General features: G+C 34.6%; 2 protein-coding genes across 2 annotated transcripts; both read left to right on the top strand.

The window, feature by feature from the left end:
- The first annotated feature begins 22,887 nt into the window (after window positions 1-22,887).
- Window positions 22,888-26,338, top strand: LOC141720890 (receptor-like protein kinase 7). The gene is made up of 2 exons (XM_074523567.1): window positions 22,888-25,556; window positions 25,707-26,338. The coding sequence occupies exons 1-2, from the start codon at window positions 23,000-23,002 to the stop codon at window positions 26,093-26,095; spliced, it is 2,946 nt and encodes a 981-aa protein (XP_074379668.1). The 5' UTR covers window positions 22,888-22,999; the 3' UTR covers window positions 26,096-26,338.
- A 10,861-nt stretch (window positions 26,339-37,199) lies between these two features.
- LOC141720889 (receptor protein-tyrosine kinase CEPR1) lies at window positions 37,200-40,835 on the top strand. Its single transcript, XM_074523566.1, has 2 exons — window positions 37,200-39,850; window positions 40,239-40,835. The coding sequence occupies exons 1-2, from the start codon at window positions 37,369-37,371 to the stop codon at window positions 40,634-40,636; spliced, it is 2,880 nt and encodes a 959-aa protein (XP_074379667.1). The 5' UTR covers window positions 37,200-37,368; the 3' UTR covers window positions 40,637-40,835.
- Window positions 40,836-72,089: the final 31,254 nt, after the last annotated feature.

Raw genomic sequence — 72,089 nt, 5'->3', positions numbered from 1 at the left:
TTTGAACTTTTCAAAGGCCTCAGACTTGTGTTTCATCAAACACATATCTGAATCCAGATCTATCATCTATGAAAGTAATGAAGTATGAAAATCCACCCATGGCTTGCGTAGACATTGGTCCACATACATCTGTGTGTACCATTCCTAGCAAATTTGCAGCCCTCTCTCCATGTCTACTAAATGGAGACTGCAGTGCCACAATGAAGTGAGATTTTCATCATCCCTTTTCTTTTATTAGTTTGTTCAATCTGAAGTAAATTATGTCACATTTATACAGACCATTATTTAAAGTACCACGTCCATAAAGAATATTATCTCTAAGAATAGAACATTCATTATTCTCAATAATAAATGAAAATCCAGCCAAGTCTAACATGGGAATAATATTCCTCACAATCGAGGGAACAAAATAACAATTATTTAAAATAATAGTCTTGCCCGTAGGCATATGTAAATGAAATGATTCTACATCTTCAGCAGCAACTTTTGCTCCATTTCCCATCAGTAGAATCACCTCCTCTTCCTCAAGAGTCCTACTTCTCCTTGGTCCCTGCAACAAATTGCAGATTTGAGAACCACAGGCGGTATCTAATACCTAAGTAGAAATTTAATTTAATGACATATTCACTTCTATCATGAAAATATCTGAATCAGAAGTGGTAGTCTCACTACCCTTCTTCTTCTTCAATTCTGCAAGGTAAACCTTGCAGTTCCTCTTCCAGTGCCCCACCTTGTTACAGTGAAAGCAAACAACTTTGCTCTTGGGGTCTTCAGCTTTTGGTGGAACCGGCTTTTCTTCACCTACTTTCTTCTTCTTGGAAGAGTTCCTCTTCCTTTTCTTAGGATTGGAACCTTCACCAATTAGAAGAACAGAACTCTTCTTAGGGGGGAAATTCGATTTCGCAGTCTTTAACATGTTGTGGAGTTCAGGCAGGCTGACATCCAACTTATTCATGTGAAAGTTCACAACAAACTGCGAGAACGAACTCGGAAGCGATTGCAAGACCAAGTCTTGGCTCAGCTCCCCATCCATGGCAAAACCAAGTTGTCCAAGACGTTCAATCAAATTGATCATCTTAAGTACATGGTCATTCACAGATGATCCCTCAGACATCCTACAACCGAACAGCTCCTTCGATATCTCATATCGAGTTGTCCTCCCCGCCACATCATACAACTCTTGTAGATGCATGAGGATAGTGTGAGCATCCATATGCTCATGTTGCTTCTGTAGCTCAATGTTCATGGAAGCTAGCATGATGCATTGAGCAACATTTGCATCATCTATCCACTTACGATACACAACATGTTCATCATTATGTGCATCACTAGCAGGTTCAATAGGCTTAGGTGAGTCAATCACGTATTCCAGCTTCTCAATCCTGAGAACAATTCTCAAGTTTCGAAGCCAGTCAGCATAATTAGGACCAATCAATTTGTGAGCATCTAGTATGCTCCTGAGTGATAGTGCAGAAGACATAACGTACAAAATAAATCTGTAAATGATAAACACATAACAACACTTAGCAAATATTCGATTTCATTTCAAAATACTATATGAATCGGGTCTTTATTCATAAGTGGCTCCCACTAGTTTATCTAATTTATTCAACCCCCTACGTGAAAAATTAAGCATTCATAATGTTAGTGGGAATAGGGATCCTACATTCCATTACACAACCCCGGCTGTGGCACGAAACGCCATGTAATGTTCAATAGGCAGACAACTCTTGTCAATTACATCTAATGTTATTCCCTAATCAAACTTTAGCCTCTTGAGTAATTGAGTCACGGCTGTGGCACGACAAACTCAATATTCTAAGTCAAGTCTAACCCAACATTCCGTACAATTGAATCAGTCCCCAAAGCCCCACGGCTATGGCATGTAACGACCTTTAGATTCTTATTCAATGTACACATCTCTATGTAATAGACAAGTATTTCTTATTTCGAAATCAAAGCCCTCGGCTGTGGCACGAAACGACAATGATTCAAAAATAAGAACTACTTTTCTATCATGTTGGAAGGCTATGACCGACACAAGCCCGTTGTATCATTGGCACTACTTGATATTATTTAATTTTAGAGGGATTATATTACGTTACAATCATAATCATATTATAAAGAGATTCTTCTTTTTAAATTAAATATTTCAAATCAATAATCAATAATCAAATGATTCCCAGATCGGGTGGAGCATTGTCAAGAGGCGCCACTTAATAACCCTTTCTTACAGATAGAAATCTGTTGTTGACAGAATCATCCTTTCTCTCATATCGAAAATTCATATTCAATTACGTGTTTCATAAATATAAGAATCTCATGATTGTATTCATAATATTATTATTAAGGTTATGAAACAATTTCACTATACTAGGTTGTCTAACAAACGCCTTATGTTCATTTAAGTTCACCTAAATCTATCATCGCATGATAAACTAAGAATATATCACATATATAAACATGAATAAACATCAAGGTAGGCATGTTATATCATCTAGCACATTAGTCTAAGCATTATACATCTCTATGTATCACATGAAGCATTTAAAAACAGTTAAAAACAGCTTTAAAACACTTCCGGAAATATAAACAGTTCAAAACTTTTATATAAACTAAAATTGATCACTCCATTAGATCCGTCTCGGAAAAACGAATCCAACGGTATATTGTACGCCTAAAACGGAGTTACGAAACTCCCAGAAAATCAATTTTAATCTTGACAGTCGGGCTGTAACGCATTACAGGAACGCGTTACAAGCCCTGTAACGCATTCCGGTGATGCGTTACAACCCTTTTAACCAATTAACAGGTGTAACGCATTCCGTAAATGCGCCACAGGGTGTACCGCATTCCCCAAATGCGCGACACCCCTTTTTTTTTCTTTTCTGCAGCAGCCGCCGTTTTTTTTCCTCGAACTCCGTGCCTGACTTTGCTTTTCTCTGTCTGTGCTTCCGTGCAGCAGTAACAGTAGACAAACAGATGCAGATATACAAATAAATATACATATTTACAATATCATATATATATATATCTTTATTTAATTACGAATTTTAATTGCAACAACTTCAAAAATTCATAATAAAAAATCTATACATCATAAAATTATGAAAAAAATACCCAGACGATCTACAACACTTGTAGAACCCAGATCAACATTCAAAATTATTCTGAGAAACAATTTCTCATCAGAAAAAATTAATCCATGATATAACTTGTAAAAATCATAATTAATTCATACAAGCACATAAAATTCTGAAATTTTTACCACAGATCTATATGCATACAACCTATGCTCTGATACCAATGTTGGATTTTAAACGCAGCGGGGCATGGCAAAATAATTTTACACACATAAAATCCAAATAAAAGCATATAAATCGTGGTAAAAATATAGGGGATCGATTACTAACCTTTAATATGCGATCCAAAAGCAACGATCGGAGATCCTTAGCAGCTGCTCCTCAAACGTGAAGCACTCCACCGGTATCCACCAAGAAAACGACGTTAAGGAGGAGGAGGAGGTGGAGAGAATTGGGTTTTATAAAACTTTTGGGTTTTTGGGTTTTTTTTTTTGGAATGAAAATAGGGTCTATAATAGTATATTTATAGGCAAAATTTTCAGCTGAAATTTTCCCATAAATAATTTTATTATTATCCCATTTATTATTCTCATTAATAATTAAAACACCTTTTAATTATTAATCCTTTTTCTAAATACTTTAGAAATAATTCTCTCTCTTGATTTAATTTCCAAAAATTAAATCCTTTAATTAATAATATTAAGAACTTTTCTTAATTAATTTATAATCAATTAAATCTCATTTAACCGATTATTAAATTTTCCAATTAATTATTTATTTCATAAATAAATAATTATCATCCATTATTAATTAATTCCTCCACCATTAAATCATTCTCTTTTTATGGTGTGACCCTGTAGGTTCAATATTAAGCCGGTAGTAGAAATAAATGATAATAAAACTATTTTATCATTATTTATATAAATTCTCTAATTTATTAAATATGATTAATTAATTAATCACATTTATTCTACATCGTGAGATATACTTCTCAGCATATCGCGACTATCCGGATAATATGAATTCACTGCTTAGAATACCAAGAACCTATTCAGTGAATAGTTACCGTACAATAAACTCCTTCTACCCTACAATGTCCCGATTAAATACAAGGCATGGATCTCGTGTCAAGCCTATCTAATTCAATCACTTGCTTACCATTTACTATGCTTAGTTCTATGCAAATTAGAAACTCCTTTCTAATTTCATTCACTCTGGCCAGAGATTCCTGAACTAGCATAAGTGGATCAGCCTTGAACATTCGCTTCCTTCACTGGAAGGGGTAGATCCATTATTGATCATACACTATCTTCGTGTACAAATTCCTATACCCAGTAGAGCCCTAATAATTGTCCCTGGAGACTAAGAACTAAACCAAAGCATAGTTCAGTGTACACAAGATGACTATGATGACCTCGAGTCTAAGGATACTTGTACAACTATCACTTTGTGAACAACTGCTGACACGTGAGTGAACTCCATCAGTTGTTCAGCTGGGCGAGTCATGTTCAGTGAACTTATTCTATAATAAGCACCTACATACTAGCTATAGTGTCACCGCACAAATGTCTATGAGAACAGACATCCTTCATAATGAAGCAAGCATAGTATGTACCGATCTCTGCGGATTATTAATTACCAGTTAGTAATCCTACGACCAGGAACTATTTAAGTTTAGAGATCATCTTTTAGGTCTCACTATTATGATCTCATCATAATCTATAAAAAGTTTTACCCTAAACTATGGTATATCTTATTTAAACACTTAAATAGATAGAGCCCGTAATAAAAACAAAACAAGTCTTTTATTAATATCAATGGAATCAAAACAGATTACATAAAAGGTTATTCCTAAATCCTCATACATGATTGGACTTAGGACATATTCCTTTCAGTTAGCTCTAGTGAGAATAGAAGTCCTCAAATCAGCCTTTCCTAAAAATAAGTCAGCCATTTGATCGATACTTTTCCGGTTACAAAAATGTTATTATACCAAAATTCTGATACCAAGTGAAATTCTACACCTAGAGGGGGTTGAATAGGTGTTATGGCTAATTAATACCAATTTTAATATGTTACCGAATATTTATCATATTATCAAATAGCTTGCTGTTAACTTCATATATATGTTTTCAGCAAGCTGACACTCGATACACAATGGAGAAAATAAATAACAGCAAGTAAATAACACATAGATTTTTAGCTAGGTTCTACCCATGTGTCTAATGTCATACGTCCTGATCCCTTACCAACTTGGTAAAAGAATATATTATTAATCACTGAAATGATACGATTACAAGATTCAATAATATATCCCCCTTTATCCCTTTGTTCTTGATTGCAGCTTACTGATAACACATATTCCCTTGAATGAATTAACCTCTAAGCGCTAGACCAAACCTGTACAACCTTCTCTAGCAGTCTAATTCCCTGAACCTTTGTTATCCAAGCTCAAATATTCAACAACAAATGTTTACACCTTGAACTATATAATATTTAGTGAAAATTACAATTGAAACTATGAACTCTATGTATCTAGATATACATGAGTAAATTAGAGCTCAGAAAAAGAATATTCAATGAATGCAAGTTGTATTTTCTCAGATGGTATGGTGTATACTTCGTGGATCAACCTCAAAAGAAACTATACCCAAATATATTTATGGATTAAGTTAACTTTCGAATAAACAACACAACTTTCGATCTTGACCAAGTCTCACGGTTAGTTTCTTTTAATTCAAATGTTAAGATAATTCAAAACACATTTAAACTAAAAATAAGATAGATTATAAAGGATTTAAAAATGTCTATATTTAGTTTAAATAAAATATCAATCTTAAAGTAAGTTGTTTGGATAAGAAAGCGTTTATAAACAATTTACTAAAAAATATTAAATGGTTTGAATAAAAGAGTTTGAACATCTGAGTAGCTCTGATATATATAAACACGTCAGATATATCATAGAGTCCTCACAAAAACTCATTTTCTATTTAATCTTCTTGTAAACCGCAATTCTGTTTTATCCTGAACAACTTCCGGTAACTGTAAGATCGCTGATAACTTTGTTAGCTTGCTGATAAATTAATATTTAACTTTAGTAAAAAAAAAGATAGTAACAGTTGTATAAATCATAATCAGCTTGCTAAATATCATTAAGATAAGTTGTAAGCTAGCTAATAGTCAAAATCATAACGGTATCAAACGTTTTTGTTTTCTTTGATTGTGTGGTGTTACTCATTTCTTGTGTAAGAATATAATGAATTAAATTATATCAATTTATTATTCTTGATTTGTACTCCATTATATTACCAAGTATGTTATTTTAAATGACTCAATCCGAGTCAAACCGAAATTTTCTTCAGCAAATTCATTTCGATCCCATTTAAATCAAATTTCAATTGTGTTAAAATTTACTAAAATAAATTAAATTAGGATTTTACATCTAATCCGCCTGGAGTTAAGGCTGAGCTAACCTGGAGACTGGAGTCTAACAAAAAAAAGCCAATTAATTGTAACAGTCATAATTACACTCATAGTCGTAGTCAATGTAAATATATTATGCATTATTGGTAGCACTTTGACCCAAAAGTATAATGTGTTTGGTTTTCTTGATATAATTGCTTAATTTTATTTTACATTTAAGACTATTTTTTATATTTTATAATCGCAGATTAATTTATTTTATTAAAAAAATATTTATTTAATTATGTTTTAAAAAATAATGAATATTATAATTAGAAACAAATAATTATGGTCAAGCGTGTCTCTGTATACAGGTGTCTGTGGGGGTTCTATTTGGATACTACTATTACATGAGTTTCATTGGCTAAAAATTTGGGAATGGGTAAGTGACAAATGAAGCACTTAAATAATTGATGTAAACTTTATGTCTTTTCTCATCTTTATTAGAAAGATGGGCTAAGTGGTTGGGGATTGGATCTATACCTAAAATGCAAGATCTTTTGAATGTATCTATTATCCAAAGATAAATTTTATACTAGATACTCAACTTTCATACTGCACCATTTGATTGACTATGTAATCATAATTTTATGGTAACCTCCGGTAATTCACCAGTTTTTCTTCTCTAAATTGTTGACTGATTTTAGTTTATTCCAATATATAGATCTGTTTATCATATGAATTGAAGCAATTCTTTTGTGCTCCATTTGTGGGTTAATGGTGTAGACAGTAGTTCCACATCGATATGTTTTACTTTAAACCGACAGATCTCACTTTATTTTACTTTCATTCACTATAATTTCATACTGGCCAGCTAACTAGTGCATGCTAACGGCAAGATCGCTGCACCCGGAACCCATCAAAACAATGTCCAAAATACATTATTTTTTAATTTTAATTGTCCAAAATATTTACTCACATTACGTTTGTCCAAAATACTCGTTAAATACGTATCCAGGACATGTGTACTCTATTTAAAAAAATAAATTAAAAAATACGCATCATGTACATACATATTTTTAAAAAAAAATTAAAGAAATACGTATTATAAGAATGCGTATTCACTAAAAGAAAAAAGTGAATAAGCATTCCTGTGATGGACATCTTTTGTTATTTTTAAAAAAAGTGAATATACATGTACAGAATGTTGTATTCAGTGGGCATTTTAGGCAGACACTCCCGCCAAACGGTTGTTTGGGCAATAATCCTCAAATGCTGGGTATTTTGGTTTTTCACCCGACAGAAACACGGTAGTTGGGCAATTTTTTTTTTGACAAATAAAGTTATATACTTTTATAAATTTTTTAAAAAATTTTTGGCTGAGCGAGAATTGAATTGATGATATGGGATGATAGAGATTAAACTTTAATTATTTAAATTATCAAATCGTGCTAAGATAAGTAAATATATATTTTTTTATCGTAGGTAACCCGGTAAATCGCATTTAAGCGACATACTCTGACTTAGTAGGCATAACCATAAATTCTCCTCCCGTGGGATTCGAACCTGTGACCAAGAGGACAGTTATCCCCTATTTAACCAGTTGAGCCAACCTTTGCGGGCGAGATAAGTAAATATTTAATTTAAGAGAAATGCGAAAGTAATCAAAATGATTCCTGAAATCATTACCACAGTGTATATTAGCCAATTTTCGAGATAATAACGTAAACCCATATGTTTATATATGCGCTTACAAATTAAAATGTGATAAAAAATTTAACAATATACTTTTAATAGTATTAACAGAAGTTTCGTTTGTTGGTAAACAATAATTTAATTTTGGGAAAAATTTGGTCGGCTATTTAGAAAAAGAAGTTGGTAGATGATATTTAATCGTGATGAAAAGAATTACAAAAAAATGGTGAAGAAATGTTCATGTTACAAAATCATAGGTTTAACATTAAATGTTGGTCGGTTCATTAACTAGATTTATTCATCCACGTAATCAATATTTTTTGGCCACCCGTTTAACTTCATGATCGCAAATTAATGTTAGCATGTTCACATGTATTTGATCTGTCGACAGGCTATCAATCTATATCAATCTGATGTTACAAAATATAAGAAAGTAAGGATGTACTATCGTTCATCCTTAAAATATATTGCTAACGTGGAGTCCCAAAAATATATACAAATAATATCTTGGTTTAAATAGACCATGTCATCATTTAATTATAATAAAATTATAAAATATATTTAAATGTAAAAAGGATATTATTCGTCTAACGACAATGTCCCCTTCTAGTTAGAATGATGTTTTAACATATATTCAAATATAAAAAGGATACTTACATTTCTGGTCTTGTTAAAAAAATCAACATAAAAGATATTTTTTTTGTTAAGTTGAACCTAAAAGATATGATCCCAATACATAATTAACAAACTGAAAGAGACATGTACAGTATATACTTGATTATCGATAAGAATAATCATATAATACAAGACACGAGACTAAACTACTAGCTACTCCCTTTTTATATCCCAATGATACAAATATATACTCCAATGATCAAACGGGGACATACATCGTTGTTTAATTACTCTATTCATTACTATTACTTTATATACTACTCTTTTTCGTCTGTTGATATATTTTTTGTGTAGAGGGTTTGGCACCAAAATTAAAGAAAAATAAAATAAAAAATGTGTAAAGTGATGAAATCGATCAATTTTTAATATATACAGTGAGAATAATTGAATAAACGAGTGAAAGTAATTGATTTCATATTATAAAATTTTAATATATTTAAAACATATAAAATTAGGAGAAATATATAAAAAAGTAAAGTACGGAGAATTAAACGGGAGAGAGGGAGGGAGTCCCGGTTACTAACTGTTTTATTGCCCATTCAATTCAAAAAAATTAGTAGCAATTTGTTTAGTTTCGATAATTATGGAATCTGAGATGTGTCTCTTCATGCCACTTCTTGCCAGCAATTAGATTCTTACATCTGTCTTACTTTCTGGATTTTCCCCTTACATTATTTCTCACATGTATACTTGATAATTGATATCCTATGTATACGTTATTCCCTCCGTCTTTTTGATTTGTTATCAAAAATATTGGACATGGAGATTAAAAAATATGTATAAAATTGTGAAAAAGAGAAAGGAAAGTGGGTGAAATTGCGAGACTCGTTGATTTTTAATGTATAAAAAAAATAGTGGAGTAAAAGTAGTGTGAAAAGAAAGAAAATGTGGGGAAATAAGGGGACTCATTAAGTATTTTTGGTAAGTTTTAAAATATAAAAAAATGAATAATACATCCAAAAAGAGAAAGTGTAAATAAATGAAAAAAACAAGGAGTAATTGTTTGCTCTATCATAGACTTTTGATTAAGCTAACTAGTAGTGCTTGTTCGATTTTGCAATGTCATGATTGCCGTACAGTTCAAGTAACTTAACTTCTTTTTGTTTTTTTAATTTAGGTGTATGGATTTTGGATGCTCCATAAACTAATATTTCTTAATATAATATCCGATCCACCCATTTCTTATTTACTTTTATTGCTTTATATTTAGTTAAAATTCTTAAATTTAGTAGACTCCATTAACTCCAATCTACTCTTATTTATTATTATTATTATTATTATTATTATTATTATTATTATCTTTTTCTTATTTAAATTGTACAACGTCATTTGGTTGGAGGCATTCTGGTTGTATCAGTTATGGGTTTCATTCATTCCAACTCCATATCTGATATTTGGTTCATATTTTTTTTCTCCAAACCTATTCCTCATACCCCCAAGGTATGAGTTGTTGATACCCAAGGGGAGAGGTGGGTATGAGGAAGGGGTATAGGAAATCAATTTTATTTACAATATTTCAACTTTATTTAAACAATTAAATGTAAATGTTTAATACAAAAATATTTTAATGAATTAAAATTTATTAAAATGATAAGTAAAATAATATTTAAATTAATTAAAATTAATAACTTAAAAAATATTTTAAATCTAAAATATTCATTTTAGCACTTAACCAAATACATGATATCATAAATGATAACTTAACTTCATACCACCTTAATTCGATCCATGATTTCAAACTCATACCACTTCTCGAACCAAACGAACCCTAAGTGTTAAGAATGCATGAGACAATGGACTAAACAGATGCATGTAATTGGTTGTTTATGAATGTATATAAATAAATAATACTTTAAACACAATACGTCTTAATTGGACTTCGATAAATTTAGGGGAGTCAATAAGTAACGAAAAGAAAAAATGGACAAAATAAATATTAGATATCTTGGAATTGTTTATGGAAATAAATGAGTATCGGTTCAGGGAGGGAGTATTTCTAAATATACTAGTGGCGGTATCAACAAGAGTGTACAATAGATTAACTGCATGTATTTGGTGATTTTTAAATTAAATAAGCAATTTTTTTATTACAATTTTACGTTTTAAATTGACTTGTAGTGTGTATAAATTTAGGGAGTCAAATAAGAAAATAAGAAAAACACATGTAAACTATATATATAAAATTGAGAAAGATAAGATAAGATATCTAGAAAAAGTTTATGAGAGAGCCACCCATTAACAAGCTTCTAGAAGTCAATGGCTGCTTTTAATACTAGAGGTCAAATCAAATTCTCAAGACTTGAGAGTAACTAAGGAGTAGTAAATGTTTACCAATCATTACCTAATTGAAGTGGGTTAGTAGTAGCAGCAGCAGCATTTTCTTTAAAGTGGTCTTCTTCGTTGAAAAGTGGAAACTGCAGTTAAATTTATAAATAAATTAAGTTTTTATAAACAAAAAATTATTGTAAGTTTATAGCTAATCTGTGACAGAGGAAGTAGGAACCTAATTAGTTTGCTTTGTTAAGATACTTTTTGTTAGCTAATTACTACAAACTACTACTTTATATGTTAAAGTATGTATTGAATGATAAGGAAAAAAATGAGAAAAGTTTTTGAAAAATGTATTTCCAGCACTATAGTATTTGCAGTTTAATCTAGATAGAAAGTAAAACAACTATAGTGTTTAGAGTACAGTTCAACAAGAACGATTTGCGGGCATCTTAACTCTACTTGACGTAGTCATACGCTAATGATTTTTGAAAAACTTAAGCATAAAATTGATTACCAAAATATTTGTAAAATATGAATATCAAATTTGTTATTTGTTATTTATAAAATTGATTACCACCATATTTGTAAAATTGATTCCTTCTAACTACACACATATTATTTACAAGTACCAACTTAATATTTGATATTAATATATTAATTTCAATCCATGTTTCGCACGAATTATGAGTTCAATTCTATACAAATAATAATTCAATATATTTAATCTCGGACCCGTGCTTTGCATATGTTATCAACTATTAATAATATTTATTAATAAGTGAAACCCCTTTTTAAGTGATACACAAATATTAATTTTGGTTTCGCCAATTTTTGGTTTCACTTATTCATTCATGTATATATCTTATAATTCTATTTTTGTATGTCTTTTAATTATAATAAAACTTTTGGTTGCATCCTTTATTTTTTATGTATATCTTATACTTCCACATGTCTTATGATTATTACATTTGGTTTTATTTTTGTTAATTATACATGTCTTATGATTATATTAAGTTTGTTTTTATTTCCTTTATCTTATATTTATATATGTCATATGATTCTATTAAGTTTAGTTTTATTTTTATTATTGTCAATTCAATATATTATAGCCCTATATAGCAAACATATATATAGCCTTTTTGAATCATATACTTTTTAATATAATTATTAGAATTCTATTTTAATTATACTTTTTAATTTCTAAGCAACACTCAAACCTTCCTAATTTCATATATAAGAATTAAATTATGCGGAGACCACATTTTTCTTGGAGACCTTGGAGACCACTTATGTTCTGCAAGTAAAATTTTCCTTAACAATAGAATAAAATGTGCTCCCTTAGTCCCTTCCAATTTTTTACATTTCTGAGAAAGTGTGATGTTTTATTTATATATACCGCAAGTGCACGATGTCTATTGTTAGCAGAAACTAGCAAGTACGGGTCGAATCCACAAGGAGATAAGTCTCAAAAATTTTAATCTAATTATTGCAAATTGTTCCTACAGTGACAACGATTGTTGGAATTTCTATAACTATATAATGCAAATAACTATGTTTTGAGAATCAATTAACTAAAAGTCTAGGGCAATCGGGTTTACCATGCTTACACCAAACTAGTTCCTAAGCTAAAGCGACTAAAGTGGTCACACAATTAGAGTTTGTCAATCTCTCTCAAGTATTAACACTCATGTAACATGATTACACAATAATAGCTTTTTGTAATTTAATTGGTCAAGTGATTAGAACATATGCCGATCTATCTCGAGTATCAACGCTCTCAGAAATCCAATGATACTCTCGCATTAACATTCATTCGGCTAATCGTATGTTTGCCTCTAAATAGTACACTATCTCTCGATCTAGTACCATTATTGCATATAATTCGTCTATGATATTGGCCAATTACACAAACTAAACAATAAAACATATCAATTAGAATCCCTTAAACCAGTTAAAATACTGTGAAAATCAAGCCATTATAGTGGTGCAAACATGGTTTTCCATGCGCCCTAGTTTACGACTACTCACTCATGTTAGGAATAAAAATAAGGAAAACAATTGAGAAAACCATATAAAATATATACTAAAATAAACAAAGAAGATAAAGAAGTACCTCAAACTTCTATTATTGAAGAACAAGTATCCAAGGTAAAGAAAGGTATGAAAAAGATGAACCAAAAACCTAGCTCCCCGTAAAGGCACGTATGTATCTATGTTCTCCAAGCTAATAATAATCAAAACTCAATAACTAATAATCAAATCTGATGTTATATCTAATAATCAAAGTATTTTCTTATTATAATCAAATTACAAGTGACACTTCTAAACCGAATAGGATTCTTTTGTAAAAATTCGCAGGTCTCTGTTTTTCCCTGTTTTTGGGCTGCTCCCACAGGATTCTCCTTACTGGACCATCTCTGGATTAAATAAAATAAAGTGGGCTTCGCGTGGACTGTAAGATCATCAAAACCGGACTTCTGGATCTCTAGATACGGCCCAAACAGTATTTGCAGCCCGTGTAGACATATAATACGAATTTTCGTCTATTTCCACTCCAATATAGGACTTTTTGCTCCAAATCCTTCCAAATCTAGAATTTCCTTGTATCCTACAATAAAATATCAAAATATATTAAATAAATATCCAAATCAGTGCAAAATAGAATTAATATGAAGACAAAATCATATAAAATATATATTAAAATATATTTTATCAAATATCCACACACTAAGCATTTGCACGTCCTCGGAAAAATAAGAGAAATAAAAACTAAATCATAACTAACGAACATCACTTTCGTGGATGACAACAAGTCGTTAAACCCCTAGGCAGCCCTAATAGGACGAGTGTTGTCTCGTGAAGGTTTATAGTGAATTTACCTACAAAATTCGTTTATTTTCTTTTCTGCCAAGCCTCAAGTATGCAACATCTCACAACACTCCACACATGTAAACCACAATTACACAATAATGACAGTCTTTTCAATTCACAAATCATTTGTACACAACTTTCCAAGTACGCACACATTGTCTAAATAGACAAAAATATCATGAAATAAACATCAAAGTCGCCTTTAGTAAGTAACATGCTATGGATAAGAAAAATCGCACAAGTGTATAGGCTAAGTGTATTCGCTCAAGTTCAATCAATGAAATCATGCGCTACCATAAACTTGGTTGTTTACCAAATCTCCACTACTTTGAATGTATGCATGCACAAATCAAAAGGTCTTCGTTAAAGATTATAAAATGGCTAAGATGAAGGGTAGGATATCCAGAAAAAGGCTAACAAGTGGCTTATTTGATAAACTAATAGAGCATAATGTTCATTTTCAATTAAGCACTCAATATGAAATCAAATCATGTAAAAGCTGAGCGAACTCTCACAAGTATTAAGCCCAAGCACAAATCGTTATGTACTTCCCCACTTCATATTGCACAAACCAATGAACACGAGCTCTTTTTCATCTTCTCCATTTTCTTAATTTTTTTTAAGGTTCGAGTATTACTCAGTAACCAAGGACAGTGAAAAGTTACCAAGAAAAATAAGAGATATTAAGTTAATCCCTCGTAATTTCTAGTACAGTGTACTTAATACCAGCACATGCATATGTATCGTCATTTTCATATGAAATTATACTTGCCACCCATTGGTCTCAAAGGAGTACTTAACTTTTTCTTTTTTCTTTTTTTGATACCCACCATTTTTTCACACTTTAACAAAGAATCCCCACACTATGTATCACCAACCCTCAAATAAATCAAAATGCTCAACTAGTAAATCAAGACAAGAACGAACAAGTAGGTTCAAGCATTTGGATAGGTGGTATATCAAAAGAACGGATAAAAAGCTCAAAGGGGTTCACTAGGGATATATTTTATGGGTACTGTTTAGGTAAATAAGGTTCATCCTAGTACCTTTATCATTTTCATGCATACACATACAACGTAGTCTCAACAAGATTTAAAACAAGTTCTAGAGTGACATATTTCATGATGAACAACACACAACAACAAAATCCGATTGATATAAGATGTGAAAGCATGCTTCAGTACTTACTAAAATTGACAAAGATGTATCTCAAGTTTTAGAATTTTCGCAAGTACACACAAGGAATTATCATGCCAAATGATTTTCTAAGGATATGACATATCAACTAATCATGCAAAAGAAGCTCACAAGATGTGTACTTATCCTTGTTAACACACTACGAGACATGACAATATACAAGATTTTCTTATTTTCTAATTATTATTTTTCAATTTTCTAAATTTTTGATTTTTTTTAAAAATTTATAATATATAATTTTTTTGGATTTTTCATCATTGAGAAACCATCCCCACACTTGAGTGGTTCATTGTCCCCAATGAACTAACTAACTAACAAAATACAAAAAGAACAAAATAAAATTCTTTACTAAAAAGAAAGAAAACTCCCCTGAGATCAAGGTGTATGAAGCGAACGCAACAGATCAGAACAAAAATCTCGTGATTGTTGTGATGGAGTTGGAAAGAAGTAAAGAATAATATGCAACAGCGGGCCATTAGAAAACCGGAGAACCACACCCCCGCGTGACACCCCATGTTAACATATACACACTAATATACATGGTATAAATAATATAATATAGATATTATAACAAGTTTAATATAGGTAAAGTATTAAATATTTTACATAAATAAATAAGTAAAAAAATAATTAATTAATTGACAAAAAAAATTTAAAAAATATATATAATAATAATAATAATATGTACATAAGTAGTAATTATAACAATATGTATAAATAATAATAATATTATTACTATATTATTAGTAATTATAAAATATATAAATAATAAATATAATAAAAATATAATAAATAGCGCTAATAGAAAAATAATAAGAATAATAATAAAATAAGAATATTATAAAAATAAGATTACAAAATAAACAAATAAAATAAAGAAAGAAAAAAGAAAGAAGAAAAAAAAGTTATATATATATAATCGGGTTTTCTAATGTGTGTCCAATGGCACACAATAAGCACTAACTCCCATGAGTTTGGTGCATTTTGATTGGTCCTCTAATCATAAATATTGATGGACCCCCTGCATTTACAACAACTCCACCAATCAAAATGCGCCAAACTCATGGGAGTTAGTGCTTATTGTGTGCCCTTGGGCACACATTAGAAAGATCGATATATAATATAGGGGGAGGGGGACGCGCGAACATGCGGGGGATGGGGGTTTAAACATGTACATGTTTAACTTACAGGGAGAAAGGAAACCAGGGGCAGGAAATACGCACCGAGTAGAGATGCACAAAAGGCCCACCGAACCGGGCTTTAACCGGGCCTTAAAAAGCCCGGGCTTTGACCGAGCCGGGCTTTTCGGGCTTTGACTTTGATCGGGTCGGGCCAGGCTTTCCGAAAATGTCAGAGCCCGGCCCTCGAGGCGGGCCTAACCGGGCATTTTTTCGTGCCGGATCGGATCGGACAGAGTTTTTTTCTAATTTAAATCGGATCGAGTATTATTAGAAATTCCGAAGAATACATATGTTAGCAACTAGATCATCGTAAAAATGTATTAGTTTACATGGAATATTTTATGAAAGTATTACTTCATTAAAAACATTTAAGTTCGACAAAAAATAAACATGTTTATAGAATAATATGTTATATCATTGTTATGATAACAATGATATCAAAATATATATTGGGTACTTATTATATCTTCTTTCATTATTAATCACAAATATGTAAATATATATGTGTTTAAAGTATTATTTATATTTATAGTAAATGTGAATATATAAATATATAAGAAAAATATATTATAATAATCAGATTATAATCGGGTTTTTTCAGGCTTTTAATCGGGTCGGGTCGAGCCGAAGCCCGAGTTTTTAACCGGGTCGGGCTTTATCTAAAAATATACGGCCCGTTGAGGCCCGAAGCCCGGGCCGGGTCAGATTTTTGGGCCCGGGCTTTTTGTGCATCTCTAGCATTGAGGCGCGCAGAGCGGAAAAAAATTGTAACTTACAGCCGATTTGTGCACCGTAGGTCCCCAAATCACCCCGGTGTCGGTTTCTTTTTTTTTTCACTCTACAGAGAATTCGTACACCACGGGTAGTAAAATAAGCACTACGGTCCCTTTTTTTAATATTCCTGAAATACTTTACATAAAATTATCGGCGCCAAAAACTTGATGTGTTATTTTATAAATACCGCAAGTGCACGGTGTCTGTTGTTAGCAGAAACTAGCTAGTACGGGTCGAATCCACAAGGAGACAAGTCTCAAAAATTTTAATCTAATTATTGCAAATTATTCCTACAGTGAAAACGATTGTTGGGAATTTCTATAACTAAATAATGCAAATAACTATGTTTTGAGAATCAATTAACTAAAAGTCTAGGCCCCTTTGGTTTACCATGCTTACACCAAACTAGTTCCTAAGCTAAAGCGACTAAAGTGGTCACGCAACTAGAGTTTGTCAATCTCTCTCAAGTATTAACACTCCTGTAACATGATTACACAATAATAGCTTTTAGTAATTTAATTGGTCAAGTGATTAGAACATATGCCGATCTCTCTCGAGTATCAACGCTCTCAGAAATCCAATAATACTCTCGCATTCACATTCATTCGGCTAATCGTATGTTTACCTCTAAATAGTACACTATCTCTCGATCTAGTACCATTATTGCATATAATTAGTCTATGATATTGGCCAATTACATAAACTAAACATTAAGACATATCAATTAGAATCCCTTAAACCAGACAAAATACTGTGAAAATCAAGCCATTATAGTGGTGCAAACATGGTTTTCCCTGCGCCCTAGATTACGACTACTCACTCATGTTAGGAATAAAAACAAGGAAAACAATTGAGAAAGCCATATAAAATATATACTAAAATAAAGAAAGAAGATAAAGAAGTATCTCAAACTTATATTATTGAAGACAAGTATCCAAGGTAAATAAATGTATGAAAAAGATGAACCAAAAACCTAGCTCCCCATAAAGGCACTTATCTATCTAGGTTCTCCAAGGTAATAATAATCAAAACTCACTAACTAATAATCAAATCTGATGTTATATCTAATAACCAAAGTATTTTCTTATTCTAATCAAATTACAAGAGACACTTCTAAACCGAATAGGACTCTTTTGTAAAAATTCGCAGGTCTCTGTTTTTCCCTATTTCTGAGCTGCTCCCACTGGATTCTTCTTACTGGACCATCTCTGAATTAAAGAAAATTCCACGGGCTTCGCGTGGACTGTAAGATCATCAAAATCGGACTTCTGGATCTCTAGATACGACCCAAACAGTATTTGCAACCCGTGTAGACATATAATACGAATTTTCTTCTATTTCAACTCCAATATAGGACTTTTTGCTCCAAATCCTTCCAAGTCTAGAATTTCCTTATATCATACAATAAAATATCAAAATCTATTAAATAAATATCCAAATCAGTGCAAAATAGAATTAATATGAAGACAAAATCATATAAACATATATTTTATCAAAGTGTTTGGCACGCATTTTAAGGTGCATAAAAAGTATAGTTATGTAACTTATTTTTATAATTTTCTTTTTTCTGAATAAAAGTTGAATTTTTTAATTTTTATTTAGAAAAACAAAATTATAAATTTTTTTTACTGAACTATACTTTATATGCACCTTAAAATGCGCGCCGGATACTCTCTGAAAAATGTAAACAATTGAAAGGGATAGAGGGAGTATTAATTTGCGAATCATATTATATAAAATCATTATTTTCTTCAAAATCTTGAATATCATATGTACTGCATGTAGAACATTACAAAATATTTGATTATACGAAACATGTTTAGTTTGCATAACATTATTTCAGTTGCAGAACATACACATTCTACTTATTAAACTTAAAAGATCTTCAACAGTTTTAATGAATCATGGATATTCGTAGAACATATTTCATAAAAATAATATATTTTATAACATTTTGATTGCATAACATATATGGTCTCCGATGAAATAATGGTCTCCATTAAACATTCCTCTCATATATAAATATACATACTGTAACAGACTTCTATTTGAAAATATATTATTTTTAGTCTTGATTTAGTATAATTGGTAGAATTCTATTATAATTATACTTCTTGATTTCTAAGTATCATCCATATTTTTTTTCTTTAATTTCTATATGACTTATAAAGTAAAGTTTTACGGAGACCGTTATTTTTTTTAGATCTCGGAGACCACATGTGTTCTACAATCAAAATACTATAAAATATATTTTTTTGTGAAGTATGTTCTACGAATATCACTAATTCATTGAAATTGTTGTAGATCCAATAAATTTAATGAGTGGGATGTTTATGTTCTGCAAACTGAACAAATGTTCTACAAACTAAACATATTTCGTATAATTAAACAGTTTGTAATATTTTTACATGCAGTATATATATATATATATGATATTCAAGATTTTGAATAAAATAATGATCTTTGCAGAACATGATTCACAAACATTAATGGTCTCCAAGATGTCCGGCCAAAATGTGTTATTCATGGAACTTGACTCATGACTTGTAATATTATATGTACTGTTTTACCCGTTTTTTAACTGCAATTCTTATATTAATTTCAACTCGGTTATCTCATTTCTCATTTGACTCGATTTATTTTAATGAAATAATAAGAAATTTTGAAATCGTATTATAATTATAATATTTTTATTTATTATAATTAATAACCTTTATTAATAAGTCAAACACTATTTTAAGTGGTAATTTGATTTCACCTATTTTTGTTTCATCAACTCTTGGTTTCACCTTTTTTTAAATTTCATTATAACTCTAAATGTATAATTTTTATTATTCTTTTACTTCTATTTCTATATGACCTATAATAGTATATGTATTATTTTACTCATTTTTTAATTGTATTTCTTATATTGATTTCAACTCAGTAATCTCATTTCCCATATGACTCAATAGTATATTTTAATGAAATAATAAATTTTTTAAAATTGTAAAACAATTATAATCATAACACAAATATCGTATCTTTATTAATAAGCGAAACCCTTTTTTAAAATGGTTCCAAATTTGATATCACCTTATTTTTATTCAACCCATATTTTGGTTTCACCATAATCTTCCTATTTCTGATATATTGTTGAAATTGTATTGTAATTATTCCTATTTTTATCTCAGCTCGATAATTCTATTTCCGATATGACTTTATATAACTCCATAATTTTTTTAATGGAATAATAAAACTTTTGAAATTTCGTTATTATGATCTTTTTTATTATAATTTTAATGCAAATAATGTATTTGTCACATATATATTACAATTTTTTACCTTTTTTTAAAATAACTGTAAATTAAAAAAATAAAATTAACAATAACTTTAATTCCCGATTTGTTCTCACCTTTATTTTACCTGAAGATTCATATATTTTGTACAGTTCTAAATTGTTTTTCAATAAATTAATATGATTATTAAAATTATATTGTATTTATAACTTTTTTAATAATCAATTGTACTGTAATAAATAATATATTTAGATAATAATGGTTATGTATAATGTATAATGAGAAAATACACGGATTACCCAACTTTTAAAACATGATGCTATATTAACGTGGAATAATGATTAAAATAACAGTCAATTTATGCTTACTAATATTTTGTTTGAACTACATATATGTTTATTAGCATATCAATGCAATTAATTTTTTGAGTTTGGTAAATACTAATGTTCAACAAGCTTATCATATATTAGAAAAAATTATAAAAACACGAATGTCGTGATGTATATTCAATACCCGTATTATTACCATATTTGTATTTAGTGGGTATCTTTGGCCATCCTTTTCACCTATAGATGGTTTGTGTTGGATTTTCTGAGTAGAAATTTGAAATTTTGATATAGAGTAGTTCTATTATAATTTTTAAAAACTATTTAAATAAATTAACTCGGCTCGTATTTCGCACAAGTTATCAACTAAGTATATAAGCGAAACTATGTTCTATTACAACACATAAATATCAAATATGGGTACTTACTAGAAAATTATGCAATTATTTTTAAAATTTTATATAATTGAATCTCAACTAACACGAATTGACTTCTACTATTTATAGACTTTGTTTTCATTTTAACTTCTATTTGTTAGTCTCAATCAAAACGTGAATTCACTTTTAAATAATCGTATTAATAAAATTTAACATACTAGATTTATATAAGTAAAATAACTAGAATTATACGGTGGAATTTCAAAAGTATACTTAGTTTAGATTTTTTAATTACATAATTTAACGTTATTTATTTATTATATTTTTTGCACGGATTATGAGATTCAATTTTATGCAAATAATAACTTGATATTATTTTTAAACTCGGGCCCATGCTTTGCAGAAAAATGACAAAAATAGCGATTTTTTTTAAAAAATTAATCAAAATAGTCATTTTGAAAAAAATGATCAATTTTAGCCGATTGTTGGGCATCCCAATTTGTATAAGATAATATTTCATTGATAGTTAGATATTTTATACTGCTCTCACAATTGGTTATCTAATACTTTATTAACTGTTGGTCTCCCATGACCAATTTTTTAAAAATGGATCATTTTTATTAAATTTATATAAAAATAGTTTAAAACTAGAGAAAGAGCGGAAAATTTAGAGCGGGGTGGCAGAGATGATAAGATCGTAAGAGAAAAGAAAGTACGAAAGTGCAAACGAAAATTCGGATGAATTCAACAGTTAAATTTGGAAAATGAAATAGTAATGATTAATAATAGGGCCATTGTCCGGTGGTGGTGGTGCAGCAATATACATGATGCATGGGGGGTGGGGACGTAAACAAGCCGCCCGTGTTGACTCTTGCCCCTCCATACATACAAACACTACTATTCCTGCTTGTCATTTCATCTCTTAAATTTATATTTATTACCATTTTTTTGTTCCTTTGAAGTTTGAAGAACTCAGAAGTACAAGGACAAGGGAAAATGATCCAAAAAAGTGCCTCACAATCCTTTTTTGAACGCTCCATTTACTATCTATACCTTTTACCGCGTGGAATTTATTTTATGTTTGAAGGAAAAGAGTTGTAAATGCATTTCATGTCTGTCGTTAGGAGTAATTTATACTTGGGAATTATATACTTTACACCATTTGTATTTAGTTGTACGTCTTGGTAGAATTGGCACATAAGATTTTTGGTTTATACCTGGCTGGCTTCAATAATGTACCCTATTATGTTGTTAGCGACATCGCTGTCTTGATCGAGACACACTTTTATACCTTCGTGTGATTGCAAATTATGCAACAACTGGGGATACAGTTACAGAATGTGTTAAAACATCTGTACAAACAATAAGCCTAGTAAAATAGTTCAACTCAACTCTTTTGTAGACTTTCCGTCCAATAGGTACCAAACATAAAACTTGTAAAAATCATGATAGCTCATAGATAGATAACTAATAATTATGCAAAATACAATTATAAAACAAAACATTAAACCATACTCGTTACTGCATTCCTCCCCTAAATTGAACCGAGTTCAGATATTTAAAACACGCATATTAATTCAGCGGCAAGTGTACATATTGTCCTGTACTTATCCCGTATGCTGCAATATTAATGTTTATTATACATGGCAAATGATTGCAGTTGCAGGACCAGAAATAAAACAAAATATACTCGTACAGTAAAAGAAAGCAAGTGACTCACCGTCAGCACTAACTAACAAACAAACAGTTCATTGCAAGGGAGTCAGTGTGAAAGCCAACAACAAGATAAAATGACACCACTCTTCTTCAAACACAAGTCATTTTAACAAAGACTTTCCACCAAACTCTTCACTACGGCCACCTCTTGACATGTCGCCGGCAGCCCCTTTCCGGCCAAGCCTTTCCTTCCTTTGCATCCTCTCTTTACTCTCTCTTTTCTCCTTTGCAAACTCTGACGACCTTCAACTTGTTTTAACCATCAAATCCGCTTTAAAAGATTCTGATACCAGCTTATTCGACTCCTGGGAATCGAATAAACCCGTATGTGAATTCCCAGGAATCACATGCAACCAAGAAAATTCGGTTGCTGAAATAGAGCTGTCAAACCAACATCTCTCGGGAAAGTTTCCTTTCGACTCCATATGTAAGCTGGAATCGTTAGAGAAACTTTCTCTAGGGGCCAACTACTTAGTTGGTCCCGTTATCGAAGATCTAAATAATTGTACAGAGTTACGTTATTTAGATCTCGGTAACAACAATTTTTCGGATACAGTTCCAGATATATCGTCGCTTACTAAGCTGACCACTCTGCATTTAAACAAAAGCGAATTCTCAGGGAAATTTCCGTGGAGTTCGCTCGAAAACATGTCAAATCTTACCGTACTGAGCCTGGGTGATAATTATTTCGATCAGAGTCCGTTTCCTGAACAAGTTCTGAAGCTCAAAAAACTAACCTGGTTGTACTTAACAGGCTGTAGTATTGAAGGGAAAATTCCTCCAGGGATTGGAAACCTGACAGAGCTGGAAAATTTAGAGTTGTCTAATAATTATCTGTCAGGAGAGATTCCTTTCGAGATTTCAAATCTTCGGAATTTATGGCAGCTAGAGCTTTACAACAATGAGTTGACAGGAACACTACCAACTGGATTTCGAAACCTGACAAACTTGAAGAATTTTGATGCATCAACAAATTTATTAGAAGGTGATATATCCGAGCTCGGATTTATGCCTCAGATAGAATCCATACAGCTATTCGAAAACAAGTTATCGGGTGAAATGCCACCTCAATTCGGAGATTTCAAGAACTTGAAGTTTTTGTCACTCTACACAAACAATTTCACGGGCACGGTACCTGCAAGTCTCGGTTCTTGGGCTGATTTTATTTACATTGACATCTCCGAGAATTCATTTAGTGGTTTAATACCGCCAAATATGTGTAAAAAAGGGAAGATGGAGGAGCTATTGATACTTCAGAACAAGTTTGTTGGCGAAATCCCTGAAAATTATGCGAATTGTACAACGTTAACGCGTTTTCGTGTTAGCCAAAATTCGCTTTCTGGAAATGTTCCTAGTGGATTATGGGGACTACCGAGTGTGAACATTATTGATCTTGCAATGAACAATTTTGATGGTCCGGTGTCTTCTAAAATCGGAGATGCGAAGTCATTATCAGAATTGAATTTGGCTAACAACAAGTTTTCCGGTGAATTGCCAATGGAGATATCACAAGTTTCCTCATTGGTAAAAGTTGATGCGAGTTTTAATCAATTCTCGGGGAAACTTCCGGATTCTATTGGCAAATTGAAAGAGTTGACTAGCCTTCATTTGCAAGGGAACATGTTATCTGGTACAATACCAAGTTCCCTAGCTACATGCAAATCTCTGACGGATTTAAACATGGCGGGCAACTCGCTTTCTGGAGATATTCCGGCTCATCTTGGAGATTTACCAACGCTAAATTCATTGAACATGTCAATGAATCAACTCTCCGGTCCAATTCCATCAAGTTTGTCTTCTTTAAGGTTAAGTCTTCTTGATTTATCGAACAATAGATTGTCTGGACTAATTCCTCAGTCACTTTCTATTGAGGCCTATAATGGTAGCTTTGCGGGAAATGATGGTCTTTGCAGTCAGAACATTAAGTTTTTTAAGCGGTGTTCGTCAAAATCCGGTGTTTCCTCTGAGACTCGAACCCTTATTGCATGCTTTGTAGTTGGTTTTGCTGTCCTGCTTGTTTCTTTGGCTTGCTACGTTCGCTTGAAGAAGAGTGTGAAGGATATTCACGAACGTTCATTGAAAGAAGATTCTTGGGATGTAAAGTCATTCCATGTGTTGACTTTTACTGAAGATGAGATTCTTGATTCAGTCAAGCAAGAGAATCTTATTGGGAAAGGAGGGTCAGGAAATGTCTACAGAGTTCTTCTTCCAAATGGTATCGAGTTAGCAGTGAAACACATTTGGCATTCGGATTCTGATGTCCGAAAAAAGATCCGAACAAGTTCCCGTATGTTGTCAAATAGTAAAAAGTCCCCTGAGTTTGATGCAGAGGTGCAAACTTTGAGTTCTATACGACACGTTAATGTGGTAAAACTGTACTGCAGTATTACAAGCGAAGACTCAAGCTTGTTAGTTTATGAATACATGCCTAACGGAAGCTTATGGGATAGGCTTCATACAAGTGACAAAATGGTGATTGATTGGAGCACGAGGTATGAAATAGCAGTTGGAGCCGCAAAAGGATTGGAGTATTTACATCATAATTGTGAGAAGCCAGTGCTTCATCGTGATGTCAAGTCTAGTAACATATTGTTAGATGAGTTTATGAAGCCCCGGATTGCAGATTTTGGGCTGGCGAAGATTGTTCAAGCAAATGCAACGAATAACACAACTCATGTTATTGCAGGAACACATGGCTATATTGCTCCAGGTAAATTGTTTCAACTATTATTTGTGTAATGTTGAATTCGGGTGTTATTTGTGTCATTTGGTTTGAAGCTACTTGTAAGTCACTTGTACCAATAGCATTCATTGAACAGAATGTGAATGTGTAAATTGATTTCTAAAACTGATTTTGCAGAATATGGATACACATGCAAAGTAAACGAGAAGAGTGATGTGTATAGCTTTGGAGTGGTACTGATGGAGCTAGTGTCCGGAAAAAGACCAATTGAACCTGAATATGGAGATAACAAGGACATAGTAAGTTGGGTATGCAGCAAACTGAAAAACAAAGAAACCGTTTTAAGCGTTGTTGATTCACGCATACGAGAAGCATACCAGGAAGAGGCAATCAAGGTTCTAAAAATCGCCATTTTGTGCACCGCAAGACAACCAGCATTAAGGCCAACAATGAGGACGGTGGTTCAGATGCTCGAGGACGCGGATCCGAACAAATTGGTCAGCATTATTGTTAGGAAAGATGGGAGTAAAAGAGAGGACCCTATCAAGAACAATGAGAAAGCTTAGTCCAAGTAAAAAGGGCTAAATTTTGGTGCACGGAGATCTTTGTTCTGGTAAAATATTTGTAATATATGATGTCAGTAGGAAAGCAATGCCTTTCTTGTATTAGAAAAGAGATGTATCACATAGATGTTTGGTTTGTGTTGTATAAAAAGCAAAAATAATGTAGCGGACTTGTAAAGTAGATCGCTCAGTTAAGTTTTCATTCCAAGTGTGTGTGAAATAGACAGTATATAGTATAATTTATGATCTTCTGTTGCCTGTTCTTTACTGCTCTTAAAATTCCCATTAGGATTAAATCTTTTAGCTATCTTCCCATACATTTCAGGACTTGTTTTTTTTTTTAATTAATGTTTAACGTTTACTTGATAGTTGATACTGATAACCTGCTGCACAATACTAATGGAGGTGTATATATTTTTAATTCTTTGGAATGATGTCGTGCAGTATACCAGGTCAATTCATGACAATGGGAGTGTAAATATCCAGAAGAACACAATTTAAACACTTCAAGTTTCTTATTTATTTATAATCATGCTGGTCATTTTCGGTCTTTCTAATATACTACTAGATGTGATGTGAAACACACACTATAATTGTTATTAAGATTTTTTCCAAGCCGAATCAACGATCCATTTCAAATTCTGTTTAGCTGTGTACTTGAAAGTTATAACCTAACTGATATCGAATAAACCTGAATTTATAAGAATAGACTAGGATAGCAAAATGCAGACGCACCTTGTCTTATAAGAATAGAGAGAATGTTTTCGAACTGTAAACTTATTCGCCCACATATGGAACACTCTTAAGTCTTAACAAACAACAGTATATATGTTGTGTGGAACAAGTGTTTTCCTTCTAGTGTGCTAGAAATTTTACAAAAAATATGCAATCAATAATAAGGGTGGGGCATATAATGCTGAATACAGAAATATGAAATCTTTATCTATGTGATAAGAGTGTTTAACTATTTATGAATTAAGTTTGCATATCTGTCTGTACACGGAAAAATGGGAACATCAATGTGTCCCTTGATGGCTTGATCTTTCAAAGCGAGACTATGGAGCCACAAGAAAATTGTTAGCTAAAAGAATAGCCCACATATTTAACATGGACATGTTTATGTATGATAGTCATATGAATAAGCACGATAGTCATATGAATAAGCACGATAGGATAACTTAATCCAAATACTTTTTTCTCAAAATATTTACTTGGTATCAGAACACACCTTTGTCCTTGGCGGCTACCGATTTCACTGGTGGTTCCGTCGGCAGTGGCTAGCGGTGTTACCTTGTTTCTATAATTAAAAAAAAACAAAACAAAACAAAACCTACCTCAGTTCCTTATTTTTACCTCTTTTTCATATTTTTTTAAAGATCAGTAGCGTATAAAAAGAGATTTAGGGAGAAAGATATTTGGCTATGTACATGAATATTGAATGTCTTACTTAATAATTCTCGAGCAGGGACGTTATTGTGCAAGATATCTGGGAGTAGTCAACCTCTGGAGTTTTGTTAGAGTGATAAAGTGGTGATTAAAATGGGCACAACAATTACTACGGCTGATTTGAATGAGATTTTGGAGGGCATGACCACGATGTTGGCATCTAAAGGAGATGGAACATCTTCCCAAGAGGTCAGCGCGAGAACTGAGAGTATGCAATCATTGAGGTTAGAACTATTTTCGATAGAGCACAAGCTTGAAAGTGTAAAGAATTACTTGAGTTGGTCTCGAAGGGTAAAGCTGATATTGGAGGCTAAAGACTTAGAACACTATATTGAAGAAACTTGTAAGCAGCCAACAGATAAAACTAGTGTAGCGTGGAAGACATGGAAGACCAATAATTCATTAATGGTTGCCTGGATGACAGGTTCTCTTAATCTGGCAATTGCTGGTATGGTTGAAGGGATACGAAGTGCTACTGAAATCTGGAATATTTTATCTAAACAATTTTCAGGAACCGGGAATATGATGATTGTGATGGATATTCAGGATAGAATAGATGCAATGAAGCAGGGAGAAAAAAATATTGCAGAATATAGCACCGAGTTAAAGCGACTCTGGTCAGAACTAGATTATTATGACCCGTTGACAATTACTGATAGTGCTAGTGCTAATATAGCTAATACATGGGTGGAAAGGAGGCGTGTGATTCAACTCATGAAAGCTTTGAATTTAGAATTTGAGACTAGAAGAGCTATGATTTGCCATCAGTCCCCTCTTCCTCGTATGGAGGAAGTCATAGTGGCTTTAAGTCAGGAGGAGTCTAGGATGAAGGTGATGACCTCGAGTGGTAATTCATCAGTTCCGGTCCGTTCTGCACTGCTGGCACCTATCACTAATGATAGAGAATGCTATATTTGTAGAAAAAAAGGGCATATTAGTTGGAATTGCCCTTTGTCACGTGATAATGGACGAGGTAAAGGTAATCGCAGTAGCCGAGGAACCTTCAGATGACGTGCTAGTGGTCGAAGACGTGGGCGTTTTGTTGACCGAGCTAACATAGTTGTCGCATAAAAGAGTGATACTGGAGAATCAACAAAAAATTCTGAATTGGAAGAACTTCAAGCATATAAGCTGAGGATGGAGAGTTCCAACACTCAAGGTTTAACTTATTCTTTTCTTGGTAATGTACTCATGCCGGATCAGGTATTCCATCATGAGCACTTGCATCATTTAAACCATCTTCTTTGGATTGGATAATAGATTTAGGTGCATCTAAGAATGTTACAAGATCATCTAGTGGGTTTGATACATATTTCAAATATCCACCATAACATAAAGAGACTATCCAAACAGCAGACGAAAGTTTCCAACCTATAGAAGGAATTGGTTATGTCAAATGCACACCATCCCTTGCACTTGAATCTGTTTTACATGTTCCCTCATTCTCTGTTAATTTACTTGCAATCAGTTCCATCATTGATCAATTAGTTTGTCAAGTAATATTTGATCGGAATTCATGTTCTTTCCAGGATAGGGACACAAAGAGGACGCTTGGGACTGGCATCAGGCGTATATGAATAAGGAAAGTGATGATGTTGCTCTTACCGTTACAACTACTGAGGAAGTTGAAGCTACAGTGATGTTAGAGCATTGTCGTCTCGGCCACGTGCCTTTTAAAAGCCTCAGGAGATTAAGACCTGAATTATTGTATAAAGTAGGTAGTAATAAAGTTATTTGTGATGCTTGTGAGTTTGGAAAACATACACGAACGAGTTATAGCCGTTCAGGATTGAGAAGTGTAAAACCTTTTTATTTAATATATTTTGATGTTTGGGGACCTTGTCCAGTTACTTTCATTAGCGGTTTTAAGTGGTTTGTTACTTTTATTGATTGTTATACTCGAATGACATGGGTTTATTTAATGCAGAATAAATCTGAAATTTTTTCCTGCTTCCAGGATTTTTTAGCTTATGCTATTAAACAGTTTAATGCAGAAGTTTGTGTTCTTAGGACGGATAACGACACTGAATATCTGAATAAGGAATTTGCATCATATTTATCCGCTCAAGAGATTGTGCATCAAACTACATGTCCGGATACACCAACACAAAATGATGTAGCTGAGCGAAAAAATTGTCATTTATTGGAGGTGGCCAGGTCACTAATGTTTACAACAAATGTTCCAAAAATTTTATGGAGCGAGGTTGTGTTGACTGCAGCTTATCTTATTAACAGGATGCCTTCACAAGTACTGGGCTTCAAATCTCCCTGTGAGTTGTTGATGGGAGAAAATGTGTATGCAATTCCACCTAAGGTGTTTGGATGTGTTTGCTTTTTGTGGGACCATCGGCCATCAGTAAGCAAGCTTGATCCCCGAGCACTGAAGTGTATCTTCTTGGGATATTCTGGTACTCAGAAAGGTTATCGATGTTGGTGTCCATCCGAGAAGAGAGTATTTGTAAGTATGGATGTCACCTTTAGGGAGAAAGAACCATTTTATGGAGAGAAGACACAACCTCTTGCACAGCTAAAAGATTATCCTGTTATTAGCAATATCAGTAGAAAGGAGGAGAACTCTCTTGAAAGTGTTCGAGATGGAATGATGCAAGGTTCAAATAAAGTTATTGTCGGAATAATACCATGTCCAATGAAAGAAGTAAATGTGCTAGGAGGAGAAGGATAGAAGGTTCTAGGAGGAGGAAAAAAGAAGTTTGTTGATACAAACTTGAAAGTGTATAGTTGAAGACAAAAAACTGGAGTACAAGAAGAGATAGGAGAATATTACAATCCACACCACAAGTAATGAATCTCCTATTATTAATGAATCTCTTCCTATTGTTGTTCGTAGAGAGCCTAGAGCTACCGCTGGAAAACCTCCGGTTAAGTATGGCTTTAAGCATGATCTATCTAATTATGTATCATATATATCCATCACACCTGCATACAAAACATTTATTGCATCATTACAATCAGTGTCTATCCAAGAAATTGGCAGAAAGCAAAGCAGGATCCAAAATGGCTTGAAGCAATGCATGAGGAGCTTAGTACATGGGAAAAAAATAAAACTTGGGAGCTTGTTCGTCGTCCCAAAGGAAAAACTTTAGTTGGATGCAAGTGGATTTTTTCTGCCAAGCAAACCCTTGAAGGTAAAGTGGAACGGTATAAGGCAGGGTTAGTGGAGAAAGGTTATAGTCAAACATATGGAATAGACTATGACGAAACATTTGCACCGGTGGCTAAGATGAGCTTTGTGAGATTGTTAATTTCATGTGCTGCAAATTTTGGGTGGCCCTTGTATCAACTAGATGTTAAGAATGCTTTTTTACATGGAGACTTGCAAGAAGGAGTCTATTTGGAGATTCCACCCGGCTTTGGCACTATGAAGACGATTAAAATGGTATGCAGGTTGAAGAAAACTCTGTATGGGCTTAAACAATCACCAAGGGAATGGTTTGATAAATTTTGGCATGTTGTCCTTAGAATGGGATATAAGCAGTGCAATGGTGATCACACTATCTTCTACAGGCATACAAAGGGCCGGGTTACTATTTAGCCGTCTATGTTGATGATTTATTATCACGGGGGATGATACAGAAGACATTGTGCTACTAAAAAAATGACTCAATATGGAGTTTGAAGTTAAAAATTTGGGTCTCTTGAAATATTTTGTTGGTATTGAGGTTGCTCGATCTGATAAGGGGATTGTACTTTCTCAAAGGAAGTATGTACTTGATTTGCTTACGGAAGCAGGGATGTTGGGTGGTCGAATAGCCCCAACACCAATCGAACAAAACATAAATTGTGTAGTGAGTCAGGGGATCCTGTTGATAAAAAGCGTTACCAAAGGCTAGTTGGACGACTCATCTATTTATGTCATACACGTCCTGATATTACAAACATTGTTAGAATTATTAGTAGATACATGCATGATCCTAGAATGGAGCATTGTGAAGCAAATCTGAGGATACTGAGGTACTTAAAAGGCTGTCTAGGGAAAGGTATATGGTTTAGAGCTAATGGTAATACTGAAGTTGAGGGTTATTGTGATGCTGATTGGGCAAGTAGCTTGGATGATAAGAAATCTACATCTGGTTATTGTGTATTTATCGGAGGCAACCTTGTGTCTTGGCGTAGTAAAAAACAAGCTGTGGTTGCTCGTTCTACTGCGGAGGCGGAGTACAGAGCTATGGCTCTAAGCTTATGTGAGATGATCTGGATTAGGAAATTCCTGGTTGAATTACATCTATTTAAGAGAGTATCAATAAAACTTTGGTGTGACAACAAGTCAGCAATCAATATCGCCAACAATCCAGTCCAACATGATAGGACGAAACACATTGAAATTGATTGATTTTTTATTAAAGAGAATATTGATGCAAAGAGTTTGGAGCTCAGTTACATAAGAACTGGTGGGCAACTAGCTGATTTTCTGATAATGGGATTAGGATCTAAGGACTGGAATAATATATGTAACAAGATGAGAATGATTGATATCTATTACCGATCGTGAGGAGGAGTTTTAAGTAAAAGAATAGTCCACATATGTAAGATGAGCCTGTGTATGTCTGAGAGTCGTATAAATAAACAGGATAAGGTAATTTAACCTAAATACTTTTTCCTCAAAATATTTACTAAAATGAACTATCTTCTGATACTATTTCAGTATTTCCAGAAGTAAAAAACATGCAAGGATGGAAGAGAATAAATTGAAAGTGAAGAATTTGAGTAATTTAACCCTTATTATTCAACTGAAGTATGTTGCTGGTGAAGGGGTGTTTAGTCTCAGTGTTCACTAGTCTAGCATCTTAAAAGAATGAGGTCTTTATTTATTTATTATTTATTTTTATATTTTTGGTTCCTTCTGCACAAGGCTCTCAGAAGATAATTTACTAAAATGCATTCAAACTTGTGACCTACCAGATAACAAGTGAACCCTGGCGTTTTAGTTGTCATACAAATAACTTCATTTGTTTGGTGCTTAAGTGCTATCACATACCCTTGAGCTCTGATGATGCCATTACTTACACCTAGAGTTAGTAACTTATTCATAGGTGATATCAATACATGGTAATGAGACAGCAGATCGGGGGACATGATGAGGTAGGTGAGTGTTAGTGAACCCCGAGTGTGATGTCATGATAGATTGATAACAGCTAATTAACAAAGTAAAAGTATAGCAAATCTAATTCATGTTTGCTATAGCTACCCTTGATTTTATCTTAATGTATGAAAAGAACTAAAAAGAAAATGTAGACAGTTGTTTAGCAGGACTGCAGGAGTATGTTGAAACAGTATTATCAACCTTTGATCCCCTCCTGACCAAAATAAAAAGGACTTTGATCCCCTGTGTAGCTCTCTAAATGTTTGCCTTCCACAAAAGCACTCAGTTTTGAACATCTGAAGATTGTCATGTATGATGAATGAGCAATCACATAAATATGTTGTCTGGTAGCACTGTAATATTAACTAGATGCTTTTGAGATTTGTGTTTCTGTAAAGATCTGTCAATCTCAACCTGATTTTCAAATCGAAACCATTGCATTGTCTTCTACTTTCCAATCATCATTCATCACCAACATTAGACCCAAAGTTAACGCTACATGGGAAACTTTTGAACCTTCTCAAAACTTGTAGAATATGCATGGAAAACAGAGGTCAAAAACCTTTTCAGATGTTCATACACAGCACAAGCTCGCGCTCTTATTGTTACAACTGTACAAGAGAACATATTGAAACGAAGATTCAAGATGAAGTAAAAATGCAATACAATTTCTAAGAGATACTCATCAAAGTGACTCGAGGGTCATATTTTTGTAGCAAATTGGCCTAAATTGGCAAGTGCGACTGTGCGAGTACAATATAGGAAGTTGTTATCAACTTTCCTGCTCTATTCTCAACTAGAATCACGTGAAACGTTGATGAAGAAATTATTTTTGCAAAAGTGACACTGGTGCTACACGATTTATTCCAGCTTTTCTATTATAATCATACGATCAAATGATGCAATTTCCCGGCAAAGGAAGATCTAGTAAGGAGTACGGGGGACAAATGTCCCCGATAAATTTTGTTTTTTTACGTTTTTTCATCATTAAAACCTCTGAAAATATAAAAGTGCCCTCGTAAATATCAGAAAATAAGAGGGTGCCTCCTAAAAACTTTAGTCAGTGCCCCCTTAAGAAAAAATTTCTAGATCCGCGCCTGATTGCCGGGCAAAGAAAGGACGTTAACGTAGGACAGAGGAAGCCTGAAACAATTCGGGTGTTGGCCCCAAATGTCACTATTTGGGGTCAAATGGCTCTCAATGACACTTTCTAAATTGTTGGCCCCGAATATCACTTCAAAATGGGGTTTAGGTTGAAGTTTTTTAAAATAAACGAAAAACGCAGTTTCATGTTGAGTTTTTCTATAACAATTTTATTTTAAATAAAAGGAAAACGCAGTTTCGTTTTATGTTTTTGTTTAAAAACGTGATTTCAAACTGTGTTTTTGATGAAAACGCAATTTCAGAAATTGTTTCGGTCAAAAACACAGTCTCGTCTTTAGTTTATGGTTATAAAAACGGGGTTTCAAACTTATTTTTTCGTAAAAACGCAATTTCTAACCGAATTCTTCTCAGGATTCGAAAAAAAAAACGCATATTCAAAATGAGTTAGTATGAAAAATTTATCTTAAGGTTGCGTTTTGCCCCCCTAAACATGAATTGAAATTGCGTTTTCAATTTTTTTTTTAAAAAATATTGAAAACGAAACATGAAATTGCGTTTTTTATTAATAACAAAAATTTCAAACAAAACTCCGTTTTGGAGTGACATTTAGAACCATATTTAAAAAATGACACGAAGAACCATTTGAATAAAAAAAATGACATTGAGGCCTTTTTTTTCAACCAATTCTGGAAGCCCAAGTTGAGAAACTGTGTATCTTTAATACTTACATTGTGAACTAAGCTCGGGAAATTATCCCAAGCTTAACTAGATTTCCTCACATTTAACCCTTTGTCCCTTTCAAAGAACAACCCCGAGTCCCGGGCCCTTCCTCTCGAAATACTATACTTTTTACTGTTTCAAACAAAAAATCTCACCATGAACACTAGTTTGTTTGTGAAGCTTCTTTATCATGCAGTCAAACAAAGCCCAAGTCAAAAGCCCAAAGTTTGTAACAGTCTAATTAACGTGTTAAGCTACAGCTTAGTGCACAAACTTTCGGTTATATTATACCATGTACGACCCAACTCTAAATATTCACTTTTACATCATTTTAGTATAAAAATTCTCTCCAACCCAATTTTAAAATTTGGGCCATTTTGATTTGATACAAAAAATTACACCAAATTTAGTGTCACGCTAAATTTTTAGAGTTTTTATATATTCTCATGTTGTTCTTGTAATCCTTTAATAAAACAAATTTATTTCATTTGTATCTTATCACTTTATTAGTTTTAACCTTACTTTTGTATTTTAATAATAAAATAATCTATATAGTACAAAAAAGGTGTAAAATTTAGTGTTGGGTGTTGGAGTTGAATTTGAGAATAGTCTAATTATTACACTATTTTGGTGTAAAAATTATACCAAAATAGTGTATTGGGTTGAAGTTTTTACACCAAAATAGTGTATTGGGTTGGAGATGCTCTCGTAGCCCCAAAATATTAAAATATCAGTTTCAGTCCCTCCAGTTTTTGAACCTTTTGATTTAGTGACTGAACTTCCTAAAGTTTGTAAATGTGCCAGGATGTTTCCATAATTTACAGATTGAAGGGATTGAGGTATAAGATATTGATTCATTAAGTTCTGGATGCGGTGTAAATGTGTAATACACTGCATACATATTATTCTCTACTGAATTTAGTTTCCAGACGAGAATTTACAAATTATTAAAAATTAAAATTAAAAATGTTATGAAAATCTGCACTTGCAAGTTTTAAAAAGAAAATACTGCACTCAGCACTTGTATAATAATCCGAACCAAAAAAGTTCAAGATTTGATAAAATATGTATAAATGACTCTCAAATACATCGAAAGTTTGAAAACATAGATGACTCTCAAATACATTAAAAATTTGAAAAATACTAAATGAACCGCTGAAACAGCACCTGAAGTCCTAAACTGATCAATCCGAGTTTCGAGCTGACCAGGAACCAGAAATTTATTAGTAAATAATTAAATTCGTTAAGACACTGCACGGACATTTGAATCCTCAGTCAGAAGACTCAGAACCCAATTGTATTCGAGCTCCAAGCTGCAACACCAACCGTAACTTGGTTAACTAGAATTGTAGGAATAACAAACGAACCTCACAAATCAAAATCTGAACTCCGAGCTGCATCACGAAACATAAAGTTGCACGAGACATCACTCAAAAGCCAATAAACCCGAGCTCCAAACTGCAGTACATGGAAACAAAACAGAATCCAAGCTCCCAGCTGCAGCACGAACCATAAACTTGCACAGCCCTGTAGGAGTTTAATTGTTAATCTGTTAGCAATAACATGTTGAACCTTAGTTATAAAAGTTGAATCTTTTAGCAAAGAGGTGTTGGGCCAAGGCTCTATGTTTCTTTTCTGAGGCATCCAGGTCTTGAGCCAAACATCCGTAACAATATATGCATTGTTTTTTTTTATGTATCACTGTGCGCTTTACAGTATGTATCACTGGTTGAGTAACCTTATACAACATATGCATAAATATTGCAATGCACACAGAGCTATGGGTTCGAAATCTTATTCATCTTCGTATACGATAATTATGACATTCAATATTTATACTAAATGAACATTTCTTTTTCTTCAGGAGGCTTCTCCCTTATATGATATGATCTAAACAGTGATAAATAGGTAATTCACTTTTTAAAGTGACAGATCTTGTTATGTACCCAGCATATAGCGCCAAGCACATAAAAAACTATGAAATTCCGTACAGCTAGTACAGGATGTACACAAACCACTTGGACACTTTGCCGCAAGAATGTCAAGTGAATGGATTAATATAATATTATCAAGACACCCTCTGGTTTTACACTTTTGACACTTAAAAAAAGACTACTCTGATCTAGTGCACTAGATTGTTACTTAAATCCTCGCGTATCCGTTTACTAACATTGAAACTTAAAAAAAGAAGTTGAGAAGCTATGTTCAGAGGCGAATGGCATGCCTATTAACAGGGACATGAACCCGAAAGGTGGAAACTGAATAAAGAAATACTAGATGAGAGCAAGTTAATGGATGCAGAGAAGCTACAACAAAACGCAGAATAAGTTGGGGACCCAAGACTATTATTTTCGAAAAATACATCCATGCAACACAGCACAGAAATTTTATACTAGTTTATGCCCTGCGCTAAACCAAATCAAACCAAAACAAACATACTCGGTATATCTCACTCGGAAGTATAGGGTCTGGCTTATGCAACGCTCTTGTAGAATATAATAATTAGCTCTGCTGAATTCAACATTCCTGCAAACAAAATGCTGTTTAAAGCCATTTATTCCAAGGGGTCCAGATATTGAGAGCAGGTTTTTTTAGGACAAGAAATGTAATATATATTTACTTAGTATAAAAGTTGTATATTGATGTTATTCTCTACAAGTTTGAGTGGGGTATAAAATTAAAGTTGCTTTACCAAAGGATATGCATATCTGCAACTCTATCAGAGTACACTATTGCACGACCTCTTTCTATCATCATTCACAATTTTCGTTACTAGTGCACTCAATGATCCCATCATTGATGCCATTTATATATCTCTTCTCTTCTTCAACTCATTTGCAACAACCAAATTAAACAACCCCCTCTCCTAAAAATAAATTAAATATATCTCTATCTATCCTCTCGAATGGCTCTATATCTTTTCTCTCTTATTGCTTTGCTACTTTCTTTATCATCCTCAGGACTCGAAGGTGCCTCAAGTGATGATCAAAGTCAATTCTTGAGCCTCATGAAAAAGTCTCTTTCGGGGAATTTGGTGTCTGGTTGGGATGTGAATGGATCAAAACCAATTTGCAAAAATGCAGGCTTTGAATGCAACAATCATGGTTCTGTGGTAAAGATCGATGTCTCTGGTTGGTCACTGTCTGGTAGTTTTCCAGAAGATGTATGCACTTACCTTCCTGAATTGCGTATTCTTCGCCTGGGACACAACCACCTACCTGGAAGATTTCCATACAGCATCACCAATTGCTCTTTCCTTGAGGAGCTGAACATGAGCACATCATATCTAACTGGAACTCTACCAGACTTGTCTCGGCTCGGATCCTTGAAGACACTTGATTTATCATATAATCACTTCACAGGAGAATTCCCTTTGTCTGTCACCAACCTCACCAATCTTGAGGTGCTGAATTTCAATGAAAATGGCGGTTTTGATCCATGGCAACTGCCTGAAAGCTTCACCAAGCTGACAAAACTCAAGAACATGGTAATATCAACATGCAAAGTTCAAGGTCGAATTCCAGCGTTTATAGGGAACATGACATCTCTTATTGATCTTGAGATGAGTGGAAATTTGTTCACAGGTAAAATTCCAGCAGAACTTGGTTTGCTCAAAAACCTGCAGTTGCTGGAGCTTTATTATAACCAACTTGTTGGAGAAATACCTGAGGAACTTGGAAATTTAACGGAGCTCAAAGATTTTGACATTTCTGTTAATTTTTTGACTGGAGAAGTTCCAAGTTTTATATGCAGCCTTCCAAAGCTTAAGGTCCTGCAACTTTACAACAATAGCCTTACAGGAAGCATCCCTGAAGTGATTGCAAATTCAACAACTTTGCATATATTATCTCTTTATGACAATTCACTGACAGGACAAGTTCCGAAAAATCTAGGGAAGTTCTCTCCTATGATTGCTTTTGATTTGTCTGAAAATCAGTTATCAGGGGAACTGCCAGCTGATACCTGCAAAGGAGGTATGCTGTTATACTTTTGTGCGCTGGATAACATGTTTTCAGGAAGACTTCCAGAAAGTTATGGAAGCTGTCCATCTCTTCTGCGCTTTCGTGTCAGTCAAAACCGTTTAGAAGGTTCCATACCAGAAGGTATATTAGGTCTTCCCCGGGTTTCAATCATCGACTTGGGTTACAATAACTTAAGTGGTTCACTGGCAAAAACAATCGGAAATGCTAAGAACTTGTCTGAACTGCTCCTAACCAGAAACATGATATCAGGTATTCTCCCTCCCGAAATCTCACAGGCTGTAAATCTGGTAAAAATTGATCTTAGCAATAACCTTTTGTCTGGTCCAATACCTTCTGAAATTAGCAACCTGAAACGGCTAAATTCACTGGTTTTGCAAAGAAACAAGCTCAGTTCTTCAATTCCCGAAACCCTCTCGTCGTTAAAATCTCTTAATGTGCTTGATCTTTCCAGCAATTTTTTAGAGGGTAGCATCCCTGAAAGCCTCTCTGACTTGCTTCCTAACTCTATCAACTTTTCAAACAATCTGCTTTGCGGCGCCATTCCCAAGCCATTCATAGAAGGAGGACAGTTGGAAAGTTTCTCAGGCAATCCATCTCTCTGCGTTCCTAATTATCTAAGTTCATCAGGCACAAAGTTTACCACATGTCCACAGACATATAACCGCAAAAGGCTGAACTACACCTGGGTAATTGGGATTTCAGTGGGGATCATTATCATTGGAGGCCTGTTGTTCCTAAAGCGCTGGTTTAGTAAAGAAAGAGCAGTAAAAAAACACGAAGACAGCTTCTCTTCTTCCAACTTCTCATATGATGTCAAAAGCTTCCATCGAATAAGCTTTGATCACTATGAAATTATGGAAGCAATGGTTGACAAGAACATAATTGATCGTGGGGGATCAGGTACAGTTTATAAAATCGAGTTGAGCAATGGGGAAATTATAGCTGTCAAGCGGCTCTGGCGTCAAGCAACAAAAGATCCTTCGTCAGATGACCAGGTAATTATTAACAAGGAATTGAAAACTGAAGTTGAAACACTAGGCAGCATAAGACATAAGAACATTGTCAAGTTGTACTGCTATTATTCAAGTGTGGAATCAAACTTGTTAGTTTATGAGTACATGCCAAATGGAAACCTTTGGGATTCACTTCACAGAGGGAAAATCCTATTGGATTGGCCAACTCGCCATCAAATTGCACTTGGCGTTGCACAGGGCTTGGCCTACTTACACCACGATCTAATGCCACCGATAATTCACAGAGACATCAAGTCGACCAACATATTACTTGATGTCAACAACCACGCCAAGGTTGCAGACTTTGGTATTGCCAAAGTTCTGCGCGCACAAGGAGGGAAAGACTCCACCACAACTGTAATTGCTGGAACTTATGGGTATTTGGCCCCAGGTAAAAATTCTTGATCTAATTTAAATTCATATTTCCAATATATGGGATACTTGCATATGTCCAGTATGTTATTTGGCAAGCTAGAGTTAAGTAAATCTTATGCATTTCACTTGCAAACATCTATGAAACTAACCTTCAGAGAAACAAATTATTTTAAATAAGCTAAATAAAACAGAATTTAGTGTAGAAATGTTCCACGTTATGTTATTTTTGTTAAAGACATCTAAAATCTTTCAGAAAGCTCTTCAGACATGTCAAGGTAAGGTGACTTTGCGGCCTAGTACCAAAAGTTGCATTGTTGCATAACAACCTTTTTACTATTATAACCTAATTTATTACATAAATGTTTATGCTAAAGTTTCTTTGGTTTTAATTTGCACTATGTTAGAGTATGCGTACTCTTCCAAAGCAACCACCAAGTGTGATGTCTACAGTTTCGGTGTTGTCCTAATGGAACTGATAACTGGGAAGAAGCCCGTGGAGGCAGAGTTTGGAGACAACAAGAATATCATATATTGGGTGTCAAGCAAGGTAGAGACAAAAGAAGGGGTGATGGATGTTTTAGATAAACAATTATCAGGGTCATTCAAGGACGAAATCATCAAGGTACTTCGGATTGCTGTTCGTTGTACAAGCAAGGCTCCTGCCCTCCGTCCGACTATGGATGAGGTTGTCCAGTTACTAATGGAGGCAGATCCATGCAAAATCAGTTCTTTCAAGTCTTCAAATAAAGTTAAAGATACAGAGAATGTAACAAAGCCTCCAAAGAACCAATATGAATCATGATGAGGATTCCACTTAAAAGTATCATAGCATCTATACTCTCCAAAAGTATTGAGAGCCTATCTGAGCATAACAACTTACTCGCTTTGTTCCATCTAAGAAAGTAGTGATAAATAGAATCTATCTCATGTCAACTTTGTTTTTCTGCTTATTGTAAGTATTTGATAATCTCCATTAATAAATTACCTACTTCCTAACTCAAGGAATACTCGCATTAACAGCATCACTATCTTGACATACTGAATACGTTTGGTTTGGTTTACTCGTTTAGCATCTAAATCTTTAATTGAGCAACTAGGGAACTAATTCTATATCTTTCAAGATATCTGTTTCTTTCCTCTTTACTATCACTGTCTTTAGAAGCAAGAATATGGAGGCTGAATAGCTAAAGGACCCTGATTCTAAAGGTGCTTCCTTTAGTGTCAAAGTGGGTTTCTGATTCTGAATATAAAAAACTGATTGTGATGTTATTTGTGGATGGACCACTAAAAGTTGTCTATGTTATTCACAGAGAAACAAACATCAGAACCTTACTGATTGAAGAGCATCTTTGTCACCATTTGAGCTATAGACCTATAGGGTTAAGTGGGCAAAGCATAAGCCACTTTGTATCAATCTTGCTTCTTCTGTTACCTCTCTTTTCTACAACTAATGTTTCATTGCTGTAACCAGGTTCTCATTGCTGCGGTAGAATGCGATTATTAATATTATAGTTGGGCATGTTTCACCGTGGATAGTGTGCCATGAATCTCCACTTGCTAATATATATTCTTCCTTTACATAAAGTTGTTTAACATAACATAACACCAAGGATGATTCTGTAGAATAATTTGCTAGTCTTTTATGCAAATTGTTACACTGCAAAAGTAGCTTACATTCACAGCATACAATACTTGCACTTATTTCATAAACTTATTAAAGTCTTTAACATACACATGCTTTCTGAAAAGAATATGGAGGACAAGCATTTTGCATGATAACACAAGTGATTGGATTCATTCATGTATTCAAAAGAAGCGAGTCAATAAAAAACAATGTGATAGGAGGGGTCCTTTCCGATCAACATAATGTAATGGTGGATAGCCCATAAATTAAAGTACTTATCTTTTTACATATCTTCAAGAATGAAAGACAGACCAGCTCTACCTAGCTATTCTTTCAAGGTAGAAAGAAAATGCATTACTCCTTTTTTTTATGCTGAAAGTCAATAATCAATTAAAACATGAGGTGGTAGTATATAACATCCAGGTATACTAACGATTTTTTACCCTATATGATAATCAATAAATTCAAAAAATATAGCTATTTTAATATGTAAATTTGTCTCAAATGTTTAGGGTCTCTATACAACATATATATTACCTAAATATTTTTATTATCATTTTTAAAGAGGATCACACGGTTTAAAGTAAATATCATATTATTTTTATCATTTATTTTATAATATATATTCAACTATAAAAATATTAAACTTTTAAGATGCCTCGTTACATCTATTCTAAAAATATACATGTATCTTTTTTAATTTAGGTACATTTTTATTGAGAATTTTGTAAATCCGAACATTTAATAACTCAATTTAAATTTGTCAACCGTGCTTTGCTATTTAGATTGCCATACTCTAATTTGTTTTGAACTTGTTTAAAAAATCATCAATAAAAGGAATTTTTGATTGTTTCTTTACTTTTTCGTGCATTTACTCAACATTCTGTCAAAAGTCCCACTCAACACTACAGTATAATAGTAATACTATTTAAGCCAAAATTTGTATCAAAATAATTACAAAATAACGTGACATATAAATGTTGAAATTTAATTCGGGAGAGCATATGAATGCACGCGGATCTCATTATTATGAAAAAATTATTATTTGCGGGACAAATTTTTGTAACAATATTTGGGTCTTTAACATTTTCAATAATATAATAGTAAAATTAAAGAATGTAAATTTTGGTGTAAAACCAACTCATACTCAAAAAGTTTGGTGTCAAATATATATTTAATATAATTTTTACACCAATTTGATGTAATTCATAATTATGCCAATGTCTTTCTTAAAAAAATTAATTACCACCATATCCCATTAATATCATATCCCAACAATCTATTAGTTTTTGAAAAAAAATAAGAATATCATATTCTTATTTAGACATTTAGTGTAAAATAGTGTAAATGAATTGGAGTTAATTTTTATAAATGATTTAATTTTGACACTATAACTTTTACACTATTTTACAATTATGGGTTCGAGATGTCCCGACCTTCATACTAATAATTCCAATACGAATTTGGCTATATTTATATTTGCATTCATAATTATCGGATTCGAATACAAATAATATTTGTTTTATTTCGCGGATTACAGTTCAGGCCTTTGCACAGGCTCATGGAATATTGTTAGACACTAAGGGTGTGGAAATTTTTTCCAATTTTCTATTTATCGTTTTTTTTAAATTTTCTGAAATTTTAATTTTTAAAAAAACAGTTGAAAACTGAGAAAATGTGATTTAAATGCCAAAATAATATGTTGTCAGTCTTCTGCTTTCTCAACAATATAAATAAATGACGAGATAATGTTAGATATATTTGATAATGTCATGGCTAATATGATTTATGTTTAGTTTTCAGATCTTACTTAAACAGGATAAATCAGTACTTACTGGAAGTCAGGACTTAAGGATATCAGTACTTATATTATCAGGAGATAATCATCAAAAGATGGATATCAGAACTTAAGTGCTGAAGGACGTTCAGATAAGGACAGTAGCTGATTAAAGGAAAGAAGATCGAGATAAACATAAGAAGAGATATGCATGGAGAAGGAATTTTATGAAGAATAGAATACTTGGAAGAAAAGATATCTGATTGATATATTTTAGGAAGCAGAATTATATTTCATATCAATTAGCGATTATCTTGTAACTGTGTAGTATATAAACACAGACATAGGATTTACACTAAAAGCGTGATCATATTCGAGAAGATTATTCATTGTAACCCTAGCAGCTCTCGTGATCAGCTCTCGTGATATTTGTTCATCACTGAGAGGTAACAGTTCCATACTGTAACAGAGTTTATTGTTTCAATAAAGTTTGTTTTCTGTTACTTGAAATATTAAAAGTTCGATTTGATTGTATTTTACACTGTATTCACCCCCTCTAAAGTGTGTGTGACCTAACAAGTGGTATCAGAGCCTATCTGTTAACGCACATACAGTTAAAGATCCAAACATAATCATGTCTGACACAGAAACTCCAACTAAGCCTACCAAAAATGAAGAACCACCAAAGACACAAATTCAAAGTCGGTATGAGACCATCAGAGTTCCCATACTGAGACCATCTGAATATCCCATATGGAAGGTGAGGATGACCATGTTCCTCGAAGCAACAGATCCAGAATATCTTGATAGAATCAAGGAAGGGCCTCACAAACCAACCAAGCTCGCAGTTGCAGTTGCAGGTGAAGCAGCAAAGACCGTACCAAAGGAGAAGAGTGATTATACTGCTGAAGATATAACATCAATTGCTAAGGATGCTAAGGTACGACACTTACTGCATAGTGCCATTGATAATGTAATGTCAAACAGGGTAATTAACTGCAAGACTGCTAAGGAGATATGGGATGCTCTGGAAACAAGGTGTCAGGGAACTGATACAATTAAGAAGAACAGGAAGACAATACTCACTCAAGAGTATGAACACTTTGACTCAAAGACTAATGAGTCATTGACTGATTTATATGATAGATTTGTCAAACTCTTGAATGATTTGTCATTGGTTGATAAGGAGTATGATCTTGAAGATTCAAACCTTAAATTCCTGTTAGCTCTTCCTGAATGCTGGGATTTGAAGGCAACAACAATAAGAGACAACTACAATCTTGATGAAATAACTCTTGATGAAATTTATGGAATGCTCAAGACTCATGAACTTGAGATGGAAAAAAGAAGCAAGAGAAAAGGAGGAAAGTCAAGGACAGTTGCTCTTAAGGCTGAAGAAGAATCCCCCAAAGCAGCTACCTCAAGGAAAGACAAGGGTAAAGCTCTTTTCACAAAGTCTGATACTGAGTCATCAAGTTCTGAAAGTGATAATGACTCAGATTCTGAAAGCTTGCCTGAGACTGATGCTGATGAGGAGATGATGAAGCTGTGTGCTCTTATGGTGAAAGGGATCACAAAGATTGCATACAGGAAGTTCAGGAAGGGAAAGAAATTTTCCAGGAAAGGCACAAGTTCTGATAAAAAGAATTTCAGAAGATCTGAGGGCATGGGAGGAAAGTCTGATAGAGGAGATTATAACAATGTCAAATGCTATAACTGTAGTTATTAGGAATATGTGTATTAGTTTGATGATAAGTTATACAAAACACTTAAGTAGAAATCTAGTGTTTGTAGCCTCAACGGATAAGACCAAATTGGCTATCCGTTGAAGGAGTAGCTTTACTTAGCAATAAGTTTAGTATTGTAGCACATTTCATTCTCTGGATTCAAGTTGTAATTCTTAGATGTTGTAGGAAATTATCAGTCATGTTGACTGCTAGTGGATATGCAAATAGGAGGGCTAATTGTAAATATTTCATGCCTTGTAATTTTGTATAAGTGAAGAAGTATCAACTAATATTGAAGACCTTCAACGAATAAGAAACAAAGCTTCAACGGATGTCTCTAGAGCTTCAACGGATAATATCCATCAACGGATAAGTGCTTCAACGGATAAAGACTTCAACTGATAATGCTTCAACGGATAAAGCCTCAATGGATAAAACCTCAACGGATAAGGCATCAACGGATGAAAGCTTCAACGGATGCTTAGTTCATTAGCAGTTGATAGTGACAATTCATAAGCTGACAGAGGCACATGTGTTGACAGAGACAAACTGGAATGTGGAAGCCTCTAGGAGGAATCAAGAAAATGCAGCATTTCCATTCTGGTGCAAACAAGGAAGTATTCAAAGATTAACATCTAAGCCTAAATTGCATTGGATAGAGAAATGAAGAAGAAACATGTGGAGAGCCTTTTTAATTGTATTTTACAGTTTTGTCTTCACTTGTAAACTTGGTGATATATAAACCAAGTAGCAGCTAGTAATTAGGTGTGAATTTTCCAGAGCTGTTTAGAAAAATCCAGAGAGAAAATCATCTAGTTTGTACTAGGAAGCAGCTGTGATTTAATTTTTTGAATCACAGATTTTCTGAAATAACACATCTCTGGTGGGACAACAAATCCACCAGAAAAGTTTTTAAGTTCTTTGTGTTCTTTACATTTGTGTTTGAATATATATCTGTCTGTATTAGCTTCCAGCCATTCACACACATTTGCTCACTAAAACACTTAGCCTTAGAAACTACTCAAAACTTGAAAAAGTTTTAAGATTTACATTCAACCCCCCTTCTGTAAATCTCATTGTTAGTCCACTGGGAATAACAATTGGTATCAGAGCTAGCTCTTAACATACAAAGAGTTTAAAGATCTATTCTGCTAACATCATGAGTAAGAAGGATATTGGTGTAAAGATTCCAATCTTGGAAAGAGATAACTATCATCACTGGAAAGTGAAGATGCATTTACATCTTCTCTCTCAAGATGAAAGCTACATCAACTGCATTGAAAATGGTCCTCACATCCCTCACAAGGTGGCCACAGCTGCTACTGCAACAGTTGCTGTTGGACAGTCTATTCTCAAGCCAAAAGCAGAATGAACTGTTGAAGATATTGAAGAGGTTCACAAGGACAAGAAAGCCATGAACATTCTGTTTAATGGCCTAGATGAAGATATGTTTGACAATGTCATTAACAGCCAAACTGCTAAGGAAATTTGGGATACTGTGCAGCTTATCTGTGAAGGCACTGAGCAAGTTAGAGAAAACAAAATGCAGCTTCTCATTCAACAATATGAATATTTTCATTTTAAAGAAGGAGAATAATTGAATGATACCTTCAACAGATTTCAGAAACTATTGAATGAATTGAAGCTGTATGGTAGAATGTACCAAGTCAAGGACTCCAATTTAAAATTTCTAAGGTCTCTACCAAAGGAATGGAAGCCTATGACTGTTTCTCTAAGAAATTCTCAAGATTATAAGGACTTCACATTTGAAAGATTATATGGAATTTTGAAGACATATGAACTTGAGATGGAGCAAGATGAGCAGTTGAAAAAAGGGAAGAGAAAAGGAGGATCAGTTGCACTTGTAGCTGACAGTGGGAAGGTTGAAGCCAGGAATGAGGAGAAGATAATGCCAAGTCTCAAAATTGGCATAAGCAAATCAGAATCAAGCAAGGGTAAAGAGCAAGTAGCTGAGGATGAAAACAATTCCAGTCAGGATCACTCTGATGATGTTGATGAACATCTGGATTTTCTGTCCAGGAGGTTTGCAAAGATGAAGTTCAGGAAAAATACAAAATTCACTAAGCCAAACAAAAACATGGTGGACAAATCCAAGTTCAAATGTTATAACTGTGGCATTAGTTGACACTTTGCAAGTGAGTGTAGGAAGCCAACCTCTGATAAGATGAAATTTGAGCAAGTTGATTACAAAAAGAAGTATTTTGATTTGCTCAAACAAAAGAAAAGAGCTTTTCTCACTCAAGATGATTGGGCAGCAGATGGAGTCAATGAAGATGATGATACAGAATATGTCAACCTAGCCCTGATGGCTAATTCTGATGAAAATGAAACTAGTTCATCAAGCAACCAGGTAATTACTACCGATCTCTCTCAGCTTTCTAAAAATGAATGCAATGAAGCCATAAATGATATGTCCAATGAATTATATCATTTACGTGTTTCCTTTAAATCACTAGCTAAAGAAAACACTAGGATCAAAGAGAATAATGTGTTTTTAAGTGATAGGAATGCTGTGTTAGAGGATCAGGTAATTGAGCTTGAAAAGATTAAACTTAAATGCTTGACTGTTGAGAGTGAACTAGAAGAAGCTGTTAAGAAAGTAGAAATTCTTTCTAAACAGTTAGAAAGTGAGCAAGAGGTAATCAAGGCCTGGAAAACATCTAGGGATGTTAGTGTTCAGATTGCCAAAGTTCAGGGAATTAAATCATTCTATGAGGATGCCTGGAAGAAAAACAAAAAGGAGTTAGAATTAATTGATGGATTGTCAACGGAAGTGAAATCAACGGATGATGAAAGTTATCCGTTGAAGGAAGAAAAAGAGCATCCGTTGAAGGCTCATCAATTAAAACAGGCAAGTAATTTTAAAAATAAAAATCTCAATAAGAAGGATGATTCAACTTTCAAGAACTTTGTCAAAGAAGGAGCTAGCACATCCAAAGATGCCAGTAAGGTGAATATAGGACACATGACTTTGGATCAGCTGAAAAATAGGCTTCAGTTGGTTGAGGATAAGAAGGAAACTAAAAGAAAATCTAAAAGAAATGGGAAGGTAGGGATTAATAAACATAACAATTACACACCTGATAGGTATGCTCCTAGAAAAAGCTGTGTGCATTGTAAAAATGTTAATCACCTATCTGATAATTGCAAATCTGTTAAAAATGCTCCCATGCCTTCAAATCCCTCCATGCCTAACATGTCTATGTCACCTCTGCATGCCATACCTGTTATGTCTCATCGTTATCCCCATGCACATTTTGCAAACATGCCATATATTAATAATCCTTATTTTACTGTATTTAGTATGCCTCAAATACCATACAATATGCCTATGTGGAATAACATGTTTGCACAATCTATGCCTTATCAAATTCAATCAAATGTGCTAAATGATTCTGTGACTAACCCTACACTTCAACCAACCACATCTGAGATCAAGGTTGACCCAAAGTTACCTAAGTCAAAAGATGCAGGAGGAATGAAGTCTAGGAAAAAGACTAACAAGGCTGGACCCAAGGAAACTTGGATACCAAAATCAACTTGATTGATTTTGTTGTGTGCAGGGAAAAAGAAGGAATCTATGGTACTTGGACAGTGGCTGTTCAAGACACATGACAGGAGATTTCACCCTGCTCACAGAGTTTAAGGAGAGAGCTGGCCCTAGCATAACCTTTGGAGATGACAGCAAAGAATTCACTATGGGATATGGCTTGATTTCAAAAGAAAATGTTATCATTGATGAAGTTGCATTGGTTGATGGTCCCAAACACAACTTATTGAGCATCAGTCAACTATGTGACAAAGGGAATACTGTTTCCTTCAATTCTGAAGCCTGTATTGTCACAAGTAAGAAGGACAATAAAGTGGTTCTAACTGGAGTTAGAAAAGGGAATGTGTACTTAGCTGACTTCAACTCTACAGATGCAGAATCTATCACTTGTCTTCTCAGCAAAGCAAGCTCAGTTGAAAGTTGGCTATGGCACAAGAAGCTGTCCCATTTGAATTTCAAGACAATGAATGATCTAGTCAAAAAGGACTTAGTTAGAGGAATGCCTCTAGTAGAATTCACAAGGGATGGACTATGTGATGCTTGTCAGAAAGGAAAGCAAAAGAAAGTATCATTCAGTAAGAAGCTTGAATCTGCAATTGATGAACCATTACAACTGCTACACATGGATCTCTTTGGACCAGTCAATGTATTGTCAATTTCAAGGAAAAGATATTGCCTAGTGATTGTAGATGATTTCTCAAAGTTTTTATGGGTTTATTTTCTTGGATCAAAGGATGAAGCTAGTGAAATCATTATCAATCATATCAAGCAAGTTAACAATTATCCTGATTTTAAAGTAAGGAATATTAGGAGTGACAATGGAACTGAGTTCAAGAATTCAACCATGAAGTTGTTCTGTGAAGAAAATGGGATCATGCATGAGTTCTCAACTCCAAGGACTCCACAACAAAATGGTGTGGTGGAAAGGAAGAACAGATCACTAATTGAAGCTGCAAGGACAATGCTTGAAGAGTCAAAACTCCCAACTTACTTTTGGGCTGAGGCTGTTAACTGTGCATGTTACACTCAGAATATTTCTCTAATCAATCAGGCAAAAGGCATGACTCCCTAAATATTCACTTTTACATCATTTTAGTATAAAAATTCTCTCCAACCCAATTTTAAAATTTGGGCATTTTGATTTGATACAAAAAATTACACCAAATTTAGTGTCACGCTAAATTTTTAGAGTTTTTATATATTCTCATGTTGTTCTTGTAATCCTTTAATAAAACAAATTTATTTCATTTGTATCTTATCACTTTATTAGTTTTAACCTTACTTTTGTATTTTAATAATAAAATAATCTATATAGTACAAAAAAGGTGTAAAATTTAGTGTTGGGTGATGGAGTTACAAAAAGAAGTATTTTGATTTGCTCAAACAAAAGGAAAGAGCTTTTCTCACTCAAGATGATTGGGCAGCAGATGGAGTCAATGAAGATGATGATACAGAATATGTCAACCTAGCCCTGATGGCTAATTCTGATGAAAATGAAACTAGTTCATCAAGCAACCAGGTAATTACTACCGATCTCTCTCAGCTTTCTAAAAATGAATGCAATGAAGCCATAAATGATATGTCCAATGAATTATATCATTTACGTGTTTCCTTTAAATCACTAGCTAAAGAAAACACTAGGATCAAAGAGAATAATGTGTTTTTAAGTGATAGGAATGCTGTGTTAGAGGATCAGGTAATTGAGCTTGAAAAGATTAAACTTAAATGCTTGACTGTTGAGAGTGAACTAGAAGAAGCTGTTAAGAAAGTAGAAATTCTTTCTAAACAGTTAGAAAGTGAGCAAGAGGTAATCAAGGCCTGGAAAACATCTAGGGATGTTAGTGTTCAGATTGCCAAAGTTCAGGGAATTGAATCATTCTATGAGGATGCCTGGAAGAAAAACAAAAAGGAGTTAGAATTAATTGATGGATTGTCAACGGAAGTGAAATCAACGGATGATGAAAGTTATCCGTTGAAGGAAGAAAAAGAGCATCCGTTGAAGGCTCATCAATTAAAACAGGCAAGTAATTTTAAAAATAAAAATCTCAATAAGAAGGATGATTCAACTTTCAAGAACTTTGTCAAAGAAGGAGCTAGCACATCCAAAGATGCCAGTAAGGTGAATATAGGACACATGACTTTGGATCAGCTGAAAAATAGGCTTAAGTTGGTTGAGGATAAGAAGGAAACTAAAAGAAAATCTAAAAGAAATGGGAAGGTAGGGATTAATAAACATAACAATTACACACCTGATAGGTATGCTCCTAGAAAAAGCTGTGTGCATTGTAAAAATGTTAATCACCTATCTGATAATTGCAAATCTGTTAAAAATGCTCCCATGCCTTCAAATCCCTCCATGCCTAACATGTCTATGTCACCTCTGCATGCCATACCTGTTATGTCTCATCGTTATCCCCATGCACATTTTGCAAACATGCCATATATTAATAATCCTTATTTTACTGCATTTAGTATGCCTCAAATACCATACAATATGCCTATGTGGAATAACATGTTTGCACAATCTATGCCTTATCAAATTCAATCAAATGTGCTAAATGATTCTGTGACTAACCCTACACTTCAACCAACCACATCTGAGATCAAGGTTGACCCAAAGTTACCTAAGTCAAAAGATGCAGGAGGAATGAAGTCTAGGAAAAAGACTAACAAGGCTGGACCCAAGGAAACTTGGATACCAAAATCAACTTGATTGATTTTGTTGTGTGCAGGGAAAAAGAAGGAATCTATGGTACTTGGACAGTGGCTGTTCAAGACACATGACAGGAGATTTCACCCTGCTCACAGAGTTTAAGGAGAGAGCTGGCCCTAGCATAACCTTTGGAGATGACAGCAAAGAATTCACTATGGGATATGGCTTGATTTCAAAAGAAAATGTTATCATTGATGAAGTTGCATTGGTTGATGGTCCCAAACACAACTTATTGAGCATCAGTCAACTATGTGACAAAGGGAATACTGTTTCCTTCAATTCTGAAGCCTGTATTGTCACAAGTAAGAAGGACAATAAAGTGGTTCTAACTGGAGTTAGAAAAGGGAATGTGTACTTAGCTGACTTCAACTCTACAGATGCAGAATCTATCACTTGTCTTCTCAGCAAAGCAAGCTCAGTTGAAAGTTGGCTATGGCACAAGAAGCTGTCCCATTTGAATTTCAAGACAATGAATGATCTAGTCAAAAAGGACTTAGTTAGAGGAATGCCTCTAGTAGAATTCACAAGGGATGGACTATGTGATGCTTGTCAGAAAGGAAAGCAAAAGAAAGTATCATTCAGTAAGAAGCTTGAATCTGCAATTGATGAACCATTACAACTGCTACACATGGATCTCTTTGGACCAGTCAATGTATTGTCAATTTCAAGGAAAAGATATTGCCTAGTGATTGTAGATGATTTCTCAAAGTTTTCATGGGTTTATTTTCTTGGATCAAAGGATGAAGCTAGTGAAATCATTATCAATCATATCAAGCAAGTTAACAATTATCCTGATTTTAAAGTAAGGAATATTAGGAGTGACAATGGAACTGAGTTCAAGAATTCAACCATGAAGTTGTTCTGTGAAGAAAATGGGATCATGCATGAGTTCTCAACTCCAAGGACTCCACAACAAAATGGTGTGGTGGAAAGGAAGAACAGATCACTAATTGAAGCTGCAAGGACAATGCTTGAAGAGTCAAAACTCCCAACTTACTTTTGGGCTGAGGCTGTTAACTGTGCATGTTACACTCAGAATATTTCTCTAATCAATCAGGCAAAAGGCATGACTCCCTAAATATTCACTTTTACATCATTTTAGTATAAAAATTCTCTCCAACCCAATTTTAAAATTTGGGCCATTTTGATTTGATACAAAAAATTACACCAAATTTAGTGTCACGCTAAATTTTTAGAGTTTTTATATATTCTCATGTTGTTCTTGTAATCCTTTAATAAAACAAATTTATTTCATTTGTATCTTATCACTTTATTAGTTTTAACCTTACTTTTGTATTTTAATAATAAAATAATCTATATAGTACAAAAAAGGTGTAAAATTTAGTGTTGGGTGATGGAGTTACAAAAAGAAGTATTTTGATTTGCTCAAACAAAAGGAAAGAGCTTTTCTCACTCAAGATGATTGGGCAGCAGATGGAGTCAATGAAGATGATGATACAGAATATGTCAACCTAGCCCTGATGGCTAATTCTGATGAAAATGAAACTAGTTCATCAAGCAACCAGGTAATTACTACCGATCTCTCTCAGCTTTCTAAAAATGAATGCAATGAAGCCATAAATGATATGTCCAATGAATTATATCATTTACGTGTTTCCTTTAAATCACTAGCTAAAGAAAACACTAGGATCAAAGAGAATAATGTGTTTTTAAGTGATAGGAATGCTGTGTTAGAGGATCAGGTAATTGAGCTTGAAAAGATTAAACTTAAATGCTTGACTGTTGAGAGTGAACTAGAAGAAGCTGTTAAGAAAGTAGAAATTCTTTCTAAACAGTTAGAAAGTGAGCAAGAGGTAATCAAGGCCTGGAAAACATCTAGGGATGTTAGTGTTCAGATTGCCAAAGTTCAGGGAATTGAATCATTCTATGAGGATGCCTGGAAGAAAAACAAAAAGGAGTTAGAATTAATTGATGGATTGTCAACGGAAGTGAAATCAACGGATGATGAAAGTTATCCGTTGAAGGAAGAAAAAGAGCATCCGTTGAAGGCTCATCAATTAAAACAGGCAAGTAATTTTAAAAATAAAAATCTCAATAAGAAGGATGATTCAACTTTCAAGAACTTTGTCAAAGAAGGAGCTAGCACATCCAAAGATGCCAGTAAGGTGAATATAGGACACATGACTTTGGATCAGCTGAAAAATAGGCTTAAGTTGGTTGAGGATAAGAAGGAAACTAAAAGAAAATCTAAAAGAAATGGGAAGGTAGGGATTAATAAACATAACAATTACACACCTGATAGGTATGCTCCTAGAAAAAGCTGTGTGCATTGTAAAAATGTTAATCACCTATCTGATAATTGCAAATCTGTTAAAAATGCTCCCATGCCTTCAAATCCCTCCATGCCTAACATGTCTATGTCACCTCTGCATGCCATACCTGTTATGTCTCATCGTTATCCCCATGCACATTTTGCAAACATGCCATATATTAATAATCCTTATTTTACTGCATTTAGTATGCCTCAAATACCATACAATATGCCTATGTGGAATAACATGTTTGCACAATCTATGCCTTATCAAATTCAATCAAATGTGCTAAATGATTCTGTGACTAACCCTACACTTCAACCAACCACATCTGAGATCAAGGTTGACCCAAAGTTACCTAAGTCAAAAGATGCAGGAGGAATGAAGTCTAGGAAAAAGACTAACAAGGCTGGACCCAAGGAAACTTGGATACCAAAATCAACTTGATTGATTTTGTTGTGTGCAGGGAAAAAGAAGGAATCTATGGTACTTGGACAGTGGCTGTTCAAGACACATGACAGGAGATTTCACCCTGCTCACAGAGTTTAAGGAGAGAGCTGGCCCTAGCATAACCTTTGGAGATGACAACAAAGAATTCACTATGGGATATGGCTTGATTTCAAAAGAAAATGTTATCATTGATGAAGTTGCATTGGTTGATGGTCCCAAACACAACTTATTGAGCATCAGTCAACTATGTGACAAAGGGAATACTGTTTCCTTCAATTCTGAAGCCTGTATTGTCACAAGTAAGAAGGACAATAAAGTGGTTCTAACTGGAGTTAGAAAAGGGAATGTGTACTTAGCTGACTTCAACTCTACAGATGCAGAATCTATCACTTGTCTTCTCAGCAAAGCAAGCTCAGTTGAAAGTTGGCTATGGCACAAGAAGCTGTCCCATTTGAATTTCAAGACAATGAATGATCTAGTCAAAAAGGACTTAGTTAGAGGAATGCCTCTAGTAGAATTCACAAGGGATGGACTATGTGATGCTTGTCAGAAAGGAAAGCAAAAGAAAGTATCATTCAGTAAGAAGCTTGAATCTGCAATTGATGAACCATTACAACTGCTACACATGGATCTCTTTGGACCAGTCAATGTATTGTCAATTTCAAGGAAAAGATATTGCCTAGTGATTGTAGATGATTTCTCAAAGTTTTCATGGGTTTATTTTCTTGGATCAAAGGATGAAGCTAGTGAAATCATTATCAATCATATCAAGCAAGTTAACAATTATCCTGATTTTAAAGTAAGGAATATTAGGAGTGACAATGGAACTGAGTTCAAGAATTCAACCATGAAGTTGTTCTGTGAAGAAAATGGGATCATGCATGAGTTCTCAACTCCAAGGACTCCACAACAAAATGGTGTGGTGGAAAGGAAGAACAGATCACTAATTGAAGCTGCAAGGACAATGCTTGAAGAGTCAAAACTCCCAACTTACTTTTGGGCTGAGGCTGTTAACTGTGCATGTTACACTCAGAATATTTCTCTAATCAATCAGGCAAAAGGCATGACTCCCTATCAATTATTCAAGAGAAGAAAACCAACTTTAAACTTTCTGCATGTCTTTGGTTGTAAATGTTACATATTAAGGAATCAATCTGATCACAAAGGGAAGTTTGATGCAAAGGATGATGAAGGAATATTTGTTGGTTATTCTGCTGGAAAATCATATAGGGTCTACAATCTAAGAACCAACATTGTCATGGAATCTGTGCATCTTGTGTTTGATGATTAAAATATTGATGGACTAACAGATGAGGGACATCATGAAGGACTAAAATTTGACAATATTAAGATATATTGTGATGATAGTGAAGATGAGAATGATGAAGAAGGCATCTCAAGAAGAATTCAAAATCTGCCTTTGGATAATGCACAAAATGCTGCATCCGTTGAAAATCATAATTCAGCTTCCGTTGAAAGAAGCAATGCAGCATCCGTTGAAAGACAAAGTGCATCATCCGTTGAAGTTCATAATGAAGCATCCGTTGATCACAGTCTGTCAACGGATAATCAATTTACTTTATCAGTTGATAGAGCTCCCAATTCCTTTCAAAGGATCAGCAACTCAGGGGGAGTTTCAACCAATCAACATTCTATCTCACATCATGACAATACTGAGGCAACCTCATCTAGAGCTAATCTACCACCTCAAAGGAAATGGACCAAGAATCACCCTTTTGAACTGATCATTGGTGATGCTACATCTAAAGTGTAAACTAGAAGGGCTACTCAAGATGAATGTCTGTATAGTAGCTTTCTATCACAAGAGGAACCTAAGAGAGTAGAAGAAGCTCTATTGGATCCAGATTGGATTTTAGCAATGCAAGAGGAGCTAAACCAATTTAAGAGGAACAAAGTATGAAAGCTGGTACCCAAGCCAAAGAACAAGAGTTCTATTGACACAAAATGGGTATTCAGAAACAAGATGGATGAAAATGGCATTGTCATAAGGAATAAAGCCAGATTGGTTGCTAAAGGCTATTCTCAACAAGAGGGAATAGATTTTGATGAAACATTTGCTCCAGTTGCCAAACTTGAGGCCATCAGAATCTTTCTAGCCTATGCAGCCCATGCCAATTTCAAAGTCTATCAAATGGATGTCAAGAGTGCATTTCTAAATGGGGAATTGGAGGAAGAAGTTTATGTAAGCCAACCTCCAGGGTTTGAAGATCCAAACTTTCCAGACTATGTGTATTATCTGTTGAAAGCACTCTATGGACTAAAGCAAGCACCTAGAGCCTGGTATGAGACTTTGTCAAAATTCCTTCTAGATAATCACTTCACAAGAGGTACTGTTGACAAAACTCTTTTCTTTAGAAATGTTAATGGCTCTACAATACTTGTTCAAATTTATGTAGATGATATTATATTTGGATCTACAGATGATAAGCTTTGTAAAAAGTTTGCTAAGTTAATGCAAAGTAAATATGAAATGAGCATGATGGGAAAGCTAACTTATTTTCTTGGTTTACAAGTTAAACAAGTTAGTGGTGGAATTTTCATTAGTCAAACTAAATATATTTATGATCTTTTAAAAAAGTTTGACTTAATGGACTGTTCATCTGCAAAAACTCCCATGGTCACTGCCACCAAGCTTGAATTAAACAAGGATGAAAAGTCTGTGGGCATTTCAAGTTATAGAGGCATGGTTGTCTCACTTTTATATTTAACTGCTAGTAGACCTGATATAATGTTTTCTACATGTCTCTGTGCTAGATTTCAAGCTAACCCTAAAGAATCTCACTTAGTGGCTATTAAAAGAATCTTCAGATATCTCAAAGGGACTCCAAATCTAGGAATTTGGTACCCTAGAGAGTCTGGTTTTGATCTAATTGGCTACTCAGATGCAGATTATGCAGGCTGCAAAATAGACAGGAAAAGCACAACTGGCACCTGTCAATTTCTAGGGAACAAGCTTGTGTCATGGTTCAGCAGGAAGCAAAATTTCGTTTCTACATCAACAGCTGAAGCTGAGTACATTGCTGCTGGTAGTTGCTGTGCACAGATACTATGGATGAGGAATCAACTATTTGACTTTGGACTAACTGTTGACAAAATTCCTATATTCTGTGACAACACAAGTGCCATTGCCATTACTGAAAATCCAGTGCAGCACTCAGGAACCAAGCACATTGACATCAAGTACCACTTCATTAGGGAACATGTGATGAAAGGTACAGTGGAACTTCATTTTGTTCCAAGTGAAAAGCAGATTGCAGACATGTTTACCAAGCCACTTGATGAATCAACATTCATAAGATTAGTAAGTGAGCTAGGTATGCTTAATTATTCATAAATTTATGTCCTCTATATAATCTGCCTTGAAGCCTGAAATGAATTTGCTGCAAGAACAAAGTTGGCTTTAAGTAAGACTTATTCTATCAACGGATATACCCTATCCGTTGAAAGCCAAAATCGTTCTATCAACGGATGTTCATTATCCGTTGAAAGACAAATACATTTCTGGTAATTTTATCCCTCAGCGGATAAAATAGTGTTGATCATCAACGGATAACTATTTACCTTATCCGTTGAAGTGTCACATCAGTTACTTTAAGTGAGTCACAGCCGTTGATTCTTTTACTTAACCGTTGATACAGATATACACTGTTGTATATATTTGTATTAAAGGCAGTTTTCAGAATTTCTACAGTTTTCTTTATTCTTAAACGGCTGTAATTTATTTAAAAGTATCAGTTAATCATTTTATTTACGTTTTAATTCAAGAAAGTATAAAAGCCCATTGAATTCTAATTTTCACTTTACGCTTTCTTGCAATTTTTATTCTCCTTCTCTCCCAAAATTCTCAAGTTTTTCTCTGCAACCTCTACTCACAACAATGGCACCAGTAGTCAAAATAATGTCTCAATCTGGATTTATTTATGAAAAGAATAATTTCGTAGCCTTGGTTGAAAAGAATGAAGCCCATTCTGATTATCACAAGATGATGGACTTCATCAAAAACTGCAAACTAAGCTATGCAATGCTGGAAGCCTCAACCATCTACTGTGAGGTGATTGAGGAGATTTGGACAACTGCAGAGTTCAACTCCACAGATATGACTATTGCCTTCTCTCTCAAAGGTAAGGATTATTGCATTAACTGTGATGATATACAGTCTTGCTTTAAGTTGCCTGAGAATAATGCCATAACACCACACACTGATAAAGATGTATCTGCTATGTTAGATTCCATAGGCTATGCTTTTGATTCTGCTAGTTTAGGTAGTATTAGAAGGAAGGGCCTTAGGAAAGAATGGAGTTTTCTTGGAGATGCCTTTATCAAGGTTTTCTCTGGGAAGATTATCAATTTTGATGCCATAACTTCATCTCTTGTTAATATGCTCTATATGCTAGTTTCTGATAGGTACTTTAATTTTAGCAACTGTGTCATGCTAGAATTAGGTTCCAGATTAGGTAACAAAGCTAATAGACCACATAACATCTACTATGCTAGATTCTTTATGTTATTGGCTAACCATGTTGCTGAAGGATTGGTTATATCTAATGAGAACAATAAACTCAAATGCTGGGCACAAGAGAAAAGGGTCCTTGCAGACCTTTTGAGAATGAACCTCAACAGCCAGGTGCCATTGGTATATTTTCCAATCATGAATGCACCACAGGTAAGTGAGGTAAACACTTCTATAACTCCTACTGTTTCCAACCCCATTATTTCTTTGCCTTCCAGTGTGGCAATGGAATCTGTGTCTTTGTCCAAACAGGTTCCTACCAAAGCCACCAAAACTAAACTTTCAAAACACAAGTAAAAGAAAACCACCTCTGTTGTTTCTCAAATAACAACAGTTGTAACAACTACCATAAACCCTGAAGGGAGTGAACAGGGTGTGAGTGGTGAGGGGAGGGGTGAACATCAAGAAATCCCCCAGGATAAGGTGGGAGAGGTGAGTGGTACCCCAGCCAGCCAAGCCACAGTCTCTCAAAAGACTGTGGTGGTTCAAAAGGAGTCAAACACATCCCTAGTTGCATCCTCCCAAAAGGGTGCAACTATTGAAAATAGTCCCCAACCAGGGACACAGAACAAAAGAGGGAGGGACACTGAAGCCGCACATGCACCAATCAAATCCTTTTCAAGGAAGAAGAAGGCCAAGACCCTAGTTTCCACACAAGGGGCACACACAGCACAGATACATCCACCTGTATCTTTGCCTTCTCAAATTCAGCTTGATGTGATTCCAGTAAATATGGAGTCACAACCCCATTCTCTCATAATAGAAACACATCAATCATCAAACTCTCCATCACCCTCTCTGGATGTGGATATGATATTCACATCAATTCCTGATTCTCCCTCATTAAAACTCAGGGAGGAGCCCCACTCAAAACCTGATGATCATCATCTTTTAAATGATTTATTGGATCATCAGCCAATTCTTTCAGATATAGTTGAAGAATCTGTGTCACCTCACTTAAAATCAATTCACACAGATTCAACAATTATGTCACTTTCTATATCTACATCTTTTCCTTCTTCAACGGATATCTCTCATCCATTGACAAGTGGTTGTTCTTCAACGGATAAGCTTAACAGCAGTTATCCGTTGATACCATCAGTTTCCACTTCAACGGATACTCCCTATCCGTTGATGGTCTCTACACATATAACAGAAACAGTTCCAACTGTAGAAGACATGGTTACTGTACAATCACTTTTAGGTTAGAGGGAATGGAGTGATAATTTGAGTGAGAGGCTGGGTTACTCCCAGGCAAAAGGAGAGGTTGAGAGTCACCATATGCATGTTATTTCTTCCAGCATGGCAAAATTAAGTGAGGGGAGTGCCACCTTAGAAGGTGAGGGTGAGGGTGTGAGGGTGTGTGTGAGCCAGGGGGAGCCCCTGATGCAAGAAATTAGAGAAAATGAGAGAAATGCAAGTATAGAAGCTATAAGGGTGGATCCAGCCATTGCTAGTGAGTCAATGATTGTGGATGATGCAGACAAGGGAAGACAATTTCAGCAACATTACAAAGCTGTAATTGATAACATTTCCTTGGATGCTGACACTTTTACTCACCCTGTTCCAGCCTATCAATTGTTGGCTGCTCAGGGCAATGTGGAGGCAGAATAGACTTTAAATATTGTACACACTTCAGAATCTCTTCTCAGAGACAAAGCTGTTATTAACAGGCTGCCTTCTCAAGCTGGTGAGCCATCTGAAGAATTTGGAGTACATTCTAATGATGATGACTCTGATTCTTTGGATGAGAGCATGAACTTAGGGGGAGAAGCAGGCCCAAGTTCTGTTCCAGATCTACCTGATTGGGCATGGGCAAAGGCCTCTACACCAGGAGAGTTTGGTGTAACTTTGGTCAGGCAAGTAATGACTATTCAGAAGGCCCTTCAGGAGATTACAGATGCTAATACCAAGGCACTTCTTCAAGCTCATCTGGACTCTCTGCATCTCTTGCAGTTGCAGCATTTCAAATAGAATCTAAGTGTGGATGAACTCAAGCAGGACATTGCTGATCTGAAATCCTACAATGCTGAGAAGTTGGATTCAGTCATGCCTTATGGTACTATGCAATATTTGTTGGGGAGACTGAGGAAATCATCTGATGTTGACAAGAGGCTGGCCAGGTTGGAAGACAGAGTTCATATCATTGAAGACTCTATGGTCACCATTCTTCAGAATCAACAAACTCAGACAAATCTACTAATGCAGCTGGCAAAATCACAAGACTTGACCCCTACCCTTGATGATAACAAAAAGGGGGAGAATAAAGGGGAAGGGGAAGGAGAGCCATCAACAATAGTTCAAATATCTCAAGTGCTAGTTCCTGCCATTACCACTTCTCCAACTATTCAAATCAAAGGAAAGCTTGATGGAATTGATCTAATCCAGATAGCAGCAGCTGAATTGCAAGTCAAAGAGCAAAGGAGGAAAATTGATGAAAAGATGCAACAAATTTTTGGTTCTACAACTTCTAAATCACAATCTGTGAAGCATAGCACAAAGGTGGAACCAATTATTATGGAGCTCAAGCCCATAAGGAGGAATAAGGTTGGAGAGACTTCTTCCAAGAATCTGAAACCTATGGTTCTCAAGCCCAACAACAGATCCAATAAGGACTCTACAAAGAATCCTCTAAGCCTTGCTCAGATGAAAGAAGTGGATTTTCCTCTTCCAAAGCCTGATGAAGACAAGGTTTTGGGTGGAAGTATCATAAAGCACAAAGAGACCATGGATGTGGTTGTAAGGAGGAACATGGCTATTATCTTTAGAGAGGGAAAGAGCATCTGTGTGATGCAAGGACATCCCAAATTCTCAATAGCCAAGAGGGAAGAAACCAGAAGGTTGAAGGAAGAAGCCAAAAAGCTAAAGGCTGACAAAAGAGCACAAGCAAAGCTTGAAAAATAGCTAAAGTCAAGTCAAGCTGAAGAAAAGAAAGAAATTGAAGACAAAAGTGAAGATGAAGGTATGGGGGATATGGTTGATAATGATATGGAAGAAAGAAGTAAGGAAAGAGAGGAATGACAGAAAGGGAACAGAAAGAAGGCCAATGCAAAGAGAAAGATAGTAGATGAGACTGAAGAAACCCAATTAAAATCCAAACCACTACCTTCTATTCCTGAACCCATTGTGCCTGATCCCCTCATAAACATTCATGGTGAAACAATCGTTCCTAAGGAGGAACCAATTGATTGGGACACCATCAAATTTCCCACCTTCTTAACCTCTTCTCCACCATCAAAGAAGCAGAAAAGAAGAATCAAATCAACACCCTCTAAAACCTCAATCAAATTCACTCAGAAGCCTAAGCCTAAGCCACAAGCCTCTAAGGATGATTATGTTCACATTTGTGACATAAAAGAATTTTCAGACATTGAACTCTATCTGGATGAGCTGGAGGAAGTAAGGGGAATAGCTGCCTACAGACAGCTACCAGAAAGACTAGTGTTCAAATACAAAGGAAGTGGGGAAAGAACTTGGCCTCTCTACAGGATTCTGAATGAAGGCTACTCTACCTTGGTTAGAGTCTACTCAGCCATACAAAGGGATTCTGGCTTTACCAGGACTGCCAAGACTGAGATTCTCAACAAGATTGCCAACATAAGGAAAACTTTGTGGGAGCCCAATGCCTTGCCTAGAACATTACTCATTCAAGAAAGAGGAATTACAGTTCAGAAATCACCTCATTGGTTGATGGAGTTCAGAGACAACAAAGGAGTCAGAAGATTTTTCAGACTTGAAGATCAGCTCAAGATTGCCAGTAATGAAACTCTCAAGGATATGCAATCTAAGTTGGACATCAATGAAGAAGATGAAGCTGAGATCTACAGACAACTTCAACTTCAAATAGAGGAGAATGACAGGAGGCTAGGAAAGAAAACAAGGGATCAAAGGAAAAGAAATTAATCTGCTCAGGCTAAAGGAGCACCCTTAGAAACAATGTAATTCTTCAATTCCATCTCAGCATACACATTTTTGCAGCACTTTTGAATTTCTGCTTTATTACAGTTAATATATTTGTCAAGTGTTTTGTTATCATCAAGCTAAACCCAAATTTATGCCTACAGTTCTAGTAGACATAAATAGGGGGAGATTGTTTGGGATATGTGTATTAGTTTGATGATAAGTTATACAAAACACTTAAGTAGAAATCTAGTGTTTGTAGCCTCAACGGATAAGACCAACTTGGCTATCCGTTGAAGGAGTAGCTTTACTTAGCAATAAGTTTAGTATTGTAGCACATTTCATTCTCTGGATTCAAGTTGTAATTCTTAGATATTGTAGGAAATTATCAGTCATGTTGACTACTAGTGGATATGCAAATAGGAGGGCTAATTGTAAATATTTCATGCCTTGTAATTTTGTATAAGTGAAGAAGTATCAACTAATATTGAAGACCTTCAACGGATAAGAAACAAAGCTTCAACGGATGTCTCTAAAGCTTCAACGGATAATATCCATCAACGGATAAGTGCTTCAACGGATAAAGACTTCAACTGATAATGCTTCAACGGATAAAGCCTCAACGGATAAGGCATCAACGGATGAAAGCTTCAACGGATGCTTAGTTCATTAGCAGTTGATAGTGACAATTCATAAGCTGACAGAGGCACATGTGTTGACAGAGACAAACTGGAATGTGGAAGCCTCTAGGAGGAATCAAGAAAATGCAGCATTTCCATTCTGGTGCAAACAAGGAAGTATTCAAAGATTAACAGCTAAGCCTAAATTGCATTGGATAGAAAAATGAAGAAGAAACATGTGAAGAGCCTTTTTAATTGTATTTTACAGTTTTGTCTTCACTTGTAAACTTGGTGATATATAAACCAAGTAGCAGCTAGTAATTAGGTGTGAATTTTCCAGAGCTGTTTAGAAAAATCCAGAGAGAAAATCAATTAGTTTGTACTAGGAAGCAGCTGTGATTTAATTCTTTGAATCACAGATTTTCTGAAATAACACATCTCTGGTGGAACAACAAATCCACCAGAAAAGTTTTTAAGTTATTTGTGTTCTTTACATTTGTGTTTGAATATATATCTGTTTGTATTAGCTTCAAGCCATTCACACATATTTGCTCACTAAAACACTTAGCCTTAGAAACTACTCAAAACTTGAAAAAGTTTTGAGATTTACATTCAACCCCCCTTCTGTAAATCTCATTGTTAGTCCACTGGGAATAACAGTAGTGAGAAAGGCCACATATCTCCTGATTGCAAGAAAGTGAAGGGTGACAAATGCAAGGCTCTTGTCACAAAGAAGAAAAGCTAGGACAGACACCTCAGACTCTGAAAGTGAGGAGAACTATGCTTTGATGGCAAATGCTGATAAAGAAAGTGCTGAGAGCAGTTCTGAAGCTGCTGAAACAAAGGTACCTCAGGCTACTTATGCTTTTCATACTGATGATATTAATGAGTTGAGAAGATATCTTAAAACCATGTTTGTTAGTTATAGAGATCAAACTTTAACATGTGAAAGATTAACTTCTGAAAATCTTGCCTTTAAGAAAAGAAATGATTTCATAGAAAAAGAGTTAGTTATGTTCCATCAAACTCAGAAGGATAAAGATGATGCTTTTTATGTTAGGAATGAAGTGCTAAAAATGAATGAATCTCTAAAAACTGAGTTAGAAAAGGAAAGAGAGATTATCAGGACTTGGACTAACTCTGGAAGAACAACTTAAAATTTGCTAAGTAGTGAAAATTGGAAAGAGGGTTTAGGTTATGGAGAGGATAAGAATGATAAAGGAACTGTAGAAATTAAGCCTGTTGTTAAGCAAAAGCCAAAGTTAAAACCTGTTAAGTTTGTAACTGTAAAGTCTGATAATGAGAAATCAGAAGTTAAAGAGGAATTAACTTCTGACAAACTAAAACAGGAAAAGACAGCTGAAGTAAACATAGGCTTAATGACTAAGAAGCAGCTTAAGCATAAGCTGAAAGATGTTAAGAATGCAAACAAGGTAAAATCACCTAGGAAAAATAGGAATGGAAAGGAAGGTGTGAATAAAAGCAATGATTATAAACCTGTTCCTGATGCTCCTAGGAAAACATGTCATAACTGTGGAAGTTCTAACCATCTGGCTTCTTTTTGCAGGAAGAATAAGAACATTAACTCCTTACCTTCAAAATCAGGAGTTAAGAGTCAGTCTGTTAGATATAAACCACAAAATCCTTATTTTTATTGTGGTAGTTTATGACATTCCATTTATACTTGTAAGGAATATCATAGTTTGTACTATGATTATTATCAAATAAAACCTTCTTTGAAGAAAGTTTCCATTGTTCCTTCTAGTGTAAATTCTGATACAAAGTCTGATAGTGTAAATTCTGATAAGAAAAATGTTAACATAAACTCTGATGCTAAATCCGCTGCAAATGTTAACAAACTTGAAAAGGCCAAAGGATCCAAGCAAGTCTGGGTCCTTAAAACTAATCATTAGTGGTCTTTGTGATTGCAGGGCAACAGGAAAAATATTCTAGTTCTGGACAGTAGATGTTCAGGACATATGACTGGAAATAAAGCCCTGCTATCAGACTTTATGGAGAAAGCTGGCCCAAGTGTTTCTTATGGAGATGACAACATTGGAAAAACATTGGGATATGGCAATATCAATCTTGGGAATGTCATCATTAAAGAAGTAGCTCTGGTCTCAGGACTTAAACACAATCTGCTGAGTACAAGTCAAATCTGTGACAGAGGTTATCATGTTGATTTCTTTGAAGAACACTGTGAAGTTGTGAGTAAATCCAAAGGCAAGGTTGTTCTGAAAGGATACAGGCGTGGTAACATTTATGAAGCTAAGCTTTCAACAAGTACTGATGGTTCTGCAATCTGTCTGATGAGTAGAGCATCAATTGAAGAAAGCTGGAATTGGCACAAGAAACTCTCTCATTTAAATTTCAACAATATAAATGAACTAGTCAAGAAAGATCTTGTGAGAGGACTGCCAAAGTCAGTATTTGCCCCTGATGGCCTTTGTGATTCTTGTCAGAAGACCAAACAAAGAAAATCTTCATTCAAGAGCAAGACTGAATCATCAATTCTTAAGCCTTATCATCTATTACATGTTGATCTATTTGGTCTAGTGAATGTCATGTCTATTGCAAAGAAGGAATATGCGTTGGTCATAGTGGATGAGTTCACCAGATACACATGGGTGTATTTCTTGCACACAAAAAATGAAACTGCATCTATCTTGATTGATCATGTCAAACATCTGGATAAATTGCTCAAAGATTCTGTGAAAACCATAAGGAGTGATAATGGCGCTGAGTTCAAGAATTTGATAATGGAAGATTTCTGCAAAAACCATAGAATTAAGCAGGAATTTTCTGCTCCTGGAACTCCACAGCAAAATGAAGTTGTTGAAAGGAAGAATAGAACTCTCATTGAAGCTGCACGTACAATGCTTGAAGAAGCAAAACTTCCAACCTATTTCTGGGCTGAAGCTGTGCAGACTGCTTATTTTACTCAAAATGCAACACTCATTAACAAGCAAGGAAAAACACCATATGAGATGGTGAGGAAAAAGAAGCCAAATCTGAAGTACTTTCATATATTTGGATGTAAGTGTTTTGTTCTCAAGACTCATCCTGAACAGCTATCCAAATTTGATCTAAAAGCTGATGAAGGAATCTTTGTTGGATATCCACTTTCCACAAAAGCCTTCAGAGTCTATAATTTGAGAACAAGAGTGGTCATGGAATCTATCAATGTCTCTTTTGATGATAAGAAGATTACTGGTCTTGAAGATTTTATTGATCATGATCAGCTGAGATTTGAAAACGAAGACTCAAATTCTGATACTGAAAATCCTGACAGTCTAAGTCCTGATACTGTAAACTCTGATGGATTAAACTCTGATGTTATTGAAACTGTGGTAACTAAGCCAAAGGAAGATGCACCTATGCAGGGGGAGCATACTCAAGATCTTACCACATCTCAAGAAGCATCAGAACATACATCTGGCTCTTCAAGTTCTGATTCGTCAAGTTCTGATAAGCCAAGTTCTGATAGTGCTGAAAATCTAAATTCTGAAGAATCCAACTCAGAGAGCATAGTTTCAGGGGGAGCATCAGAAAATGAAATTGAAGACAACATGGATCATGGGGGAGTATCCAGTTCTAGAGAAAACCTTCCATCTGCAAGGAAGTGGACTAAATCACATACACCTGATTTGATAATTGGAAATCCTGATGCTGGTGTCAGAACTAGAAAGGTACTTCAAACGAATGTCTTTACAATTCTTTTCTCTCTCAAACTGAGCCAAAGAAAGTGGAAGAAGCTCTTCAAGATGCTGATTGGGTGCAAGCAATGCAGGAAGAGTTAAATGAATTTGGAAGAAACAAAGTCTGGACCCTAGTGCAAAGACCAAAGAATAGATCTGTTGTTAGTACAAAGTGGGTATTCAGAAACAAAACTGACAGTGATGGCATAATTACAAGGAATAAGGCAAGGCTGGTTGCAAAAGGATATTCTCAACAGGAGGGAATTGATTATGATGAAACATTTGCACCAGTTGCTAGGTTAGAAGCCATAAAGATATTTTTGGCTTATGATGCTCACAAAAAGTTTACTGTCTTTCAAATGGATATGAAAAGTGCTTTTCTCAATGGAGAATTGGAGGAGGAAGTATATGTTGAACAACCTCCAGGCTTTGTAGATTCCAAACATCCAGATTATGTCTACAGGCCTGATAAAGCACTTTATGGACTTAAGCAAGCTCCTAGAGCATGGTATGAGACTTTAGCTCAGTTTCTTCTGAAAAGTGGATTCAACAGAGGAACAATAGACAAAATACTGTTCTACCTCAACCATGGAAAGGACTTACTTCTGGTCCAGATTTATGTTGATGATATCATTTTTGGGTCTACAAATGACAGACTTTGCAAGAAGTTTGCCAAGCTGATGCAGTCAAGGTATCAGATGAGTATGATGGGGGAACTTAGCTATTTTCTGGGCCTTCAAGTCGAGCAAAATGAAGAAGGCACTTTTATTTGTCAAACTAAGTACACCAGAAACTTGCTGAAGAAATTTGGAATGCAAGATTGTTCAAGTACATCCACTCCCATGGCCACTGCAACAAAACTGGATAAGGATACTGGTAAATCAGTAAATATTACTGATTACAGAGGTATGATTGGCTCTCTACTCTATCTAACTGCTAGTAGACCTGATATCATGTATGCTACCTGTCTTTGTACAAGATTTCAAGCAGATCCAAGAGAACCTCATTTAACAGCTGTGAAAAGAATTTTCAAGTATCTTAAGGGAACAGCTGATATGGGATTGTGGTATCCCAGAGAATCAGATTTTAAACTAATAGGTTACTCAGATGCAGATTTTGCAGGTTGCAAAATTGACAGGAAAAACATAAGTAGAAGCTGCCAATTTCTTGGAGGCAGATTAGTTTCTTGGTTTAGCAAGAAACAAAAGTCAATTTCCACATCAACTGCAGAAGCAGAATATATTGCTGCAGGAAGCTGTTGTGCACAGATTCTTTGGATGAAGAATCAGTTACTGGATTATGGGTTAACATATTTCAAAATCCCTATTTACTGTGATAATCAAAGTGCTATTGCTATGACAGGTAATCTATTTCAACACTCTATGACAAATCACATCAGCATCAGGTACCACTTCATCAGGGAACATGTAGATGAAGGTACAGTGGAATTGCACTTTGTTCCAACAGATCAACAACTAGCAGATATCTTCACAAAACCATTGTGTGAAGCTACTTTTACAAGATTGGTAAATGAACTTGGAATGGTTTCAGGTTCTTTCTCTAAATCTGCTTAGTTTTGTTCTGTTGCATCAGACTTTATGATCAGTATTTACAGAATTTAATCTCTTTGTGTATTCTGTGCTTAATTGAAAAATGTGTTTAAGTACTGACTGTTGTCTGATATATGTTTCTAAACTCTGATAAGTGATATGTCTGTTTAAGTAACTATTCAATCCTATGAGGATAACTGTGCTAGATGCTGACCTAGTAGTCTTCAATAAACAAGGGATCCCATGAAGAAGTAATTATTTCTGTGGAAATCTGTTGACACAAGCAAACTATGATAATTGAGCTTAGTTGAGTTTACTTTGTCTATCTTATTACTAAGTCACAAATTAGAATAATGCTACTCATCTGTTAAGTTCTGATGCTAGTAAATCTGTTGAATGTACTAAGTGCTGATAAACCTCTCTTATCAAAAGAAAAAAAAATAAAAAAAACAAAAAAAAACAAGGATTAAAAATCAGGTACTCCTTTGAGATCTAGAGTAAAAATGTGGAAGGGAAGACCCAAGTGTATTGCTGGTATTAAGTAATATGCATCAGAAAAGCAAAATATTTTCTTGGTGACTTTTCACACTCTATAATTACTGGAGAAATACTCTGATAATAGCATAAATTCTGATAAGCAGTCGTGACTCACTTACACTGAGAAGCCACTGTAACATAGAATTTAAAAAGATGCACAAAATTAGCACAAAATAGTTGAGGTGGACTCAAGCATGAATTCATTCAATAGTAGGTTTCAGAATATTGACAGGTGTCTAGTAAAGTTTTAGTTATGCCTTATTTCTAAGATGTACTGAAGTGGATCAGACTCTACTCTTTGTCTGATATTTAGCTTAATGCACACACTAAACACTCCATATGAATGATGAAAATTACTGTGGTGATCTATGTTGTTTTAGATGAACAGTCATTGTGTCACATTGCACAGATTCTGAGGACAAGTTTTGATTGCATGTTCTGATGATTAAGTTCTGAAGAATATAAATCAGAATTTGTGTGAGGACTCACTAAAATAGGCATTTCTTTTTCGAGTTAAGAAATTATGTTCTGATGACTGTTAAGTTCTGATATAAGTCTAAGTTCTGATATTAACATATGATTCTTTACTTGACTTATTTATGGATAAAATTTGGAAACAGTCTCGGTTCAAACTTGAATATGTTGAAGTGGAAGATTAACAGTCACTATAGTTACGGATAGTGGTATTCGTACATGAACATTCAACTTTTACTTGCTTCTTGTACGCATTAAACCATGTTTTCTCTTTCCAATGAATGTTTTTCTTTTTCCAAGTCTGGAGAGACGAGGTAGAAATAATTCCACCTGTCAGCATTAAATTTCTTTGTGTCTCCTGGCATTCTCTTGCCTATATAAGCAACCACTTCACATCAGCCTTCCCATCAAATCTTTTATCACAAACTCACCTTCATAATTTTTATATCAAAAACATCATGGTCATATACAATATGTTTTTGAACTACGAAACTTTCAACATAGATCTGAGCTGTGCCGATTGGCAGCAGGAATGGCACGTTACTGCCATTCCTGATGAGATATGGGACTAAGTTCCCCAGGAGGTACTCACCCACCTCCTGTTCTTCTACATGGACTACAATCACCATCTGGAGCGATTGGAGGAGGAAAGGCTGGAAGCTCTCCGCCAGCAAGAGCGAATCATATGACTCGCTATTCTGTTTGTCGAGAGTAGGAAGAAGAAATGATTTATTTTCTTCTTCCTATTTTTCTTCATCATCAGCCTTGCCCTGCTTCTTGAGCTAGGACAAAGGCTGTTGACGTTAGGTTTAGCAGCTTAGGGAAATCTTGTACAAGTTCTGATGTAATTTAAATTTCATGAATGTATTCTCTTGATATATTAATGAAATTTGTTTTTGTTTCAAGATCTTGTCTCTGAGATATTTTGTGATGTATTGATAAATCCTGATACTTATTCATATTCTAATGACCATATAAATTCTGTTTTAACTTAAGTTCTGATTTTATTTTATCAGTACTTGCTCATCTGATTTATAATGGTCATTTTCACTCAATTTTTTTTCAGAATATTGATGTTGCAGTGATAAATAATTAAATAAGTGGGAACGGTTTCAATTTTGAATTAAAACTGTTTCACCTTGATTAATAGAATAACTGGGTAAGTGGAACGGTTTTTCCTTGAAAAACTACAAGTGGGTAAGTAATGATTACTGTTTTCTCGAGCTCAGTAACTATCCGTTATTACTGCATGTCTGACAGGTGTCCAACGGTAACATATTTTTAAGAGTATAAGTAAGACAGAGAGAGGATTTTTTAATCTTTTATTTCCTTTCATACTTTTTCTCTCTACTTGCTTTTACTCTCTTTCCTCTTCTAATCTTGGTTTTTCATATAGACATTCTATCAAACACCTAACAGGCACTTCAACATCTCGATTACTTTCATGGCACCTAAGCATTTAATCATTGATGGAGCTAAATTTGTTCCAAACAATTATGCTGCTATTCTTGATAATGCTGAAGCTCCATCTGAATTGCATTTTGTGCAAGACCTTCTTGCACATAGTGAAATTGGGTATGCGTTGACCCAACCTTCCGTTTTCTCAAGCCAACAAGTTCTGACACTTTGGAGGACTGGAAACTTTGATAGTGGTGGTCCAAATGGTACTCCTAGTATTGTTTTCGAAGTGGGTGATTCTTCATATGCAGTCACTCCTGGTACAATACGCAAGGCTCTACATCTCCCAGAAGGATGTACTTTTTCAATTCTAGAGGAATCAGCTCTTCAGGAGTTAATGGCTAGTTTGGGGTATGAAATGAGTTTGGCAAAGCTTGGGCAGTTGAAACGGGCTCATATCAGGAGTGAATGGAGCTTCTTCTTCGACTGCATCACTAAAGCTTTTGGGAACAAGTTTTCGAATTTTGATGCCATCCCCATAATGAGTCAGCACATCGGGTATGCCATTATAAACCAAACTCATTTTGATTTTGCAACTGCTATAATAGGTTTTATTGGGGATAGGATGACAGAGGATAGGAATGTTGTCTACTTTGCTAGATTCTGTCAACTTATATATACTTTTTGTACTGATGAACCTCAACTAACCAGTACCTCAACTCCACCTTTTAAAGTTGCAAAACGATACTTTAATGACCTGGTAAATGCTGACACTAAGAAACCAGTGGTTAGACCTTTACAGATTCCTCAGTCTGTAAAACAGATCTTAGTAAATGCTGATCCTGATTCCTATAGATCTGTTTATCCTGATGTCCAACCAACCACCACCTCCCAAACATCACAACAACCATCAGAACATACCACTCATTCTACTCAACCAACCCTCAGGCAATATATCAAATCTTATCTCTCCACTTCAAAGACAGTAAAACCCTCATCTTCAGCACCTACTGTGAAGCCTTCATCTTCCAAACCTAAGAGGACAAAGACTATTAAGAGAAGGAGGATTGCTTTGAGAGATGAGTCTGACAGTGAGGAACAGGTTCCTTCTTCAGAACCTGTTGTTAAAGAAACTGAGAAAGTGACTTCTCAGAAGGATTCTGGAATTGGGGGATCTAGGCTTCTCGAGATGCTTAGAAGAATGACTGTTCCTGAAACTCTCAAGGAATCCATATCTTTAAAGAGATACAAGAAACAGAGGGCAAAAAGGCCAGTTTCAGATGATGAAGAAGCAGCAACTAAGGAAGGGGATCAGGAATCTCTGATCTCACAAGAAAAGGAATATGCTCCAGTCCCTACTTCTCCATCAACTCCAACTCAGGAAGCTGTTACTGAAAAGGCCACCACAC

Source organism: Apium graveolens, chromosome 4 (assembly GCF_009905375.1).
Source record: "Apium graveolens cultivar Ventura chromosome 4, ASM990537v1, whole genome shotgun sequence".
In the NCBI taxonomy this organism is placed as follows: domain Eukaryota; kingdom Viridiplantae; phylum Streptophyta; class Magnoliopsida; order Apiales; family Apiaceae; genus Apium; species Apium graveolens.
The sequence above is the reverse complement of the archived record's forward strand: the minus strand, read 5'-3'. Positions and strand labels throughout refer to the sequence as shown.

Bases quoted from the DNA above. Each gene is read 5' to 3' on its own strand.
- LOC141720890 (XM_074523567.1), top strand. From the start codon at position 23,000: ATGTCGCCGGCAGCCCCTTTCCGGCCAAGCCTTTCCTTCCTTTGCATC. The intron at 25,557-25,706 runs GTAAATTGTTTC...CTGATTTTGCAG, and splicing joins ACATGGCTATATTGCTCCAG to AATATGGATACACATGCAAA.
- LOC141720889 (XM_074523566.1), top strand. From the start codon at position 37,369: ATGGCTCTATATCTTTTCTCTCTTATTGCTTTGCTACTTTCTTTATCA. The intron at 39,851-40,238 runs GTAAAAATTCTT...GCACTATGTTAG, and splicing joins TTATGGGTATTTGGCCCCAG to AGTATGCGTACTCTTCCAAA.